Source organism: Magnolia sinica, chromosome 4 (genome assembly GCF_029962835.1).
Source record: "Magnolia sinica isolate HGM2019 chromosome 4, MsV1, whole genome shotgun sequence".
Taxonomy (NCBI): Eukaryota; Viridiplantae; Streptophyta; class Magnoliopsida; order Magnoliales; family Magnoliaceae; genus Magnolia; species Magnolia sinica.
In genome coordinates this window covers 39,040,154-39,112,242 of record NC_080576.1, presented here as the reverse complement: position 1 = coordinate 39,112,242, position 72,089 = coordinate 39,040,154, and the positions used below count along the sequence as shown (strand labels likewise).

Here is a 72,089-nt window from a genome sequence, read left to right as displayed (position 1 = left end):
GCCGAATTCCAACGATATCGATCCAATGGCACTTGGATTTCTCAGGATAAGATCTTTCAAAAATTCAGTTGGCCGAACCCTCAGTTCACTGGTCGAATATAGGGTTCGGTTGGCCGACTCTCACTGAGATCCGAAGATTTAAGGTTGCTGAAAACTTGACTGAACATACTCGGGTTGGCTGAACAGACATGTTCAGCTGGCCAAACCCAAGGTAGGGTTGGATGAACTTGCCGTGAAAAATCTTTGTTAAGCTGTAAACTTTCTCAAATTATGTTGGGTTAGCTGAAGGTAGTTAGGCTGGCTGAACCAGAAGTTGAGCTGGCCTAACTTGAGTGCATTTTACTTAGAATTATGTTCATTATAATGCTATGTGAAATACACCTAACCTAGGGTTAATCTAAGGTTATACCACCTGATGATTAACTCATACAAAGTGTTCCGATCATCAAACCATGTACTTTTATGGCTTGAGATGTTGAGTCTTCCTTGAGATGCTTGATCAAGTCTTTAACAGTTCTTCATGAGTTATCGAAGAGTATTTTCATGAGTGCTTGTGTTCCTTTCAAGACTACAAAATTTGACAATCCTAATTGTGTTTAAGTATAAGCACTTACAAGGTGTCATTATGAACTTGGCCGAGTTGGATGCATCAGCCGAAGGGGATGGTTTTAAAATAAAATATTTACTAAAGGAAGTGGAGGAACATCAACCGCAAGTCCAAGGCCCATTGGACAAAGTGAATCTAGGGACTAATCAGGATCAGAGACCCGCTTTCAAAAGCAAATTGTTACGGCTATCCGAGCATAACAAAATAATAAGATTATTGAAAGAATTCGTGGACTGCTTCGCATGGGACTACCACAACATGCTAAGACTGGACAAATCTTTGGTTAAGAATAGATTACCGACCAAAGAGGGATATTAGTGATATAAACAACCTCTAAGAAGGATGACGGCCGAGGTCACTCTTAAAGTCAAAGAAGAGATCGAATGGCTTTTGAAAGGTGGGTTTATTTGACCGATCAAATATGTGGAGTGGATGTCAAACGTAGTCCCAGTAATGAAAAAGACTGGGGGCCGAATTTCTATAGGAAGCAAAACATAAGATGGCTTTCGACCGAATCAAGGAATATTTGATGAAGCCACCTGTGTTAATGCCTCCTATCAAAGGTTGGCCGCTTAAGTTATATATATCCACCTCTTTAAGATCGATCAAGCCCTCTTAGCACATGAAGCCATGATTGAAGAGAATGGGCAGAGCAATGGAAATAAGAAGAAGAAAGAAGGGAAATAAGGAATTGCAAGAGATGAATACAAGACCGCATATATATAGGTAATCGAGAGGCGGCAATAATTAGGAAATCATGCCTCTTTACCGTAGAGTGACTCTTTTTTTAAACACATGTCCTTTCGAATTTTCATCCCCCATTTCAAATAAGTACAAGCGATGCTAGCAATAGCAGTCAAAGATATCCCGTAGCTGGGCGACCCGTGTGAGTATTTAATGCAGTATTTGAAAAAAAAAAAAAAAAACTCAAACATCGCAATCTCTTTCTCTAAAAGGACAACGACGATGGGGGCAATGTTTGTACCCTATCTGACCGGATCCTATTTTTGGTCATTTGGAAACAGATGCGTATAAATTACGTGTACACATTCTTAACGGTTGCATGATTATTTTAAATATATACGACCATATTTCGAGAGAAGGCCATAAGGTATTGAGCGCATGGTAATTAATCAACAATGGTGTGACTGAGTTTGATAAGCAAACAATTAGTCAATGGTCAAAGTTCGTATGGATGCTGATAGATGTCGAAAGGCCAGAGAATATAAGGTCGTGAGAAGAATCTGGAAGTAGAGAGAGGGAGGAAGCAATTACAATAATCATCAAACCATGAGAAGCATCTAGAGTAGCAAGGCAGAAGTATAAATAAAATGTTAAGCAAGTTTAGAAGTCATCTCACACCAACCCAAACAAATCAACAAATCAATTATCTTCAATTATATTTCAATTATCTTGTCAAAATTACATTCCGTAGTGTAATCGCTGCTTCATTCAAGAAAATTCTTTCCCTTAGCATAACTATTTACTTTCTGCATTTATTACTTTCATTCTCGAGCTTAATTCATAGAGTAAATATGATAGTTGATAATCGTAGTTGTAATCAGAGCACTCTCTAGCATTCCGATAACGGTAGATCTTAATCTTTTTTGTTTGTTCCACTTCTCCTGCATTAAGAAAGTCCTTTCATTTGGAAGGCCGGAAGAAACCCATCATAGAGGAAGAACACCACCCTTTGACTATCATCTAATCCATTTACACTTTGAGCGAGTGGCTGAATAGGCGACCTATCTCCTCAGATTTCGGTCATACCCAGTGTCTGCCTACTTCGGCGCTCAGGGTCATTATTGTTCAGTTTGAATTGGAACCGTAATCCCAATTCTGGCATGCCGGGTTAAGTAAAATAACCCTCAGATTTGGATATTTCAACTCTTTCATTAGTTAACCTTTTCCTTTGAACTTGAACTGTCTACTTTGACATCTCAATCACAATAGTTCCTATTTTCTCTTTTAGTTAATAGCTATTGTGGCTTGTTGAGTCAGAGGATTCAGGAAAGATAAATGAACCACAATAGCTTGATGGCACACTTTTTCTATAGTTCATTAAACTACATGTACCATGATGGATTTCAATTAGGAATGTTTGTTCTCCTCCTCCTCTTCCTTTTCCTTCATTTCTTTTTTTCCTTTTTTCTTAAACCAATTCTTTTCAACACCCTTTTGGCTCCATTCCTATATATGTTGACTGGTTTGATTTTTGGATGACCTTCATTTTTGCTAATGCTGATTTTAATGATGTTTTGATTGGTTTCAATTGTAAGGAATTGTCGTAGTGATTGCCTTCTTTGTTTCTGCTGTATTCCATGAGGTGTGTTGCTGCCTTTTTTATCTCTTGTCAAGCATCCATTAATTCAGAAATGCAATTTGAATGCATGGACATATATTTTTTTTTAATGGTAATAACACCGAACCGTGGTTTCCACTTGTGCTAAATCAGAACATGTGCTCACTCTACATGTCATCAGATAGACGATCATATAACTCCTCTTATTGGAGATCTCTCTGTTTGCTAATTTTAGGTTTCATTTTGGTTGGAGCTCACCACACCAGCATGTCCAATTAAAGACATGGTAAATGAAATACCACGATATGCTCTATGTATTGATTTATGATTTTTAAATCTGTGTTTTTTCTTGGAAAACTTAGCACTATATCTTTTAGTGAGGTTGGGGAGGAAATTTTGAGTTCCTGAAGATAGAATCTAATGTAGAACTATGTCAATATCATGCAACAATTTGTAGAACTATGTTTCATCGTTGTTTCTTCTAGCACTTGAATTGTCATGTCAAGTGAATCTCTATTGTTAGTTTTAGTTTGTAAAATGTTTATTGCTCTAAAAAATTACAGAATTTGGCGGAAATGACCAAATAATTTCCTTTGTTCAATAATGAAGAATTTGGCTCCAGATTGCAAATTCTTCACTTCCATGTTAGATTGAAACTGCAATTTGGGGGCTCTTCCTCACCATGATTACTTGGAAACATTATTACAAATCATTATAAATTTGTTGTTTCCTCTTGTTTAAACCGACTATTTGCAATCCAGTTCATCATTAATCCACAAAAGAAGCTTACTTGAAGATGACAGCCAATTGGCCTTCAAGAGGTGAAAACCAGGTAAGCCTCAATAACAAGAGAAGAAATGACACTTGAGACCACTTCATACAATGGCCATGTGTTTTATGATGACTGTTATACATGGGACGTTATAGAAATAGAAAGTTAATAGGATCAGGATGGTGGTAGGAGCTACGTTTTGGAAATTTAGTTTACTGTTGAATTTGATTTTTCTGGAAAATTCAAGGAGAACCTCGATAATACCGGAAATTAGAAGTGGATGTTAACTTACAATTTGTTGGCTAAAATATTGTTTCTGCCCGACCACAAGATGATGGAAAAGATGTATTCATCTCTCATGTTGATAAAAGCCATTTCACAATTCATGTTTCTAGAGAGAACATTTAATCAGTCCTTTGAGGGAGTCCATGTATATATTGCATTCCCATGCACTGTAGGAAAATTAGCAAAAGGACAAGTTTCTTAAGAATTCATTTTAAATCTATACATACTAAATTCCAAGTAGTAGAACTATCTCTTTGTAGTTTGTTTTTCTAACCCCTCTTATGGGAACCAAACTACTCAAACCTCTAGCCCCTCTTGTGAGAGTTTCCTCATCCTTTTTGGATCAAACCAGGTAATGCTTAGTTCAACTGATTTGTGAGAGACCAAAAGCATCGTGCCATCAACAATAGATCTGTCTCTGTAGAGTCAATTTTTGTAAGGGCTAAGGGCTATGTAATTTCCTTGGCCAAGGGCCTCTATTTCTGTATGAGGGAAGATCTTGTGGGTGACTGGGCATTGGTGTTGTAATTTGCTCATAGTTGCATGGTTTTTTGGTTTAAAACTGTTCCAAAATAAGAAAAAATATTGTTCCCAAAAATTAAAAATTAGGCTTGAAATTGAAATTTTATTTGCAACACCTTAAACCGCTCCAAAAGTGAAAATTTTGGAACGGTTTTCAACCGTTCCTAATTTTTTACGATGCCCTATTTACCCACGGTTGAAAACCGTTGCTAATTGGATTAAAGAAGGATTTTGGTGGTGTTATTATCCACACTGGATACGATGGTGATCCCGAACTTTTTGGGTACCAACTTAGTTGAATTCACCCATTGGCTATTGGATATAGGGTATATGATACCCACATCTAACAACTTTAAAACCTCTGTTTTAACCAGTTCTTTCATATTTAGATTTAACTGATGATGTGGTTATCTAAATGTTTTCGCATCGTCCTCGAGGTGAATGCAATGAGTACAAATTAAAGGATTGATTCCCTTGAGGTCTGCGATCGTCCACCTAAGGGCTCATTTGTCTTCATTGATAGTAGAAATAAGCATACTCTCTTGATCTTCATCCAGTGGGAAGAAATCACCACCAGATATATTCCATCTTGATCCAAATAAGCATATTTAAGTTCAACGGATAATTATTTTAGGTCAAGCTTCGGTGCCTTGACACTAGATGATAGAGGCTTTGTGTTAGTTTGGGGAAATATTTCAAATTATGGCTTCCGCCAATTAGTTTCAAGTACAGGTTAACATCTAGCAAAGCATCCATCTCGCTAATCATCTTATCATCTAAATTAGGGGAGTGGGCCAAGCATGTCTCTAAGGTGTCAGAGTATAGAGTCAAAAGTGTTTTATCTTCCACGAATGAATCAATCACATTTACTTCGTGGACATCATCAACATCATCGGGTTGTTTATACATGTTAAAGATATTCAGTTCTAATATCATGTTCTTGAAAGTTAATTTCATGATCTCAATCCTACAATAGATGATGTTGTTTGATGTAGTTAGGAATGGTCGGCCAAGGATGATGGAAATTAGAGTGCTTGTGTCAATGATGGACTTTGTGTCCAAGACAATAAAATCTACTAGATAGTAAAATTTATCAACTTGGATGAGCACGTCTTCTATCATCCCTCTCGGTATACGAACCGAACAATCATCTAATTGAAGTATGGTCCTAGTGGGTTTTAATTCACTGAGACCAAGCTACACGTAAACCGAGTATGAAATCAAATTTACGCTCGCCCCCAAGTCAAGTAGTGCGTGCTCAATCCAGTGATTCCCAATCACACAAGAGATGGTTGGGATACTAGGATCTTTATATTTATGGGGCACATCTTGTTAGAGGATGGCACTCAGTTTCTCCATCAAAAAGATTTTCTTTTAAATGTGTTGTCGTCTCTTCGCTGTATAGAGATCTTTGAATAACTTGGCATATGACGGGATTTGTTTTATCGCATCCAATAGAAGAATATTGATTTTCACCTATTTAAGCACCTCCAAGATATCCTGAGTATTAGTAAGAGGTTTAGGTGAAATTAACCTTTGAGGGAATGGAGCAACCAGCTTATACTGTTTTTCCTGTTCTTTCTCATGTGTGGCATGGCTTGGACCTCATGTGTGGCATGGCTAAGTCCATCATTCCTCTCAGATTCTTCTGAGTACTTAGGCTTCTTAAACCTCGTTGGGATGTTTTTATCAATTATCTTACCACTTGTAAGAGTGGTGATAGACTTAGCTTGCTCCACATGGTGGTTCGAAGAGCTCGGATCACTTATCTCATATTGTTGTTTTGGGTTAGGTTGGGTAAAGGTTGGGCTAGAAGAGTCCATTTTCTCCCTAACAGTTAGTTGTGACTCAATTCTTTGGATAGATGATGCAAACACTCCCAATGATGTTTTAATATCCTAAAACGCTTATAATGTGTTTTGATTAAATTGCACTTGATTTTGAATGAATTTCTGAACCGTATCCTCTTGGGCTCTTTTCTAATTTAGTGGTTTGAAATTTGATGGAAAAGCTCCTTGAGGATTCCTTTCAGTGTTTGTCGTTTGCCCATTCCTCCAACTAAAGTTTGGATGGTTCCTCCAACTAGGATTATACGTGTTTGAGATGGAGGCACTAAATGTCATTATTCACGGAATTAAATTGCTTGTACAATAACTCTTGAAACGCAGGAATTATAGAACATTCCTGTGTCAAGTGTATGTTACTAGGACAAATCCCACAAACAATTTTAGCGGTCTCATCGAGTTTGACCATTTCTACTCTTTTCAGTTCCATAGCCTCAACTTTTCTTATGAGATTGGCCACCCTTGCATTCACATCGTCTTCATTCCTTAAGACGTACATTCCTCCCTTTTTTCTAGACTGAGTTGGTTTGGAAGTAGCGGGCTTAGATGAAGTATCCCATGATTGCGCGTTTTCAGCAAGTGAATCAAAATAATCCCACACATCCTCAGGATCCTTGTTCATGAATTCTCTATTGCACATCATCTCTACAAATTGGTGCATGGGTGAAGTTAGTCCATCGTAGAAAAATCTTATTACCCGCCAAGTTTCATATCTATGATGTGAAAAGGAATTCAAAAGATCTTTGAATCTCTTCCAACATTGAAAGAAAGTCTCTTCCTCTTTTTGAGAGAAGTTCATGATCGTCCTCCTTAGGGTATTAGTCTTATGAACTAGGAATAATTTTTTAATGAACTCTCGGGTCATCTCATCCCATGCCCCTATATATCTCAGTCTTAAAGAGCAAAGCCAATACTCGGCTTTCTCCTTCAAAGAAAAATGAAACTATTTCAGTTATAAAGTGCCCTTAGATACATTGTGAGAGTGAAAGGTTGTTACAATCTCATCAAATTCCTTGAGATGTAGATATAGACTTTTAGAATCTAATCCATGAAACTTCCAGAGTAGTTGGATCACTCTCGACTTGAAGTCCACATTTCCTACATTATGTGAAAACACCATGCGGGAAGGTGTACTCGTCTTATTGGTTGTAGATAATCACACAATATTTTAAGCGGAGGAGCATTATGTACTTCGTTCTCATCTTGTTGCTCTTCGGCCAGATGTTGAAGTTGATTGTTAGCCATATTTTATGTTAACCAGAGGATCTCGATGTGTGTCTAATCCAACGATGGATAGGTAAACCTTCGACTAATCCTTCTTCACTTAAGAGACGTAGAGTGTTATCATGAACCTACTTGGGCATGAAACACTCTACTTCCCAAGTCTAAAGTACAACCTACTACAGAAAAAGAAATCTACAAAAAAATAAGAAATTTGAAAATGAACAGTTGGAACAATATTACCGAATTAGAGATTTTATGTTAGTTCTACAAAACAGAAGAGCTAGTATCTAAAAGCAAAATTTAGAAAAAATCTAATATGATGATACAGAAAAAGTTAGACCTAATCCTAACCAATTCCAATATAATTTAGAAAACTGCAACTGAAGTCCTCGACAACGATGCCGAAAACTTGTTCACAAACCCCAAGTGCAGGGCTGCGATATAGTAATAACTCAGTGAGACCGAAGTCGTACCCACAAGGACTTACTATTTATACACTTTCTGAAATACATTAGAACTAGATCTAGAATCTAAACTAACTACTAAAATCTAGAGTAAAGTGATCAATTGTAGAATAAACTATCAAGGATAAAATACTAGAGTGTCACGGATCCACTTTTAGCTTCCTTAATGCTACTTTACTTGATTTTATTGAATAACACAACTGGAATTGAAGTCTTATCCTATCCAGTAAGATAATGTAGCAGTTAAAATGTTATTCATTCATCAAAACATATCTGAACATTTATTGAATTAGTTCCCTCATAAAACATCATTGATTTGATAGTAGTATGTTCAAAGCACCTATCATGGAGTCAATGGTAGATCAATGAATTTTACAGATCAAACCCTCATAAAATAGGTAAGAAAGCATTCATAGTCTTCATAACATCCAATGTGCCCGGAGCCGACAATGGATCAAAATAAATTAGAAGTACTTCTTCATTCAAACCAAAAATCAATGAATTGTTCAACATATAAATCAAATAACTTCAATCAAAGTAAAATAAACATTAAGAAGAACTACAATCTCCACCTCTTAACTTTAGCTAAGAGATTAGCCAATCATAAACATGATTGAAATAAAACTCAAATAGAAAGATATAAAAACTTACTAAAACCGAATGATTGAAGAGAATGGAGGACTCCTTAAAGCTCCACAACTCCTTGCTCTACTCCTTTTACCTTAATTTGTGCTTAGAAACTCATAAAACATCCTTTTATATAGGTTTGATTCGCACCGACTTAGATTTATGCAGTTATTGCAAATTTGATGACACATTTGATGACTTCAAGCTCCCATCGAAGAGTCTGAGTGAAATTAGGAAACTGTCCAGCAACGAACTTTTGAATTTGTGTATTTTTATGATATCATCAAACCTCCTTCGATGGGATCGAACTTGACTTCGATGGCATCAAACACTCTTTCGATGGGATCAAAGGGTGCTCAAATCTATCTAGCAAGAAAATCGATTTTTCTCTGATTTTTGCGATGGGATTGAGTGGCCTTCGATGTCATCGAACACTACCTTCGATGGCGTCAAACTGTCAATTACACTTCTGATTTTCTGCACTTTACAACTTTAATTTTCTTCCTTCTTCACTTGGCTTCCTTGGATCTTAGACTCTTGAATTCTTCAATTTTGACCTCCATAGATCCAATTCTTCACTTAATAATTCTTTGAGTATTAAATTCATGTTTTAATCATCGTTTTCTCCTTCACTCTCAAAATCACCTCGCAAGAGAAAACATGTGTAATTAGATCAATTAAGCATATTCATGTTTATAAAACCAATACATATCATGGGGGAAATATACAATATTTCACACTCAACACCCCACACGATGAATGATGGATATCAAAAGTGGGATCCACAAGATGGACAATCCACTTTGAAAGTAGGGCCCACACTATGGACACATCAAATGTGGACCCCATATAATGGGTGATGGTAGTGGACATTAGGGACCCCACATAAAAGACAATTAGCATTGATGGTGGGCCCCACATGATAGATGACCTACATCAAGGTGGGCCCCTAATGATGAATGGTCCACATCCAAGACGGGCCTTGTATGATGTAGACCCACTTTGAAGGTTTGGCTCACACAATGGGCGGTCCACACCAAAGGTGGACTCCAGATGATGATTGATTCACATATAATGTAAGACATAATGGATACCCCAAATGTCTTAAAATATGAAGATTGTAGTCATCCATTCTTTTGTCATTTGGGGCACGGTTCATTTAGGGTGAGATCCACTAAAATAACTATTGGATTGCTATTATAATAGAGTTATTGTAATATTTAAAAATAACGGCAATTATTCCTTTAAAAAATAAAAAATAAATATAAATAAATAAATAATGCTTATTTAAAGGTTTTATCAAATGAGCTTATTTGAGATTTTTTTGGATTTGAAAAAATAATTGTTATCAAATGAGTTTATTTAAAACAAGAGTTTAAAATTAAAAATAAAATAAAAACTCTTATTGGAAAAACTTTTATTGAATTAGAGTAGAGATCTCAAACAAGATTTAAATCAAACTATTTTATTATTGTTGAGAGGGAGGGAGAGTGAGAGTAACCAAGTGCCCTATCAATTGCTTAAAACCCCTTTCCATGTGCTTTCATATTGTGTGGTTCGATTGTTATGGATAGCTAATTATTTGTCCATTCTTTGCCGGCAGCCGATGGGAAGCGGATTGGCTGGTGTACCACGTACCACTGACCTGGCTAGTGTGTTTATGTCACCAAGTTTTATGTACCTGGACCCTATGAACATATTGGATGGAAAATAAACGCTAGGATGACCCTACGAATGTTTTAACAGTTAGAATCATTGTCACCACCGCTACCTGTGGTGTAGTCCTGTTGAGCTTTGGATATGATTATTTTTGGGCTCATCTTATAAAATGATCTTGCCAAATGGATGAACAGTGTGGATATAATAAATACATCATTGTGAGGCCCATGTACCTTTGATATCTTTTCAACCGTTTGTAATACTCGGAGCTCCAGGACCATCAGCGCTCATTGCACGACACGTATTCACACAATCCCCACTACTTTTTGCAGTGTGGTCCAATTGATCTTTAGATCTATCTTATTTTTTTGGCTCAAGCCTTACGACAAGCTCGCCAAATGGATGGACCGGTTGGATATAACCCATGCCTCATGATGTGACCCACAGAACTTGTTGACGTCAATACATCAGCTATATAGCTGGCGTGTGGTACGCCAGCCAATCCGCTTCCCCTTTGTGCACTGTTTCTGCTCTGGAGAAAGCTTTCACATATTTTTTATTTTTCCTTTTTTCCACACACGCACCCGCCGCACACCCATGCACGCCGTAAGGACTGGAACCTCTTTCACAGACTTCCTTTTAGAGCTGGGAAGAAAGTAAGATGAAATGCCACTGGACAAGCTGGAAGATGGCAGCTCAGAGGGGTCTTGAAATGTTGCAGGATGAAGATGGCACCGAATGTAAGATTCGGTAAGAGTAAAATCTGATGGGCCGCCTTCATGCGTTCGAAATATGATAGGAACTTTTCCTTTCTTGAAACAGGCTCGCACAAGTCCTCCCTTCTCTGGAACGGAATCAGGAAGCTTTTCTCAGCACTTGACCCTCATTCCCGCTGGCTGGCTGGTCGCAGGAATTGCGATTTCTGGGCAGAGGATTGGACAGGGCTGGGGCCCCTGTACGCTTCTAGGCTCATGCAGCCCCCAGACTGCTTACAAGACATTCGTGTGAAGGGTATTTTGAGCCCAGAGGATCTCCTCCCTCATAACCAGCTTCAGTCTGTGCTTCCTCAGGTAGTTCCCGAGCATATTAGCGAGGAGGGTCTTTGTACTTCGATGGGAGAGAAGTGGGGGATCGCAAGGAGTGGGCTAAATGGGTATGGCACTCTAAGTTACCGCCTAAAATCTTATTGTTTGGATGGAAAGTTCTGCAGAGGGCTATCCCAGTTGACAAAAGAATTCAAGCTAGAGGCATTCACATGGCCTCAAAATGTGTTTGCTGCGGTCTCAAGCTGAATAATTCTTCAAAGGCTGAATCGATTGACCACCTTTTTGCGACAGGAGCTTTGACATCTAAGGTATGTAAACACTTGCTTTTTGGGCTTTCCTTTAGTGCCGACCATGCAGCAGCTAGGAGGGCCAACCAGTGGTGGATGGCAAGCTCGTATATTTCTCCATTTTGCAGGGGGTCATACCCTGTTTGATCTTTTGGAAAGTGTGGATAGAGAGGAATGGAAGTCAGTCTAAAGGGCTTCCAATCAAAGTGTCTAGGATGCTTACTCGGGTTCAAAGATGGGTGCAGATGATCAGCCCGTCCCTTCCTCCCCCAAGAAACTTAAAGATGTCCACGGAGACTGTGTTCCAGGCCATGGGTATTGCCACAGGTGCTGGCTAAGGAATCAATTTGTCGGTGGTTAAGTGGTGAGCCCACAAGAGGGCTGGGTTAAGATTAATGTTGATGGGTCTGCTCGACGTAACCTGGGGCCCTCAAGTGGTTACGGGTTAGGCTCGACACGGATTTCCCGGGAATGCCTTTCACAGGAAGCTCTGCACTGGGAACTCAGCTGGGGCTGACAGTGATGTTTGTATGGAATCCACCATGTCCATCCGTTTTGTGAGCTCATATTAGGCTATGAGACCAAAATTGAGCAGCATCCACGACTCAAGTGGGCCGTTTTAAAGGAAAAGGTGGTTAGGGAAATTCATATCGTTGAAACCTCCCTGGGTTCTACAGTGATGTTTACATGCCATCCATACCGTTAATAACGTCATTCCTACTGGGACGAACTGAAAAAACAAATATTAGAATGATTCAAAACTTCTATGGCCCACGAATATTTCAACTGTCAAAATTCAATTCTTATATTTTTAGCCCACTTGAGAATTAGGTACGGTTCTTTTTTGGCCTCATGTCCTAAAATGAACTCACGAAACGGATGGATTTCTCAAAATCATCACAGTGGGGCCCACCTGGGTTCCCAGCGCAGGAACTGCCTGCGAAAGGCTTTAGCAGGAAATCCGCGTCCGGTTAGGCTCAACTTACGGACTAAAGCCAGGGCTTTGATCGAGGGCCTTTACCATTGCGTGGACCGGGGCTTCTCTAAGGTGGAAGTGGAGAGCAATTCCATGATCGCGGTGGATATGTTTAACAAGAAGCTCCCTTTGATGTGGAATACGTGGTATTCATGGGTAATATTAGAAAGGGCTAAAGTTTTCTGTTTTGGGGGATATGATAGGCGGGCCCCTGGGTTTTAGTGTTGTGGGCCTGCCCGAATGTACGACTGATGTACAGCTTCTTGTTCTTTGTTAATAAAATCTGTTCTTTATAAAAATAATAATTAAAAAAATTGTTTGTGTTTTCCTGCCCCAGCAATACTTGCCATGCAAATGCTAGGTATGCAGTTTTCCACTTCTCTTCTGTTTTTTTTTTTTTTTTTCTTTTTACCAGAACATAAGTAAATTATTTTTATCATAGGTTAATCAAGATAACATTTTTACTATATATTGTTATGATATTCAATTTTTTTGGAGTAAAATACAAAGCAAAGGGATGAAAATACTATTTTTTCTCACTTTTAGTATATGTGACAATTTACATAGCAATGTATGCTCTGGTCTCACAACATTAATAACAATTTCACGTCTTCCAATTCCTACATATATAAATAAATTTCACACCTTTACAATCATATCTAAGTATTATGACCGCGCCCAAAATCGATAAAGGAGAAACCCCACAATGCATAAGCCACCAGATACAAGGCCTGGTAGACCACCGAAGTGATCTGTATGATTTTCCTGCATGTATCAATTGTCACATGAATAAACCATACAAAGAGATGAGCATGTGTGGGACAACTAAACCGTGATTTAAGGTGGATTCCACAATGTAAATGAAACAGCCCAATCTCCAGGTCCACTCATGATGAGGGCCACATCTGTAGCTTGAATGCTAACTGTTTATTGTTCTAAATATCCTATGGTGCTGAGTAAACTCAACTGAGTTGACTCAACAGCAGTGGAGAACGAAATGAGGCATTGAGGAGTCAGGCTCTAAAATCAGGCCAGATCAGAAGGATTCTAACTGAGTTGGAATGAGCCAGAGTGAGTGATACCTTCCTTTTATCTCAATGCACACGTGGAAGAGATCCTAACTGTGCATCCTGCAGACCGTAGCTTGGATGGGGATGGCCCAAAAATCACCTCAGATGGTTATTTCTAACCATTTTATGGGCGAGTTTTGAGGAAAGAAAATAGATATGTTTATGAAATTGATCAATGGCCCATTAACTAACCATTTTCCCCTCAAAAGTCGTCAGGACAGATGCTGAAGACTGCTTAATGAATGTGTTCTTTGGGATTTTGTTCCATCCATGCCCCCATGGTAGGACCTACCAAATTAAAACTGATCCTATTCATGGCGTGTGTGGCCACTCATTGGACCACATGATTAGATGGCCATATGATTTGAATCGTACATATTCTTGTTGCTACCACAAGCTACTGTCCCATAATCATGCTTCAACGATGATCGTAACCTTCTATTTTTAAAGTTGAATGTGAGAAATTGAAATTTTTCTTTTTATTGTTATTTACAGATAGTGATGGTCACAATCACAAGTTCAGCAAAAATTTCCTAGAATGGATCTTATACTATAGAATTCACGACATGGGTGGTTCTGAACATTGACCACTCCGCATGTGGGCCCCAACATTGTTCGAAATATCAGTATCGTGTTACGTATTGCATCCTTAGGATATAAATATGTATTGGTTATCGCACATGATTTATCGTTTGTCTCGGGTAATTTGGGAAACATGGAAAAACATTGGGAAAATACTTAAATTTTTCAATGAAACTTTAGGGATTTAGTTTTTTTTTTTTTTTTTTTCAAAAAAAACATTAATAAACACTTTTAAATCATAACATCTCAAAAAAAAAAAAAAAAAGTGCATATAATAGATTTCCTTTGCATAGGGTCCTAAGTTATACGTTGTCTGACTGAACTAATGCAACTATATTCAAATTAAATGCATAACATTTAGAGTGTATGTGATTATCATTTCATCAAACACTCCTAAATACTTTGAAATTAGTCTCAATTAACAGCTGGTTGAAGGGAAATTTTGAAAAATAAATAAATTATATTATAATATTTTTATTAATTTTTAATTAAAAATAAATTTTATTTTTCGAAAATTGACAAGACTTAACAAATCAGTAGATCAGCCCTCATACATGCTTGATTTCATGTTTTGAGTGCAACATTGCAAGCAATTCGGGAGAAATTGGAGAAATTCCGAATTTTTCCCAACTCAGATCACCTATACTCAAATTTCAAAATTAGAATACATGTGATGTTCATTTAATCAAATACTCCTAAATACTTCGAAATTAGTCTCAATTGATAGTTGGTTGAAGAAAATTTTCAAAACAAAACATGGAGAATATGAAAAACTAATGGATATCGAAATCAAAGCTCTGACTCCATGATTTTTAATGCAAAACATGAAAACCCAATGGATTTATAACCATTTGACATTGATTTGACATAATTTCAAAAAAAAAAAAAAAAGGAATCGGAAATTGAAATGCTCACCGAATTGAACATGCGGGATATATTGGCACTACTTGTGCGTTTCGTATCGCGCAGGTGGGATACAAGTATATCGAGGGATATATTGGCCGATATCATTGATATTTAAAACATTGGGTTCCATGGGGAGGAGACACATACTAGATCCCAAGTCACGACAGAATCAAAGCTAACGTAAAAAAAAAAGGGTGAGCAGAGATAGTTTTGGTAATTACTTCTGAAAATTGGATAAGTAATAAATACCTTATTCAAATTTTAATATAAACTAGGGGTTTTAAGATTAAATGGAGTAGGGTTTTGTAATTTTCACAATAGAGAAAACCTTCGACTATGTTACTATCTGAAAACAATGCATAAATGAACATGCTAGCATAATCAATATGACCCAACTAACCCTTGCAAAAATACTTACTTCTTCAGAGTTGTCAACTGCAACTTCTTCAGAGTTGTCAACTGCAATTCCTGCACCCAAACAGCACAAAACATACATCTCAGAATCAACAAGGCATGCAAAACATAACATCTCCATGCACAAACATGTATGACATTCAATAGGCTGGATTAGGGCCTGACCGAGCCGAACAAGCACGACCTAACGGACTAAGCCAGTTCAATATCTGGGCCAAACCAATGCAAGTCATGTTATTTAAAGAAAAACTTGCATTGAGATACATGTTATTTGGTGCCCAAAATAAGAAGAGGAAAACAAGAGGAAAGCACAAGCACAAATGACTCTTAAGACAGATGCAAGAATGGATACATAAGTTGGTATCTAGTAATGGGATTCAAGTCACCAGAAAGAAAATAATTAATTAATGATGGTGAAGATGACGGTAGTGATGTTGTTGGTGGTGATGATGTCAACAGCAACAACGATTACATTGATGATGATGACGACCGCCTCTGGGCAAGATTGCAACAGATCAAAGCTTGCGAGGTTCTCCAACCCCCAAAGCCCTTTGGACAATCTCATATAGTGATGCTTGGAGTAAAGACGAGTGAATAAAATTGTTGAAGAGAAAGAATGCCCTCCATATAGTCAAGGATCTTGGTGGTTATGGGTGTTTGACATAATACTCTGCAGTTGGGGAGAGTGACAGAATGCACATCAACATATATTAACTGGGAAATTAGAAATTAGACCAACCTAACTTAGACCAGATACAAACCAAACCATAGATATCTGAGTTTGGTCTGGATGCTCCACTGCAAACCTGAGAAAGACCTTACTTATTTGGTTTTTATTCGACCTACATATCTATGTATGAGATCCGGGGGTTGATATCTAGACCTGATCGAACTCCTCCCAACCTGACCTGACCTGATAGGCTCCAATCATCTTGTTTCAATGTGGACATGAAGGAAACAATTGACAATTTGCGAGCTACTTCCCCATGAATACTCTGATATATTTTCTAGTATTTGGCCATTTCGTATTGATTAAACTGAATATTTCACAATTGAACAAGCACAAATGAATTACACTATTAAACACCAGAAAATTACCTCCATTGGGCTTGTCTGCGTGACTACTTTCCCCGACAGCTTTTCCTTTACTCTTCTTTTGGGAGTCGATACTAGTGCTAGTATCCATAGGTTGAGAATTACCAGTTGCTTTCAATGAACTAGCTTTCGACTCTGAACTTTCCTTAGATCTCTGTTGTCGCAATGTATAAACGTATTGTTAAAGCCACGATAGAAACAAAGAGCCCCCAACAGAATTGAAATCATTGAATCAGCAAACACATGCGAAATGCAGCATTTGAAAGCACATACATTTGAAATTCATTTTATTAAAGCTTGCTTGCATGCCCTGAGTGTCTCTGTCATCCGTACTAAGGAATGACAAGCATACGATAATATGAAAAATAAAATATATGTTACTGATTGCCTCGGTTGTCTTAGTACCTTATTCAAAATTTAAGGTAAAGTAGGGGCTTTAAGATTAAATGGAGTAGGCTTTCGTAATTTTCAGAACAGAGAAAACCTTTAGCTATGTTACTATCAGAAAACAATGCATAACTGAGCATATGAGCATAATCAATATGAGCCAACTAACCCTTGCAAAAGAACTAACTTCTTCAGAGTTGTGAACTCCAATTCCTGCACCTAAACAGCCAAAACAAACATCTCAGAAACAGCAAGGCATGCAAAACATAAAATCACCATGCACAAAAATATATATGGCAGTCAATGGGCTGGATTAGGACCCGGCCAAGCCAATTCAATATCTGGGCGAACCAATGCAAGCTATGTATGTTAAAGAAAAAATTGCATTGAGATTCATGTTATTTAGTGCCAAAAATAAGAAAAGATGCAACAAGAGGCAAGTACAAGCACAAATGACTTTAGGACACAGATGCAATAATGGATACATAAGTTGGCATCAGTGTTTTAAATAGTGGTAATCTCTTGCATAGCATTCAGCTCTTTATAGCGTGTAGCATAAATAGCGTAGCGTGAGATACACTATACTTCTATTTATTAATTTAAAATTATGAAAAAAAATAATAAATAATAAGAAGGAAAAAAAAAAAGCAAAAAATATAAAAATACCTAAAAGATGATTCATTGTTCAAGTATAAGCATGTTCAAAAAAGTTATAAATTATTACTTATCAAAAGCCAATCCAAATATATAAAGTTATAAACCAATCAAATAATCATCATGTCAACAACATTCTAAGCAAACCACTTTAATTAATAGTCTAATTGAAACTACAAGTCACTTTCACAAGTATGAAAAAGAAATAAAAACTTGACAGATTAAAAACATTAAGTACAATACAAATCTCATCAATACAACGAGGGATTTTTTAAAGTTTTTTTTTTTTTTAAATTTAATTTTTTATTTATTTTAATGTGTGAGTTTCACACTTTAACAAAGGATCACCACCATTTTAAGTGAAAGTAAACAAAGAAAATGTTTGATTTTAACTTCACATTTTAAGTTTTTTATGATGTGAGTTTTACACCATTTTTTTAGAGATGAGTATTGGAGTAAACTGTCTCCTTATCACATCACAACGATGTAAACCTGAGCTACAACAAACTTGGATCAAACCTTAAGTATTAAAAATTTGGATTTAACACCACTGCTAATCCATGTGCTTTGCAGAAGCACGATAAACAAAGATAGAACAATATAAAAAAGTAGATAAACAAACCAAAAACAATCAACCACAGAACACACGATATTTTACATGGAAAAACCTTGCTAGAAAAAACCACGCCACAAAGCGAAAAAGATCTCAACTATAATAAAAACCTTAAAGTACACCACTCACCTTCTTCGATTATAGGATCGTCCAATCTCCCATTGCTATGCACTACCTTTGGAAAACCCTTCCCAAGCTGTTACAAACGTTGGAAACCCTCTTACATTGCAAACCATTGCCCTTAGAGAGAACGTTCGTCAAGTACAAGCTCTAATTCGAAATTAGGCTTAAATACCTTTACTTACGTAAAAATGCGCAAACCGTCGGTCACACCTTCGGTCGACTGAGCTTTCAACTGAGACTCTCAATTGACTAAAATAGTCCTCGGTTGACTGAGAACATCACAGCGAGGTTCGGTCGACCCAACGATTTTTCGGTCAACAATCTCCATCTTGACTTGTATTTTGCCAACTCTCCTCAAAGATCTCCCGTGCAACCTCTATCTTGAGTGTAGACCACTCCCTTCATTCTCCACTGGGAATGTAGATCCATCTGCACCCCTGTGCAAGGGTGCCTAATCTCATCAATGGCTAGTGAGATTGATCAAGCCCAAGTAATGCTTAAACTTCTCTGTAGTCACCAGCTTTGTCAACATGTCCGCGACATTCTCGTACGTATGAATCTTCTGATATAGAATCTTTCGTAAAGTAATGATCTAACCTATCTTGTGGAACCTTACATCAATGTGCTTGGTTTGCGCTTGATACACCTGATTTATCGCCAGATGGATAACATTATGACTATCACGATGCAATTGAATCACCTCCTGCTTCAACTCGAGTTCTCCTTTCAGACCTTTCAACCATAAGGATTCCTTTGATGCCTCTGTCGCAAATCGATCCAGAAGGATGACAACCCCAAGTGCAGGGTTGCGATGTAGTTTTAACTCGATGAGATTGAGATCAAATTCTCAGGGACTTATATTAGTACATTCTCAAAACATTTTAGAACTAGAACTAAAACTAGAATTAACTATGGAGTTTGAATTAGAATAAGCAATTATGAAAATCTAAGTAATGTTGAGAGAAAATCAATAAAATAAAACATTGAAGCGCCAAGGATCCACTTCTAGCCATTCTTAAGGCTTAATTTACTTGATTCAATTAGATAACACACTAGAATAAAAGTCTTATCCTATCCAGTCGGATAATAGAGTAGTTGATTCAAAATTCACAAACCAAAATAGTTTTAAACTTCAATTGATTCAATTCCCACATGAAACACCAACTTATTGATCGTAAGGAATCCAAAGTATCTATCGTGCTCATATTCTAACAATAAATCCATGAATTTTATAGATCAATCCCTTGCAAAATAGATAAGCAGACAATCTTAGCATTCCTAAGCATCCAAACTACCAAGAGTCGATAATGGATTAAAGTAAACTAGAACTTTATTTAAACTAAAACCAATGAATTGTTTATTATTCAAACTATAAAACTTGAATCAAAGTAAACTAGAACATTAAAAATAACTACAAGCTTCACCTCTTAGCCCTAGCTAAGAGATGTAGCCAACAATTATCATAGTTGAATTAAACTCAAACAAATACATGAAAAATAAATTAAAACCAAAAGATTGAAGAAGAAGAATAGCTCCGTAGACGCTTTGCCACCTCTTGCTCTCTCTCTCTCAAACCCTAATTCGTGTTTTGAATAGCTTAGATCACCCCTTTAAATGGGAAAATTCAGCACCAACTTTGCACCAATTTCAATTTTTGGCACTTTTGTTACGCTTCGGTCACACTGATGATTATCTTTGGTGAGACCAAACATCACTTTGGTCGCACCGAATGGTTGAGCCAAATATACTCTGAAAATCACTATTTGTTATTGGATTGTTGTTGGCACTTTCGATCGGACCGAACAGTCTGTTATTTCTGTTATTTAACTAGATGAATTTCTAGACTTCACTTCATCTTTAACACTTAGTTTTCTTGGATCTTTGGCACATGAATTCTTCAATATTGTCTTCCAAGTATCCAATCCTTTACTTGATCATTCTTTGAGCTTTAAATCATTACTTTAATTGCCATTTTTGTCTTAGCACTCCAAATCACATCGCATAGTAAAATGCACATAATTAAATCAACTTAGCACATTTATGTATATAAAACCAATGCATAATTATGGGTAAATATGTAATATTTCACATTCATTAGTCGCAACCATGTATTCCGCCTTAATTGTAGACAATGCTATTGTAGACTGTAGCGTAGATCCCTAACATACTGGTTCGCTTGCCAATGTGAAAAGATATCCTGTAGTGGACCTCCTATTTTCCAAATCACCTGCACAATCCGAATCCACGAAGCCAACAACTCCACCTGAAACTTTGTGTCCCCCGAATATGATTCTAGTGTCGACTGTGCCCCTGAGATACCAGAAAATCCACTTAACAACATTCCAATGCTCATTTCTTAGATTCGTTATATACTTGTTAACCACATTAACTGCTTGTGAGATATCCGGCCTCATACAAACTATTGTATACATCAAATTCACCACTAAACTAGCGTATGACATTTCTGAAATCTCTTTCTGTACTTGGACATGATCTATCTGACAACTTAAAGTAATTTTCTAGAGACGTGCTAACTAGCTTAGTACTTTCCGTATAAAACCTCTCTAGTACCTTCTGCACATAAATCTTCTAAGAAAGCCACAAATTTTCATACTCTATCTCTACTTATCTCCATGCTTAGGATCTTCCTCGCAGCGCCCAGATCCTTCATGTCAAACTCTTTTCTTAACAAAGACTTAAGCAAGAGTATCTTATTCTTGTCCTTTGTAGCAATCAAAATATCATCTAAGTAAAGCATCAGTAGAATATAGGACCCATCCTCAAGTGCCCTGTAGCAGATGCAACAATCATACTCGCACTTGTTATACCCAATCTCCACCATGCAGCAATCGAACAGCTTGTACCACTGCCTCGGAAATTGCTTAAGCTCATACAACAACTTCTTCAACCTACACACATGGTCTTCCTTACTAAGCTCCTTGAAACCTTCAAGCTACCTCATGTAAATGTCTTCCTCTAAGTTCCTATGAAGGAATGTCGTCTTTACATCGAGCTACTCCAATTCCAAATTGGATTCTGCTACCATCGCCAGTAGCACCCTAATTGAGATATGTTTCATGACGGGAGAGCAAAATTCATTGTAATCCACTTATTCCCTCTGCGAGTACCCCTTCGCTACAAGCCTTGCCTTATACTTTTCATCCTCATTTTCTATTAATGCTTCTTTCTTCTTGTAAACCCATTTGCACCCTATAGCTCATTAACCTCTAGGAAGTTCCACCAACTCCCATGTCTGATTCTTGTGCAAAGATTCCATCTCCTCCGCCATGGCCGACATCCACCTGCCACCACCCTTTCTAGATTTTGCTTCTCGAAAGGTAGAGGGATCTTCACTCCCTATGAACAATGTAAAAGAAACCATCTCCTTGAAAATCATACCGAACAGGGGCTCTAATGGTTCTTTTCTCCTTGTTCCTGGCTATACTTTCCTGAGTATCATGCTGATTATTTTGCTCAGTGTCTTGCTCCTGCTAATTTTCACCTTCAGTTAGGGTTGTATACGAGCAGAGTTAGCTCGGTTAGCTCGCTTGACTTGACTCCAAAAAACTCAATTCGACTCTGTTCGAAACTAAGTTCAAGCTGAGTCAAGCTGATTTTTTTATCTCGAAAAAATTTCGAACCGAGTTCTAGCTTGCCCGAGCTCGACTTGACTTGGATCGAACCCAACTCAAATCGAACTCAGATCAAACCAGTTCGGTGACTCGGTTACTTTGATATTGTTGTTGCTCACCAAGTGTTTGATGAAATGACTCAACGAAGTGTGGCTAGTGGTAAGGAAGGTACGTGTATGAAACAAATACCCTTTTTTTCTTGATTTTTATGTTGCTTACATAGTGTTTGATGAAATACCTGTGCTGTGGTTTTACATACAATGAGATTTTGAATGTGCAATCCATGTGTTTGTGAAAATGTTGCATAGGTGAACTTGGCTGGATCTCAGTGAACTGGCCCAAGTTGCTGACCAGTCCGGCTCAAGGACTGAGCCGAGCCAAGTTCGAGCTGGGGTCAGCAAGTGGCCGAGCTGAATCGAGCTGTGCCAAGCTCGATTCGGTTCGACTTATGTACCCCTCTACCTTCAATCACCTATTTAACTGGCTCCACCTACACTGACAAACTCTCAGTCACACCAGTGTATCTGATTGCCCTCCTATAGTGTCCTTGTTGGTCTTAAGCATTGACGCCTCATCGAAGATGACCTCTCTGCTAATAACCACATTTTATGAAATTGAATCCCAAAGCTTGTAGCTATTGACACCTTTTTCATACCTGACAAAGATGCACTTTGTAGACTTTGGATCCAACTTCGACCTCTGTCCACTCTGCACGTGAACATACGCTGGACACCCGAAGATTCTTAATCCTGAGTATTCAACGTCCTTGCCTGTCCAAACTTCCTCTGCAACCTTGGAGCCTAGCACTGTAGATGATGACCGATTTACTATGTAGCATGCCATATTCACCGCTTCAGCCCAGAAGCTTTTAGGCAGTCCCGCATGCAACCACATACTTCTCGCCCTCTCTAACAAAGTTCTGTTCATCTTCTCTACCACTCCATTTGTTGGAGTTGAGAAGTGCCTTGTGATGCCTTGATCTTTGTAAAATTTCACAAATTTTGCCTCTTTGTACTCCGTACCATTGTTTGACTTGAGACACTTAACCTGGTTTGCTGCTCTATTTCTTCCTTCCATTACTTGAACTTAGCGAATGCCTTGGACTTTTGCTTCATGCGGTAGACACAAACCTTCCTCAAATAGTCATCTATGAAGGTCATGAAGTGTCATGCCCCTCCCTTAGATGGTATTGTCACTGGCCCCTAGACATCAAAATGAATACAACCAAGCACATCGCTGCTAGTGTGTGTAGTAATCTTGAACTTTACTCTGCATTATTTTCCTATGATGCAATGCTCATAGAAATTGACCTTGCATGCCTTAACTCCCTTTAACAGTTTCTATTTGTGAAGTTCCATCATGCCCCTCTTAATCATATGCCCTAACCGCATATGCCACTGATTTGTAAATGCCACTGATTTGTATCATTTGTGTTGGATTTTGCATGTGAGGTGGTAGCGACCTCACCTATAATTGTGTTCCCAACTAACTTGTACAGATTTTCAACCTCGTGTCCCTTCATCAATACCATTGCACCTCGAATAACCTTTAATACACCGGTGGATGTGGTGAACGTGCAACCGTTCGTATCTAAAACTCCCAAGCATATTAAGTTTTTATTCAAGTTTGGGACATGCCTAATATCACCTAGAGTCCGTGTGACTCCATCAAACATCCTTATTTTGATGGTCCCTATTGCGATGACCTTTCGTGCTACATCATTCCCCATCAAAACACTTCCACTATCATAGGACTTGTAGGAATTGAACTAAGTCCTATTCGGACACATGTGATACGAACATCTTGAATCTAGAATCCATGTGTTTGAGAGATGGTCCGCATCTGAGGAGACCGAGAGGTTTCCTTTCAGGCTCTCTTCCGCTACACTGGTTGATTCACCTGTGTTCCCATTTCCTTTGCTTTCCAGGTCATCCTTCCATTCTTAATAGTATCTCTTGAAGTGCCCTTTTATACCATAATAGAAGCATCCATCCTTTGTCTTTGATTTTGATCTAGACATTTTCTTCCTATAAGATTGAGATCGCTCCACGAATCGCCCACGTCCCTGACCCCCTTTCACAACTAAACCTTCCACCTAAGAGTCCTCATCAATCCTCATCTCGTTACAAATGATAGTCGCAATGATCTCTTCTAGCTTCACTGTATTCTTCCCATACAGTAAAGTAGTGACGAGATAGTTGTATGATACGGGAAGTGATGCTAGAAGTAACACCGCTTTGTCTTCTTCCTTTACCATCTCTCTGAGCCTTACTAACTCGTTATATACGGTTGTAAACGTGTTCATGTTGAGGTGTGGAGCCAGCACACCAATGTGCCCAATGTAAAAAGGAGGTCGTTCACTGAGTTGCTCGACCGGTTGAGGCGATTGCTCGACTGGTCGAGTGGGCCGCTTGACCAATTGAGGGTCGCTCGACTCAAAGTCCAGCAAGTTTAGGTTTTTGGTGTCCTGGCTACTCGACCAGTCGAGGGTTACGTATCCCTAGGAGCTATTCTAGAGTATGGGATTGTATTAAGATTGGGGTTTTTTATACATCCAAGGGAGAAAAGGGCTATCTCTGTGCATGGGAGCATCGGAGAAGGTTATTATATTGATTGTAATCTCGTTTTTTTTATAGTGAAAGTTTGCACCCGTGGTTTTTTACCCTTGTTGGGGTTTTCCACGTATATTTTGTCTTGTGGTTTGTTGGTTTGCTCTAATTCTACTTCTAGTTTATATTTCTTCCTGTTTATCATTTTGTGGGTGAGACTTGAGATTGGATCTCGGTTCACCGGCGTTGTTGGCGTGCTGCGCAACAACTGGTATCAGAGCTTTTGGTTTAGTTCTATTGGGAGCGATAACCGAAGAATGGAAGACTAGAATCGAGAAGTTTGATGGTTTAAACTTTGCCTTTTGGAAGATGCAGATGGAGGATTATATATATATATCAGAAGGACCTCTATATTCCTCTAGAAGAAAAAGAAAAGAAATCAGAGAAGATGACAGATGATGAATGGGCTTTATTGGATTGGAAGGCTTTAGGAACGATCCGACTGTCTTTGTCTAAGAGCGTCGCCTTCAATATATCTAAAGTGAAGTCCACAAACGAATTAATGAAGGCTCTAGTTACGATGTATGAGAAACCCTCAGCGTCCAACAAGGTTCATCTTATGAAACGGCTATTCAACATGAAGATGTCAGATGGTGGGAGCATGGCTGAACATCTAAACGAGTTCAATACAGTCACAAGCCAATTGGAATTTGTTGGCATCACTTTTGAGGACGAGGTCAGGGCGTTACTGATCTTGTCTAGTTTGTCAGACAGTTGAGATGGTTTAGTGATTGCTGTGAGCAATTCTTCAAAGTCGATAAAGTTAAAATTCGATGATGTAGCCTGTCTAATTCTCAGCGAAGAATCTAGAAGAAATGCATCGGGAGTTTCAGGGGTTTTGAGGAATGCTCTAAACGTTGAAGGAAGAGGAAGATCGCTAAACAAAGGAGGCAATAAACACAGATGTTCTAAGTCAAGGAAGAATTTCAAGGGACCAAAAGACAAAGACGGGTGTTGGCATTCCAGGAAGAAGGGGCACATGAAACGTGATTGCAGGGCGCTTAAGAAACAAGAAGGAAGCTCTCAATGTGGGAAGGATTCAGTGAATCTATCTGAGGAGAGTGACATAGAGGCATTGATCTTGTCTCTTGATGCAAGGAATGAGTCTTGGGTTATAGACTCGGGTGCTTCGTTTTATGCCACTTTGTGTAAGGAAGTTTTGCGTGATTATGTGTCAGGTGACTTCAGGAGAGCTTACCTGAGTGATGATGAGCCATGCAGTATTGTTGGAAAGGGAAACGTTCATATAAGTCAGAAAAATGGAACGATTTTGAAATTGAAGGATGTCAGACATGTACCGATTTTGAGACGAAATTTGATCTCAGTAGGGCAGTTGGCCGATACTGGATATATGACGACATTCACTAGTGATTCCTGGAAGATCACAAAAGGTGCCTTGGTGATATTTCAAGGCAAAAAGGAAGGTACTTTGTACGTGACTTCAGGATCGTATAGTTCACTCGCAGTCGCATCAACTGGAGTGAATGGGCAGTTATGGCATCAAAGGTTCGGACATATGAGTGAGAAAGGGATGAAAGTGCTATTTTCAAAAGGGAAGCTACTAGGGCTAAAGTCTATCGACTTGGAATTCTGCGAGGATTGCGTATATGGCAAGCAGAAGAGGGTAAGTTTCAAGAAAATAGGACGCGCTCCAAAGACGTATCTGTTGGAGCTTGTACACACTGATGTGTGGGGACCGACACGGGTATCATCTCTTGGTGGTTCACGTTATTTTGTTTCCTTTATTGATGATGCTAACAAAAAACTGTGGATCTATTTCTTAAAGCATAAATCTGATGTATTTGATGTATTTAAGAAGTGGAAAGTAATAGTAGAAAATGAGACAGGTAAAACAGTAAAATGTCTCAGATCAGATAATGGGGGAGAGTACTGTGATAAGAGGTTCGTGGAGAATTATATAGCAAATGGAATCAAATATCAAAAAATAATTCCAAGGACACCACAGCAGAATGGTGTGGCTGAGCGCATTAACAGGACTATCCTTGAGCGTGCCAGGAGCATGAGGTTACATGCAGGGTTGCCAAAGACATTTTGGGCAGATGCTATAAATACTGTCGCATATCTCATCAATAGAAGTCCCTCAGCACCATTGGATAGTGGGCTACCAGAAGAAACGTGGACTGAGAAAGAAGTGAACCTTGCACATCTCAAAGTGTTCGGTTGCACTTCATATATTCACATTGATGCAGAGCACAGAAACAAGCTAAATGCGAATTCCAAGAAGTTCACGTTCATAGACTACGGGCAGCATGATTTTGGCTACCGGTTTTGAGATACAAAGAACCGAAAAATCATTAGAAGCAAGGACGTAATCTTTAATAAAAAAGTGATGCATAAGGGTAGTGTGTAGCATAAGGCCGTTGAGAGAGAATTAGTAGAGTAGGAAGAGTTACTGGACACGGGTGTTACAGTGCCACAGGATGAGCATACACAGGAGCATGATGAGGCAGAGCCGAAGACATCGGTTGTGAGGAGATTTACTCGGGAGAGGAGATACACGGTCCGATACTCACCCTCCTTACATTATCTACTGTTGACAGATAATGGTGAACCAGAATATTTTGAAGAGGCATTACAGTTAGATACATGAGTTAAGAGGGAACAGGCCATGGATGATGAGATGGACTCTCTTGAGTCAAATTGTACGTGACAGCTAGTCACTCTACCTAAGGGTAAGAAAGCTATTCATAATAAGTGGGTTTACAGATTGAAGGAGGAGCACGATGGTTCGAAACGGTACAAGGTCAAATTGGTTATGAAAGGGTTCCAACAAAAGGCAGGTATCAACTTCACTGAAATATTTTCACCGGTGGTGAAAATGTCTACGATTCACATGGTCTTGAGTATAGTGGCTACAGAGGACTTACATCTAGAGCAGTTAGATTTTAAAACTGTCTTTCTTCATGGGGATCTTAAAGAAGAGATATACATGCATCAGCCGATAGGATACACTGCACCAGGATAGGAGAACAAGGTGTTTAGACTGAAGAAAAGTCTATATGGCCTGAAGCAGGCCCCAAGGCAATGGTACAAGAAGTTCGACAGTTTCATGTTAGGAAACGGTTTTAGAAGATGTCATGCAGACCACTGTTGTTATTTGAAGAAGTTTGATACGTCGTACATTATCTTTCTTCTGTACGTTAATGATATGCTTGTGGCCGGATCAAGCATGAAAGACATCTCAGATCTCAAAAGACAACTGTGTAGAGAATTTGCCATAAAGGATTTAGGAGGTGCAAAACAAATCTTAGGCATGAGGATAAAGTGTGATAGGAAAAACAAGAAACTAGTTTTGTTACAGGCAGAGTACATAGCCAAGGTACTTAATCGATTCAATATAAGAGGTGTTAAACTGGTTAGTACTCCATTAGCAAACACTTCAAGCTTTCTAAGGAGCAAGGTGCGAAGATGCAGGAAGAACAAGACTACATGGCTAAAGTCCCATACGCATCAGCTATTGGGAGCCTCATGTATGTTATGGTGAGTACGAGGCCAGATATTGCTCAAGCAGTGGGAGTTGTTAGCAGGTTCATGAACAACCCCGGGAAGGAACATTGGGAGGCTGTGAAAGTGGATCCTCAGATATCTAGTAGGTATTATGGATGTAGGGCTGTGTTATGAAGGATCGAAAATCAAGCTACAAGGTTACGTAGATTCAGATTTGGTAGGAGATATCGACAACAGAAAAAACATTACAGGGTATGTCTTTACTCTGAGTAGTGCTACAGTTAGTTAGGTCTCTCAGTTATAGAAGATAGTATCTATCAATACAACAGAAGCAGAATATGTTGCAGCTACAGAAGCGTACAAGGAGATGGTATGGATGCAAGGTTTCATGAAAGAGTTGAGAAAAAAGTAAGTAGATTGCAAGCTGTACAGTGACAGTCAGAGTGCAATACACTTGGCTAAGAATTCAGCCTTTCATTCAAGGACTGAGCATATTGACATCAGATATCACTTCATACGTTCGTTACTGGAAGATGGATCGATTGCTCTGGAGAAGATTCATACAAGTGAGAATCCTGTGGATATGCTGACCAAGGTAGTCACACGGGAGATACTGAAGCTCTGTTCAGCTTTGATTAGTCTTCAGGCTTGAAAACAGGGAAGTGGTGCACTCCGGATGTAGAAGATGAAAATTATGGTGATGTGTCTCCAAGTGGAAAATTATTAGGGTGTGGAACCAGCACACCAATGTGCCCGATGTAAAAAGGAGGTCATTCACCAAGCTGCTCGACCGGTCGAGGCGACTGCTCGACTGGTCGAGTGGGCTGCTCGACCAGTCAAGGGTTGCTCAACTCAAAGTCCAGCGAGTTCAAGTTTTGGGTGTTCGGGCTGCTCGACCAGTCAGGGGGTCCCTCGACCAGTCGAGTCCCTGGCCTAGACGAGGGTTACGCAAATCCTGTGCGGATTTGGTGCGGACTGCGTAAATTTGAGGCAATTTTCGCAGAGGTGTAAAAGGAAGTTGCCTAAACTATAAATAGGCATCCCTAGGGGCTATTCTAGAGTATGGGATTGTATTGGGATTAGGGTTTTTTATACATCCAAGGGAGAAAAGGGCTATCTTTGTGCATGGGAGCATCGGAGAAGGTTAATATATTGATTGTAATCTCATTTTCTTCATAGTGAAAGTTTGCACCCATGGTTTTTTACCCTTGTTGGGGTTTTGCCACGTATATTCTATCTTGTGGTTTGTTGGTTTGCTTTGATTCTACTTCTAGTTTATATTTCTTCCTGTTTATCGTTTTGTGGGTGAGACTTGAGATTGGATCTCGATTCACCGGCGTTGTTGGCATGCTGCGCAATAGTTCATATGCTCTAGGAGATCCGATCATTCCTTCAATTTGAGCCCAAAAAGTTGTTTATTCATAAATAACTTGTTTGTTAAGGACTTCGACATGTATGGGTCTTCTAACTTTTTCCACATCTATAGGGGAGATTCTTTATCCAAGATGTACATAACCTCATCCGATAGACACAAACGGATGGTGCTCATAGCTTTCTCCCCAAAATTGCTTCAGTCATCATCCAACATCTTCTCGAGTTTTATTTCCAACAACGCCCTGCTCAACCCTTATGAAACTAGAATATCCTCGACCTTCCGCTGCCATAAACTAAAATTGTTCTTCCCATCAAATTTTTACACATCGAATTTTGATCCTGACATCTTGGCTAAATCCCAAAGGTCCAACTCGATGCTCTGATACCACCTTGTTGGAGTAAACCGACTCCTTATCAAACCACAACGATGTAAACTTAAGCCACAACAAACCCAGATCAGACCCTAGGTATTAGAAATTCGAATCTAATACAACTACTAATCTGTGCGCTTTGTGGAAGCACGATAAACGAAGATAGAACAATATAATAAAGAAGATAACTAAACCAAGAAAAATAAACCACATAACATATGATAGTTTATGTGGAAAACCCTTGTGGGAAGAAACCAGGCACAAAGCGACAGAGATCTCAACTATAATCAAAACTTTATAGTACACTACTCACCTTCTTCGATTACAGGATCGTCTGATGTTCCCTTGCTATCCACAACCCTTAGAAAACCCTTCCCAAGCCCTTACAAATATTGGAAACCCTCTCACTTTGCCAACCCTTGCCCTTAGAGAGAAAATGTTCGTCTAGTACAAGTCCTAATTCGAAACTAGGTTTAAATGCCCTTTACTTACGCAAAAAACACGAAAACCATCGCTCACACCTTCAGTTGACTGAGCTTTCAACAGAGACTCTTGGTCAACCGAAACAGTCCTTAGTCGACTGGGAACATCACAACAAGGTTCGGTTGACCCAAGGATTCCTCGGTCAACTGAACTGCCCCTGCAGTCGAAAGGCAGAATGCAAGGCATCCTGCACAATAATGAGTTTTACACCATTTTTTACGAAGAAAAAAAAAAAAAAACATTGTAGTGTCCACTACAAATGCTACACGCTACCTAGCTATAGCGTACGGTACAGGTTTGCCGCTATTTAGCTACACTACGAGCGTTATTTGAAATACTGGTTGGTATCTAGTAATGGGATTCAAGTCACCAGAATGAAAATAATTAATTAAAAATGGTGACGACAACAGTAGTGATGGTGGTGGTGGTGATGACGTCAACAACAACGGTGATAAAATTGATGATGATGACAACTACCTCTGGGCAATATTGCAACAGATCAAAGCTCGCGAGGGGTTATTCAACCCCCAAATCCCTTTGGAAAATCTTGTATAGTGATACTCAGAGTAAAGGCAAGTGAATAGAGTTGCTGGAGTGAAAGAATGCCCTCCATATAGTCAAGGATCCCTTGGTGGTTAACCTTGTACGGGTGTTTGACATGATACTCCATAGTTGGGGAGTGTGACAGAATGCACATCAACATATATTAACTAGGAAATTAAAAATTAGACCAACGTAACTTATACCAAATACAAATCAGACCATAGATAATTTGAGTTTGGTTTGATGCCCTTATCGCAAACCTGAGAAAAACCCAACTTGTTTGATTTTTTATTTGACATACATATCTATGTATCAGATCCGGGGGTTGATATTTAGACCTAATCAAACTCCTCTCAACCTGACCTGACCTGACCTGACCTGATATTATTGACAATATAGGCTCCAATCATCTTGTTTCAAGGTGGACATGAAGGAAACAATTACGTAATTTGAGGGCTACTTCCTAATGAATACTTATGATAAACTTGCTAGTATTTGGCCATTTCTTGTTGATTAAACTCAATATTTCGCAATCAAATAAGCACACATGAACTACACTATTAAGCACTAGAAAATTACCTCCATCAGGCTTGTCTGCGTGACTACTTCCCCAAACAGCTTTTCCTTTACTCTTCGTTTGGGAGTCGATACTAGTGCTAGTATCCATAGGTCGAGAATTACCAGTTGCTTTCAATGAACTAGCTTTCAACTCCGAACTTTCCTTAGATCTCTGTTGTCGCAATGTATAAAAGGTATTGTTAAAGCCACGATAGAAACAAAGAGCCTCCAACAGAACTGAAATCATTGTATCAGCAAACACATGCAAAATGAAGCATTTGAAAGCACATATATTTGAAATTCATTTTATTAAAGCTTGCTTGCATGCCCTAAGTCTCTCTCTCATCCGTGCTAATGAAAGGCATGCATGAGATAATGCAAAAAATAAAACATGTATTACTGCCTGCCTTGGTTGTCTTACTACACAGATGAAAAAAAAAAAAAAAAACTGAGGCATCATGGCCATTTTTTTTCTTTCTTTCTTTATTATTACTATTATTTTTATTTTTATTTTTTTTGAAATTTTTCTTTCATGCATTGCAATTCGTGCACTCATGCATTAGCTCATGGGGGTCCAGTTGAAGCCATAGCCAGATGATACAAATGCCATGTGCGCAAACCACCAAATGGATAATCGGTAGGATCTTGAAGCTTCATCAGCCATAAAAAGTGTGCCCACCAGATGAATGATCTGGATCACTCGAATGTGGGTTCAAGATTTCAAGATGAAAATATATCATTTATTGGAAATATGAAACAAGAAACCCAATGCAATACGAGTGTGTATGCGTGTTCAAGAACACAACAAGAAAAGAAGAAGAAGAAGATCAAAATTACAGAGATCCGCAGCTGGTCTTTGAATTCAAGACCTTTGTGCCTCCGGTAGTGAGCACAACCACATATAAATATAAACGAGGTCATCATGTCTGGTGCTGGCCAACAGCCCCACAACTGGCTTGCTCATATCCAACCTACAGACAATCCCCTCATCCCCTCATGATGCTCATAAGATGTGATAAATGGGTCCTCTTATCCCCAGGCCATAATCCCACAGAACCACCTTCCAATCATTCGAGACTGATGTAGGTAGTGCTTTGCAAGTTCTAGTCACAGGACATGATAGGTGCATCATTGGCTTGGATGATGACCCTAGTCATGCTACTTGCCATGTCCCGGATTTGGAGGGTACCGTTGGAAGATGTGGTAGCTAAGCTAAGTGCATAGGATTGCAAGGGTTCTAGGAAACAGAGGATACATCTACAACTCAGTACTCGACAATGTAGTCCCAGGAAGGTTTGGACTGCTTAATGAATGTGATCTTTGGGACTTTGTTCTCTCCATGCCTCCATGGTAGGTCCCAATGAATTATTCACAGATCCTATTCGTGGAACGTGTAAGGAGTAAAATGGTTGATGACCTAAACATAGACTTGGGTTTTTGTAAAAAGAAAGAAAAAAAAAAAAAAAGGAGCTTTGCATCTGTTATGACTCAAGATCTAGCGTGTGACGTCACCCATTGGGGCCACGTGATTAGATTGTCATATGATATGAACTGTCCATATTGTCATTGCAACCACAAGCTATCGTCGTATATCATGTTTCATTGATGATCCTAACCTCCGATTTTTAGAGTTCAATGTGAGAAATTGATTTTTATTTTTATTTTTTTTCCTTCTTTTTGTTCTAAATTCATCTACAAATACCAATGGTCACAATCATAAGTTCAGCAAAAAAATTCTTACAATGGATCTTATACCATGGAATTCACAACATGGGTGGTTCCGAACATTGGACCACTCTGCATGTGGACACCAATGGGAGGTGACACATGCTGGATCCCAAGTCAAGACAATGTCAAAGCAAACTTTAAAAAAAAAAAAAAGGCGAGTACATGTAGGTTTTGGTAATTCCTTTTGAAAATTGGTTAGGTTTCAGTAATAAATACCTTATTCAAATTTAAAGGTAAATTAGGGACTTTAAGATCAAATGGAGTAGGCTTTTGTAATTTTCACAATGGAGAAAACCTTCAATATGTTACTATAGGAAAACAATGCATAAATGAGCATGTTAGCATAATCGATAAGACCCAACTAATCTTTGACAAAAACTTACTTGTTTAGGATTGTCAACTCCAATTCCTGCACCGAAACAGGCCAAAACATAAATATTAGAATCAGCAAGGCATGCAAAATATAACATCTCCATGCACAAACATGTACGCTGGTCAATGAGCTGGATTAGGCCCTGGTGAAGCCAAACAATCATGATCTGACAGGCCAAGCTAGTTCAAAATCTTGGCAGAACCAATGCAAGCTATGTATATTAAAGAAAATTTTGTATTGTGTTACATGTTATTTGATGGCCAAAATGCAGAACCGCAAACGTAAATGACAGTAAGACACAGATGCAACAACCGAAACATAAGTTGCCATATGGTAATGGGAATCCAGTGACCAGAATGATAAATAATTAATTAATGCTGGTGAAGATGACAATAATGGTGGTAGTGGTGGTGATGACCACTACCACCACCTCCACCTCCATAACAACAACAACAATGGCAATAATGTTGATGATGATGACGACTACCTCCGGGCAAGATTGCAACATATAGAAGCTCACAAGGCTCTCCAACTACCGAAGACCTTCCGACAATCTTTTATGGTAATACTTGAAGCAAAGACGAGTGAATAGAGTTGTTGTAGTGAATGAATGATCTCCTTATAGTCAAGGATCACTTGGTAGTTAACCTTCTATAGGTGTGAGACATGGGAGTGACAGATTGCACATCAACATATATTAACTGGGGAATTAGAAATTAGACCCACTTAAACTTAGATCAGATACAAAACCAAACCACAGACATATGCATTTGGTATGGATGCTCTTATTGCAAACCCGAAAATGAACCAACTTATTTTATTTTTGACCTAACTTAGATCCAACCTACATATTAATGTATTGGATCCAGGGGTTGATATCCAGACCTGATTGAACTCCTCTCAACCTGACCTGACCTGAACATATTGATGTTACAGGCACCAAAATGAAATTATGTTGCTTTCAAGATGGACTTGAAGGAACCAATTTATGAAATTTCAGGGCTACTTCCCAATTAATACTATGATTCATTTGCATGTTTTGCCATTTCTTGTTGATTTTTTTTGAAAGGTGAATACACACACACACTCTCAAACCCACACACACCACATGGGTCCTTGAACCCATAACCACACACACTCTCAAACCCACATACAACACATGGGTTCTCGAACCCATGACCTCAGAGTTGAAACATTCAATGTCTACCACTAAACCATGAGGAAGAGACCCGCCATTTCTTGTTGATTAAACTGAATATTTTGCAATAAACACAAACACACATGAATTGCTTTATTGAGCACATGCAAATTACCTCCATCGGGCATGTCTGCATGACTACTTTCCCCAGCAGCTTCTCCTTTACTCCTGTTTTGGAAATTGACACTAGTGCTAGTATTCACAAGTCGAGAATGATCACCAGTCTCTTTCGGTGAACTTGATTTTGACTCTTGAGTTTTCTTAGAATCTCTGTTCTCGCAATGCATGAATGAAGTTGTGTTAAAGGCACAGCAAAAACAAAGAGCATCCAGAAGAATTGAAATCATTAAATCAGCAAATACATGCAAAATGCAGCATTTGATATTCATTGTATTAAAGATAGCATGGATGCTCTGAGTCTTTCTCTCGCATCCATGCTAATGAAAAACATGTACAAGATAATCCAAAAAATCATGTTTTACTGACTGCTTTGGTTGTCTTGATACACAGAGAAGAATATAATAGAACTGAGGCATCTTGGTCATTTTTTTCTAGAGTATATTCTTTCATGCATTGCAATGCCTGGTACTCATGCAATAGTATCTGGGGGTCCACATGAAGCTGCAGTCAGATGATACCAAGGCCATGCTAAAAATATCACACTCAAATGATGATTCTGACCATCAATCTTTTACAGTGTGGACAATTGACAGTTATTGTTTTCGTTCATTCATTTTAAAGCCACCAGTCAATCATCGACATCATCTTTCCAGCATGATTTCCTTTGACCATACTCGATAGTTCCCAGCAACATGGTTTTTCCCAGAAATCGGCAATTCCATTTGTCTGAAAATGGATGCATATGGATCCAGTGACAGGCAGAAGGAGCAAGCAATGCAGAGATTGCAAAAATGAATTCTGTTCTCTGAAAAGAGTGGTATATAATTGTTCCCAAAAAACAACATCATCTCATTAATTCATGTCCAACCATCAAAATTAGTCAAAACAAACAAACGGAAACCATAAAAACTGTTATCAACTATAAACAATAAATGCAAAAAATGCAATACATGGACAAAAAATGTTACCAGCTATAGCTTACATCACATATACGAAAGCGGGTTTAGTGCAAAGTATAGAATTATCAATACTTTGCACTGAACCTGCTTTCAATCCCGAGCTCTTGTTGGAATCACTAGCATTATACATTAGTGGGATTGCAATGAGTAGCTATGATAGGCCCAAACAACTTTCAATACAAGACGGGAATTTAAAATGATGGTTCACCTTGAAACTGTGGCTGAATCACCATGTTCCTCCCCTAGAATGCGCGAAGCTAAGTTACTTGATAATCCCTCCATGGGGTCAGTTCTTTTGGGACTCTTAAGATGTGAAATCTTACCCCTGCAATAAAATAGACGAGTTTAGGCACTTATTGGTTGACTACCAGTACTTCGCACAGAACCTGCTTTCACCCTGAAGCTATTCTTGGAATCTCTGTTCTCGAAGTTTTTGTTGATAGGATTGCGTTAAGAAGTAGTTGCCATGAATACATATGACTTCCAATATAAGATGAAATTTGGAGAAGAATTGCAGGGTTCTGATAGTTGGCAAATACAGAATTTTCTGATGTGCCGTATCCCGTTCATGGGTGGCCATGGTTTGGTTATCTAGAAGTTATCTAGAATGTTCATCTGATGGGCACACCCATGGATGCTGATGCCCCAGAAGTCTCACCAATTACAAGATCCTAATAGTTTAATTATTTCCCAACAAATGGCCACATTCAAGTGGAACAAAGTCCAAAGATTAAATAGCTAGGATCTTCCAATCTGCAAGATATCTGGGACATCCATGGTAGGGAGAGATCGACGGTCCGGATCACAAATTATGGATTGCACATGTTTGCACTTCTTTCTTTTCTTCTTTACTTTTTTCTTTTTTCTTTCTTTCTTTCGTTCTTTTTTTTTTTTTTTTTAATGCACAAGACCATATAAACAACTCTCACATGTAAAACAACAACCTACCATGTTGGCACGGATGGTGAAATCCGTAGGTGGTGAAATCCACAGGTGTGAGTGTGTAGTGGTGTGTGCGCGTGTGTGAAAAAAAAAAAAAAAAAAAAAAACAACAACCTACCTTAACTCTCGAGCTGAATCACCAGGTTCATTGCCTAGGTTAAGAGAAGCAAAATGTCTTGATAAGTCATCCTCAAGTTTGTTGGCATGGATGATTTCTTCGGCCAAACTCTCATCCTCCTTAGCGTTAAGCACTACCGATCTGGATCCTTACATTATAGATGACCTTTGACACAACAAATGGGAAAACCTTCTTAGATCATCTATATAAGCCATTGTAACCTTACAAGTTCCACCATTATAGAGTTGGCTTAGAGAAAGTTCAAGTTGTTGAATGAATCATAGGACAAGTAATTAAAACAAGAAAATATGTCCTAGTTCGGTGGGAGGAGGTACCACCAAATGGCACCTTCAGTACCACCGAAAGTGCCCAAAATGTTCCAGCAACTTTCAAAGAAAATTCAGTACCACCGACTGGAATTTCGATACCACCGACTTCTATCGATGTATAAATTTCAATGCCACCGAAAGTAGTAAAATTCATCCAGCAACTTCAAGATTTAATTTGATACCACCGAGTGATATTTCAGTGCTACTGAGTGAATTTCGGTACTACCGAAGGTTCACTCGGTAGAAAAAAAAACTAGTTGTTTTATATCCATTGGGACCTTTTTTTTATATATAAATATAGGACTCAGAACTTTGTGGAAGGTGTGGATTTAGGCATTTCAGAGTCCCTAGGTTGTCTCAAGGTCTTATCACTCATCCTAGACTTTATCCACATGAGATTCATGTTCTTTTCATTATGATTCATCATCTCAACGAGCATTCAAAGCTCACTTTAATGAAGAACATGATCTCAAGCCCACACTAGAGTATTGAGACCAAACCTATAGGTATATACTTAGTCTCAACCATACTCTAATGCAGCCATTAGTTGAATCTCTTAGGAAATCCATTCATATTATGCCCCAGACTCAATAACCAGACTCACAAGGAACTCGATAGCCAGTTCTGGCCACAACAACCTCTGTAGTACCCCATTCTCGGCTCTTGAGATAGGTTCCGATCCTAAGATCCTACAAGGAGGATTTTCATAACCATATATCTATTTCAATATGACCATACCCAAGATCATAGTAAGTATATCTCAGAAATAACAAAGGCACACATCGCAAAATCCACTATAAATGTGAGCTTTTCAAGTACATAGTTGAAAGGAAATACATTTAATGACAAGAGAAGATGGAAGGAAGATCAGCAATACTAGGTCCTCGGTTCAGCTCCTATCCAAGCTCAGCTGCTACGACGCCGACCTAGGATCTCCTGCACGCATCAATCGTGCAAAGCTTATAAAAGCTTAGAGGGTGGTGAAAGTGTGTGACAATGGTGCGCAGAAGAATAATAGGAGATACAGAAGGGAAATATGATCAATACTAATGCCACAAGCCTAACTAAGGCTGTCATGAATGCAAGAAGCCATACCGAGGCTATGCAATATAAGGCTTATGCAGCCAATGCGAATGCAATGCGAAGTGATGCCAGTCCTCATATCCAATCCACATATCAGTACAGTTCCCTCATAAGGAATCTACTAGGGTCTAGTACACTGCAAGATGACTGCCACTCTACAAATCCGCACAGTCAAATGAGCGTAGGAGACCTCATTACCTGCCTATGGATGGCCAATCACCAGCAAGGCTCGATGGTAGTGGACCCATTCATAAGCTAGTTAAACTCAGCCTAGCAATGCCCTCCCTCACAGGTAGGTAAGGCCACACCCCATCCCAACCGACTACACGACAGTGGGAGCTACGGCCTAAAGGTGTAAGGCACTCGTGCGTTCATGGTTTTCACTCAGTCATGGCGTTGAGGCATCTTCTAGGTACCTTGAAGGTTTAGGGGCTTTCACCCAGGGATATCCTATGCACCCCAATGCTCAAATAATATATTTTCGGTGTCCACATACAGCCATCCACGAATATACGAGCGGAGGCAAGGTCCTGATGAAGTAAGGGCGATGATGTCCATGAGATGCGATGCCAGATGCATGAGTCACGTAAACCAATTATGCATTAGCTCCAAGCACTCAATATGCACAAGAGGGGAACTCCATCCCTCTATCATATCAGCTTAATGACCACACATAATCCAATCACTTAATGATGCATATGGGTCATGAGGGTGTGTCATACAGCGATGATGACTTAGAACATACTCCTCCTTCCCAAGGAGGGAATCAAGTCTAGGTACTTAGACAATTAAATATGAGGAACAAACCTCTAGTGAGAGCCCAATACTTTGGGGTAGCCCACAAAGCTAAGAAGGGTCATATATAAGCCTAAAGGAATAAGCGGTCCTAATGAGGGCATATGGTGGGCCTTAAACCACCTATAGTGACCCGTGAGCCTACTTTAGGGCCACCAAGGAGGACATCCAACCTCAACCGGGTCTCAAAAGATAGCCCGCCACTACTCGAATATGAAACAAGGCCCAAGGCCTAAGCAATCCATGGCCTAGTGGGCTATACACCAGGCCCAACACATAAGCAATATGATGGGCCCTCAAGAAAAGTTTGGGCCCAACCATAAAGGTCATAAACCCATATATTGTGGGCAGCCCGGTAATCCAACCATGTGGGCAATTTCTACGCCTTATCCAAGTGAGTTGGGCCTCACAACTTGGCCCAAGTATAAGGTTATTTTGGTAGGCAACCAAGGGCCCAACTACTTACACATTATGATGTATAAACCCATCACAATAAGTAGTGAAATACAGGCCCAAAGGTCAAGGGACCCAACTAGAACATCCAAGATGAATGGGCCTACCAAGGCCAACCAAAACTGTGAGCATAGATCCAAAATAAAATTCAACGGAGGTGGGCCTCCAAGTAAATATAATGAAGCCCAAAGACACCTCAGAAAATGGCAATCTTATGTGCATAATCCACCCTCAATCTTGTGGGCCATGCCACCCCATAATAGGCTATTAGGGGTAGCCATTTTGGGCCCATTGCTGAATTTTCAGCCCGCCTATATTTTGGGCCTGCTGGAGCCCAACAATAATTAATATAAATTAGGTATATGTTCCCTGGTGGCCCACACATATCTTTATGGGTCCCACCAGATGGGAGGACTAGATTACACACATAAAACAGGTTGAACATGCTGCTGGACTGGAAGTCCAGCAACAGTCCAATGAGCCTGGATGTCCCAAGGTGAAGGGTCCTATGGGCCTGGGCAATTGGCCCAAAACATACATTAAATTAGGTCCTAAAAATGAAAAATTCTCAGGGAGGTGGGCCACGTCCCACGTGGACCACAGATGGATGGATGACGGGGTAACAAATACGTCAAGATGGGTAGATGGCCCAGCCATGGCTGGATGTCCCATCCTGGGCGTCCCTGCCTATTGGGCCAGTTCATCCCTGACCACTAAATGCACAGGGGTATGTTGGCCTTAAAACTTGGTAGTGGGTCCTACCATGGGTAAGCCACCTCTTTGTAGAATTTCAGAATTTTTAGAATAACAAAAGTATTTTAATTAATTTAAAGAAAACAGACTGTACAGAAAATCTGTTTAACTTGGGCGTCCCAGCCTGGTGGGCCGGTCCAGCCCTTGCCACAGTGTGCATAGGGATCCGTTGGCCCCAAAAATTTACAGGTAGGTCCTACCATAGGTGGGATACTTCTCTATAAAATTTCATGATTTTGTAATTAACAAAAGTATTTTAATTAATTTAATGAATTCAAACTATCCAGAAAATCTGCTAAATGCAGAATTTTGATAGACCCTGATCTAAGCCTCTAATGGGGTGGATCAATGGCCTCAAAAAAATTGAAAAAAATAGATTTTTAGTCCCCTCATATATGTACTACAAGGTAGGGTCCACAAATGTGGCCCATCAGTGAAAAATTATTTTATATTTATGGAATTCCACATTGATATATTGTTGGAAACAGTCTAGAAAATTTAGATTGTCCACCTCACTTGGGCCACACATTTGGGGCCTCAATCGGGTTCGGATAGGGCTAAAATTTGGGAGACATCTAGGTGGGGTCCCCACCTTCAATAGACAAGTGGGACCAAACACCCCACCAATCATCCCAAAAACTGAGCTCAAGACAGCCCAAAAATCTGTCAAGATAGTTTCCGGACTGCAACATAATACTGAAATAAAATAATTATAATCACTATAAAAAGAGGAAATCAGTCCATGGAAATTATGGTATGGACCACCCCAGTGGCCCCTACAAACATCCAGACCATTCCCATCAATAAATACCATTTGCATGTACCCTTTTTGATTACATTTAGGGCCCCAACATCCAAAGGTGGACTGTCAAGGACGTCCTCCCTCTTTGGACCGTTTGGATGGTTCCAGGCTGCAAGGTGGGCCACACACATCTTAATTTTAGAGATATAAACAAGAAAAATAAAAGAATCTGGCCACAAGGGAAAGAGCTCTGCCACATTAAGGCCCTTCCCTTCATCACACAATCACAATCATCCACTATACCATGATTTACATGGTTCCACATGAGCATAACTCATCCTACTCAAGATCTATGGTGGAGATGTCATCTCCACCAAGGATCAAGGGTCTAGATGACCTAAGGATCCTTGATCAAAGAAAGAAAACCATGTAGGGGTCCATGGAGAATGGCCCCTTGCATGGATCATGCATGCACAAAGGATGGACTATAAGCCACATCCATGAAGACATGGGGGCCACCACCATCATTTGATGGGCCCCACAAGCTTCAAAATGAAAGAAAAGGAAAGAACATCTATGGAATCAAAGAAATAAAAAAAATTTCATCTAAGGAACACCCACCTTAAGATCTATCTTCAATCCTACACCACAAGGATCCTCTAACTCTAAGGAAAAGCTTTCTATGGTGGAGATGAGTTGGGAATGGTTAGATTGGAGGAGATTAGAGAGAAGGAGGGTTGGAGAAAGGGAGAGAGTGGGTACGGTTTGGGCTTTAGCAAGGAGAAGAGAAGGAGAAAATGGGAGGGAAATAGGATTACTAGGGAGATGTAACCAAGAGAAATGATTATTTTCTCTAAAAGAGGCTAGCAATGATGGCCTAGAGAAGATAAAAGCAATCATAGTCATGGGAGAAGCAACGCATGCCTAGTCTACGAAGGCTATAGGGTAGGCTATAGAGTAGCCCTTTTAGAAAGTTATGCATAGGATGATGTAATCAATCATGGAAAAATGTGAAATGATAGGATGGGTCCCACCAAATCTCACATCAATGGCCTAGAATGAGCACGACTCATAGCTCATGATCTACAACTTGGATTGCCGCACGAGACGCTGCGATGAAACGGCGGCGATGATGCGGTCGCTATGACACTAAATTTGGATCGATCCGGGTCGGGTCTATGTGACCAGACTTGAGGATGACTCAAACACTAATTGAAAGTCGCGGGTCATAGGAATTCGACCAGTAGGACTGTGGGAACAAGAGAAACAAAATGCATACCTATACATACACATGCGCACACATGAACTCGGGTTGGGTCTTACAATTCACAACCCTTTTTAGAGATTCAACCAACTCCCATTACCTTAGTTACCTCAATAGGAACATCATATGCAAGGTTCTTGATTGTGAAACTGACACAAGTAAACTACAGCATAGCGATTAGGGGAGCATTGGTGAGCTGATTCAAGCATGCAAGAGCGAAGATCAAGCGACTCAAGACAAGCTACAAAAGAGGACTCATCCGACAAGTAAGTGTCACTATTAAAAGTCCACAAGTTAGTCTCTATCCTCGAGTAGGATTGAGGCTAAGAGTTCGCTATCAACAAACTCGTGTAGGTTCCTAGTGTGAGACCTTGGCCCGTGTGCCTAAATCATAGGTGACTATTGTGGGACCTTGGCCAGTGTGCCTAAACGTATGTGCATTGTGTGGGACCTTGGTCGTGGGGCCTAAACGTAGGTGCCTATTGTGGGACCTTGGCCTTGGGGCTGAAACATGTTTTCTTAGTGGAGGACATTTTCTTAGGTTCTTAGTGGAGAGCATGAATTGTGAGTCCGTTGTGTAGGGCTGTAAAGGTTTCTGGTGAACCTAATTTAAAACTAGTGATAATGAAATCCGACAGACTCTACGAGAGAGTGAGGTTGTTGGGAGTGGAGTAGGCATCTAGCCGAACCACTATAAATGCTTGTGTTTGGAATTCATATTTGCACATCTATTTAATTATGCTAATATGTTTAAGTGCTAAATTGAATATGCATGATTAAATGAATGCCCAGGATTGATAGGTAGCACATTTCACATACAAGTTCACAATGCAATAGGCTAGCTTCTTTATTTGTATATCTTAAGTAACCTATGTGATTAGAACCTCTATTGGCTTGGAAGCCTTTAGAGTTATATTACCTTAATTACTTTAAATCGAAAGATTGTTTAAGATAGGCAATTAGGATTTCTAAAAGAGAGAAAATATTTGAAAAAGTCCTATTCACCCCCTCTAGGACTCTTGGTCTATTCCATACTTCTACTATAGCGGTCTAAACCGCAATTTCAGGATGTTGAAATGATTGTTCGAAGTATCCCTAATATAATCGAGATATCCCCAATATTATCCATATCTCCAGCTCGGGAATACCGATAACACTAGTAGCAATAATGAAAATATTGGTAGTATCAAAAAATTTAGGTATCGGCAATGTATAATTGAGTATCATCAATGTGTCGATATCTCTAAGAGTTCTGATTGTGTAATTCTAGGTGTCACTTATATTACCAATGTATTGATATCACCAATGTATCATAATATTTTCGACTATGTAAATTCTAGGTTTCACTTGTATTGCCAGTGTATCAGCAATGTTTCAATGGTATCACCAGTGTATAGATATCATGAAAAATCCGTTTATTAAAAAAAATTCCATTTTAAATTTTTTGTGCGTGCATGGTTGTATATATTGTTCAATTTATCGATAATAATATCACGATATCATTACTATTGCAACATGGGTGATATCAAGACCACAATTTTATTTTCTTTCCAAATGTTGATGATTTCTCAATAAAATATCGTGTGTTGTCAATATTCTAAAATGTTAATGGATGTTTGGATGGATACATGGATGGTTGGATAGATAAATGAGATGGTTGGGATAGTTGGACTAATTTCTTATGACAATACATGCTTTTAGGCCCCCGGTAAATGGAAACTTATTATATATGCATTTTTTTTTGTAAAATTTTTATTCCTAAATATGTAAATTACTTTAGCATCTCCTAAAGTTTCACAAAAAATTACCACAATTTTTCACATGTTTACATGCGTTTTCAGTTATCAACAATATTGATATTGTTTTCATATCCCCGACTAGCAAAACTTGTAATGATATCAATACTTCAAATACATATTGGTTGGAATTGAATCCTGTTAGTGGAAGACTACTATGACTGACGCTTGTTAGGGGGAGGTTGTGGCTGAAATTGAATCCTAATTATGAGGGGTTAAATTGACCGGAAGTGACTCCAGTTAGAAGTAGTTTACTATAAAGGGTTCTTTGTTGTAGGATGTTGAATTCACTGGATATAGGTTTCCATTAGGGGGAGTTGGCTGGAAATGGGTCTTGTTAGGGGGAGCTTGTTAGAATGGGCTCCCGATTATAGGAATTTGAATGCTTTGATGAGAAGTAGCAGAGAAGGTGAAGAAAGGGTTAGAAGTAAGAGGAAGAGTGGAATTTGAAGGGGATTATGAGGATTGATTAATTAGAGCCCTGAGTGGTTATGCAAAAACATTTTGGGCTAAGGGTGCAGTCCCACCCTAGAGAAACATGGACAAAAGTCTTTCAACCTTTTGAGACTTTAGGTCACTTTAACATGAGAAAAATTATGGGGACACCATCGATTACTAGCTCTAATGGTTCTGGGACTGGTAGGGAATGAGTATGTCCTCTTGGGTAGTCGTTGTTGTTCATGACCTAGTGTAAACTGAACTATGAGGAGTTGTTATTGGAAATTTTCTAGGATGTCAGACAAGTAGGTCACTTTTGAAAGCAATGGTGGGAGTCAATAACTTTCACCTCTTGCCCCCCTTTTCTCTCTTTTTTAAGTTCCTTTTTTAATAGTTATATATATATATATATTTATATATATTGTAAATTTTATTTATCTCTTTTCGTGTTATCGGGAACATGTTGGTGAATGCATGCAACTAGGGTTTCCTGACTTCCCAAGGTTCCTCAAGCAAAATATCTCCTTACCCATTTAGAGAAATCTTTGACACATGCTTGGTGGTGCCTTTTAGGGAGTCTGTTCAACAACAAAATCAGAGAGAAATCCTCTACAACCCCGATAAGTTCATACGCAGTAGGATGATGCTTGCATTATGATATTCAAGTACTGCAATAATCCCATTTTTTTTTGTAGGAAAATAAAGTGAGCAAAAGTAAATTGTGGGAAAATAAAGTGTCAAAAAGTGAATAGGTGAAAAGTAGAGATATGGAAATGTAAATGGACTGGAACAAAAAAAATCGTAAAAAAATTCTAAAATCCCACATTTCAGGTCGATGCCTCACTAGTGGCTACTCAATACCCAATAGAGTCTCCAAATTCATAAACGCTCTATAAGACGTGCTCACTCCTATTTTGGCGGTAGAGGGTGTGGTATTGACTCAAATGATATGTTGGACTTAGAGTCACCACTAGTTGATGAAGCTTGAAATATACAGTTAGTTAGACACCATAGAATCGCTATTAGTTGGGGAATTGGAGAGTCCCTATCCAAAATGACTCGTATAGTTGGTCTATAACCGAAAATTTCGAGTAAGGACCTCAGTGATGAAGAATAAAGGGGTTAGGAATTCTTCTCTATTGGCACTCGAATGTGGTCTCTACTTTGCATGAATTTGGGATTTAGGGGGACTTTTGGAGTTTTGGACAGTCTTATTGTCTAATTGGTTGTGTACAATATCTGAAGTCGAATAGGAATCAACCACTCAATTCTATCCACCACCTAAGAGATCACAATGAATCAATTCCGGCAGTGAGTTAAGGAGGCAATGGTTGTTTAAAAAGGACATGAAGTAATAGTAAAGTTTAACTATAGTATGATCATAAAGATAGCTCGCTCGTATCAACCATAACCAAGGAGATGATTATTAAAATAAAAGACATAAATATTGGATGAACCCGAGTTTCTGATATGTTAGGATTTAAAAAATCGACAAGATACAAAGTATACACCTAGAGAATCACCTAAAGAGAAGTAGGGAAGTGTGTGAGAGAAAGTTGTGCAATAAGTAAAGAGCGAAGTAAATGAACGACGGGAGAACTGCTCGTGAGCATGGGAGATTTAAGAGGAGAAATGAGAGTTGTGGCACTCTTTAAAAGAGATGATTGTGTATATCAAATATCAACCCTACTCTAGTCGGCTTGAATGTTGCAATGGCTTGAATGAACTGATAGTTGTAGATAGATATTATACTAAATTCCATTACATGTATTGATATAGGTGATTCTTTATTGTTTTCCATATATGGATTTTGTAACCCTATATATACCCTACTTGGGGCAATGCAATATACATAAAACGACTAGAGAATTCTCCAAATCTTCTCATATTCATTACTTTGATGGAGGACACTTTTCTTCCACGGAGTTTCTAGGCATATGCAATATTCCATTATGTATATCTCATAAATTATATGCCAATTAAAATTCTTAAAAATACTTGTTCTTATATTGTATTTTTTTGTTCTCTTCCTCCCTACTCATTATTTTGTATTTTTTTTCATATGTTTGTTATGTTCATCTTTCTCCACATGAACGTAATAAGCTATATCCAAAATTTGTTCATTGCATGTATCTCGGTTCTGGAGACACTAAAAAATGATATCGTTGATATGACCCAAATGCTTGTTATGTTCATGCTTCAAGGAATGCTATCTTCTTATAACATGTTCCATTTCTTGCTCCACTCTCTCCTACTCTGAGCAATAATTTTGATGCTTCTACGAGCCTAACTTGGTTTCCTGATATACCTTCTGCTTCACATTTAACTCCAGCTTCTTTGTAGGTTTCTCAACGATGAGAAAGTGAATCATTTCTCTCCTAATTCCTCTCCCATTGCTCACCCTGCAGCCGATCCTCCAATTCTTGAGGTACGTCATTCTACTCATCAATCAAATCCTCTGAATAGGCTCATTTGTTCTATGTTTTCTGGTCTTGAGTCCATCTCTATTCTTACCTTATATTTTTAGGCTTCCAAACACCAATGTTGGATAGATGCCATGGCCAAAGAATTACAAACATTAGTAGATAATAACACATGGTATCTTATTCTTTGCCCAACTGATCAGCAAGTGATTGGTAGCAAATGGGTATATTCTGTCAAGCTTAGGTCTGATGGCTCTCTTGAAAGATACAAGGCACGTCTCATTGTCCAAGGTTATAAGCAAGAATAGGGAATTGACTATGAGGAGACCTTTGCATCGGTTGCCAAAATGAAGAATATTTGCACACTCGTTGCAGTGGTTGTTACTCGTTCTTGGCCCATTCGCCAAATAGATGTAAGAAATGCATTTCTTCAAATAGATTTATGAGAAACCATATACATCACCCAACCCCTAGGTCTGAACCAAATTAGAAAATTTTAGTGTGCCACCTTTGAAAAGCATTATATGGGTTCAAGCATATACCTCGTGCTTGGTTTCAATGATTCCATGAAGTTGTGATTAGAGCTGAATTTAGGTAGAGTGCTTATGATATATCTTTATTCATAAGATCATCATCCCATCGTATTATGATATTACTAATGTTGATGATTTACTTCTAGCGGGTAGTGATTCTCTTGGCATTTAAGAGCTTCAGAATATCCTTCAGTCATCCTTCCACATGAAGGATTTAGGGTTGCTTACATAGTTTTTGGGCTTGGAATTCTCTCGTGCAAATTGTGGTATACTTGTAGGCCAACGAAATATACTTAGGATCTTATCAACTTGGCGAATCTCTCTGATCAGCAAACCATCGATACACCAATGGAATTAAATGTTCATTATGGAAAATAAGACGATGATCTTTTGGAACAACCTACACTTTTTCGTCGCTTTGTTAGTAGTCTTGTTTACCTAACAATGACCAGACTTGACATTACCTACATTGTACAGATAGTTAGTCAGTTCATCGCTTAGCCTCGTACTTAGCACATGACCGTCGTCTCGAGGATTATATGCTATTTGAATAGAACTATCGATTGATCCTTATTTTTCTCATCCACATCTTCTCTTGATCTAGTTGCCTATGCTGATGCTGACTAGGCAAGATGTGCTCTCAATCGTCGATCTACTATGGGATATTGTATGTTTCTTAGCACTTTGCTTGTCTCTTAAAAGTGTAAGCAACAACCGATAGTCTTCAAGTCTAGCATAGAAGCTGATTATAGAGCGATGTCTTCTACCTATAGTGAGATAATTTGGCTTCAAGGACACTTTTCAGACTTTGAAATTCATCTCAATTCCCCCACACCTCTTCATGTTGATAACACAAGTGTTGTTCAGATTTCATGAAAGGACTAAACACATTGAAGTTGATTGTATTTTCATTCGTGAGAAGTTCCAGTTTGGGATTATCTCCCTTCTTTATGTGGCATCACAAGATCAGATTATGGATATTCTTATGAAGACAACGACGTCCCTAGACACTCTTTTCTAGTGGGAAAACTGCTGCCGGTTGATCCCCCATATCAATTTGAGGGGGGTTAATAGTTGTAGTAGTGCCAATTGTAAATAAATATTGTAGTGAATTTCATTCCATGTATTGATATATGTGATTCTTTATTGTTTTTCATATATAAATTTTATAACCCTACATATATGATATACCCTACTTGAGGTAATGCAATATACAAAAAACTACTTGAGAAGATGAGTTGGTGGCATTCTTGCAAATAATGAAAAGTGGTAAAAATGTCACGTGGTAAGATTTGATTGGTTGCTAGACATATGATACTAATTGGTTGGCCAGGGAGATGGTAAAACTTGTAATTTCACCAAGACTTGAGGGCAAAAAGCAATCCAAACATCCAACAAAAATTTGTTTTTTTTATTGGTGCTCAGAGTAGCCCTAATCTTGATGCATCCAACCCAGGTATTGGTGTGTAGTCTTTTAGAAGAATAGTTGACTTTTGCTAGAGTAGTGAAAATTGGATTTCTGATACCTACTCATATTTCTGTACTCGTGGGCACTTCTATTAGGATCTTGAGTGTCCATGGCACCTAATCTACCCAGAAGTTCCAGCGGAAATCAAATTTTCGCTAGCAATGTGTTGTTAATCCAACCTGATTTATCGGTTCAAATAGTCTTGCAGGGCCTTGTGTCACTTTGGATTGGGTTATGGGGTGGCCTTATGGACCTTTAGGGTGAAAGGTGCATAAACATGATTTTTGGGTTACGAGTTTAGGTGTTCATTGGTTTACGGTTCAATTCCATGTACACAGTTCATCAGGGTGTGGAGTCTATAAGTCTAAAAGTTCCACTTATTCGATTGGGTGTAGCATAAACAATCAAAGTTGAAAGGACAATCAAGGAATCCCTCTATGGCAATAGTTAGGTGACACCTAGAATAACGAAACTCAATTGCTTCATAACATTTTACAGAAGTGTCGCCATAGCTTGTGTGTTGCAGCAACACCCACATGCCACAAACGATAGATATATGGCATCTACCAAATAATAAGACTTTTACACAAGATGATGAAGAGGTATATCGGTAACCCATGTTGTTATTTTTTCCTCGTCGAAATCATGTTAATTGATCCTCGAATACCATTGTTGGGCGCATGTGGATAGTATGACACATTATATTTTCTTATTATTATTATTATTATGGATTGATCAACATAATTACATAACTGGGTTGAGGAGACAAAATATGGAACCTAGTGGTTTGCCCAAATCAACACATACAGTAAGAAAATCCAATTCCCCTTGCATATGAGAGAGATTAGTGAGAGAGAAAGTGAAAGAATGAGTAGAAAGAGTTTAAATGGGGGGTTGCCACCCCCAACCATGTCCTATAAAGGAAATGGCAAATGGCCCTTTTATGAGGAAATATGAGGGAAAGGAAATTAATTTCCTCAATCCTCTTGTCTTTCACAAACTTAGGGAAATCTCACATATGAGGAAATCAATTTTCTTTTCTCAGTTACTTTTTTTTAAAAAAAAATTTAATTTCCACTAATCCTAAGAGGCTTGGATTATCATTTCAAAAATGTCTTTTTCAAAAATAGATTGTTTAGTAATGGTTTAGTAATGGTTTAGTTTTGCATCTACAAAATTTAGAAATGAAAGATTTACTTCTTAATTATTTAGCTTAGACAAATTTACTTTTTTTAAAAACTTATTTTACTAAAGTGGGTAGACATTTTTGGGCTAATTCTACAACAAGTTTGTCCCTAAACTTTTTAAGTAATTCCCATCTTACCCTCTTCTCTTCTCTTTATAATCTCTCTCTCTCTCTCTCTCTCTCTCTCTCTCTCTCTCTCTCTCAGGCGGGCCCACATGAGGAACGATCCATATTGAAGGCGGGGCTCCATGTGATGAATGGTCCACATCAAGGTCGACCCACATAACATACGAATCATAAAAATGGTGGGCTCTACATGATGGATGGTGGACATTGAACGTGGGCCCATGTGATAAACGACCCATATTGAAGGTGAGGCCTCACGTGATGAATAGTCCATATCAAGGTGGGCCCATATAATGCACAGTTCACATCAAAGATGAGCCCTACATGATGGATGAGACACATCAAAGTGTGATCCCACATGAACTATCCACATCGAGTGGGCCCACTTGATGGACGATCCACATTAAAGGTGGGACTCACATGATGGTGGTGGAATTAAAGGTTGGCCCACATGATGGACACTTTAAAAGTGAGCTCACATGATGAATGGTCCACATCAAGTTGGGCCTACATAATGGAAAAATCAAATTTCTTGTACCATTGCCTAGGTGACTATTTCAGGCCGTATAACGACCTCATCAACATTCAAACCTTATTCTTTACCCTTTGTATTTTGAAACTTTCTGGTTGCTTCATGTAAATCTTCTCTTCCAATTTTCCACGTACGAAAGCAGTCTTCACATCCATCTATTCTGGCTAGAGATTGTATTAGGCAACCAGTGCCAATACGAATCTAATAGATACTTGCTTCACCATAAGTGCAAAGATCTCACTGAAGTCGACGCCTTCTCTTTAAGCATATCGCTTCACTACGAGCCTTGCCTTGTATTTATCCTTTTTCTTCTTAAGGATCCACTTACACCCGATCGCTTTACGGTTGATGAAAAGCTCAACTAGCTCTCACGTCTCATTCTTATACAGGGAGTCAATCTCGTCATGCATTGTTACTTTTTACTTTTCGATATCTATCGTCAAGAGCCTCCGAAAAGTAGATGGATTCCCTTCATCTGTGATGAAGGCAAATACAATATTTGAGTCATCCATGTATCTCACTGGTAACTTACGATCCTTTAGTGGATTCCCTCTCACAAGTGACTACTCATGTACCTCTATATGTGTTTCAATATCATGTTGTGTCTCATCTATGTCTATCTGGACATCCACAACTGACTTTCCGCTTCCTTGTGCTCATCCTTATGGAACAAGGATCATATGTCGAATTTGATGTCACAACTAAGGATGATTTTCTACATGACTCAGTCATATAGCTTGTACCCCTCTACACTATTCTCAAAGCCGTTAAAGATACATTTTTAACCATTTCGTTCATCTTATCTATCTCAACTGATGGTGCGTGAGAGTAAACATCACAATTAAATATTCACAGTCTCGAGTATAACTGCTAACCACTCCACACTTCCTCTGAAATTTTACAATCAATAATTATGGAAGGGGACTGATTCACCAATTAACAAGCCGTGTTAACGGCCCCAGTGAACATTTCCTTGCCCAACCTAGCATTCATCATCCATCAGGTCCTCTACAATAGAGTCTGATTCATTCGTTCAGTTACATTATTCTGTTCTGGTATGTGGCGTACTTTATTATGCCTCACAATCCCTTCATCCTTACAAAATTGATTAAATTCTCTATAAGTGAATTTCTTATCGTTATCCATCATTAACACTCTCACCTTTCACCCTAATTGCTTTTCCACCATCGCCTTTCATTATTTGAAGTTGGTGAAAACCTTTGAATTTACTTTTTAGAAAGTAAATTCACACCTTTCTAGAATAGTTGTCAATGAACGTAACAACCCATGACGAACCTCTACCAGAAACTACAAGCGATGGCCCCCATATATTAGAATGCACATAATCTTGAACCCACTTACAAATATGTTTCATAGACTTAAAAGATAACCTTGACTGTTTAACATATATACAATGCTCGTATATACTAAAATCAATGTTTTTAAAAGATGAAATCAAACAATGGTCAAAAAGTACCTTCATGCTTCGCTTGCTCATTTACCCTATAAGCGCATGCCACATACGTCTAGACATGGAATTCGTTATGGATGTTCAGCTTCACCTGATGAAGTGCTCCCGATCAACTTATAAATATTACCATTCCTCTGTGGTTTCATGACTACGAGTGGCCCCTTTGAAACCTTAAGAACATTATCGAATCCGGTGAATTTACACCTAAGTGCCTTGAGTGCTCCTAGAGATACCAAACTCTTCCGTAACTCAGGAACATGTCTTACATTAGTCAAGATATGCTCCATGTCATCAAGCATCTTAATGTGCACCGATCTAACACCAACTACGTTATAAGTATTGTCATTGCCCATAAATACCTGGCCACCATCGCACTCACTATAACTGGTGAACCAACTCCTATGAGGGGTCATGTGATATGAAGGCCCCGTATTCAATATTCATTCATCGTTGAAATACCTAGATTTTGATGTGGTCAACACGTCACTACCACTCATCTCCTCACTAGATTCTGCAGTGTTGGCCTCTCTGGAAGAATTCTCTGATTTATCATTCATAAACTTGGATTCTGACAATCCTTTTTCATATGCCCTGACATGCCACAATTCTAGCACTTCAGCTTGCCTTTTCCCTTACCCTTGGATTTGGATCTAGATCATGAAGATCTATTATTTCTCTCAAAATTTCTTTCCCTCATAACTAGTACATATGTAGAAGCACCCACGTCACTATTTTTCTTTCTCATCGCCTTCGATTGAATTGCTGAGATAACAGTCTCAACGCTAATGACTATCCTACTAGTGCACAACGAGTTATTGAACGACTAATACAATTCTAAAAGAGAATTCAATAGAATACATGCTTGATCTTCACCTTTCATCATCTCATCTACGTTTAACAATTTCCAAATGATCCTATTGAAGTTATTGATGTGGGCCTCAGCCTCATCCCCCTTAGTCATCTTCAGATTGAACAACTGTAACTTTAGATACAAGCGATTCTCAAGAGACTTTTTCACATGGATATTATCTAACTTCACTTATGTATCAGTCATAGTCTTCTCTCTCACAACATTGTAGAAAACCTCATTTGTTAAGCACAATTGGATTAAGATATTGACATTTTGATCTAACTTACTCTACTCTTATTCTTATATAGTTTCATATCACTTTCCAATGAGTGATCTTCTAATCCTTGCTGAACTAGAATGTCATTCATCTTCACCTTCCATAGTTCAAAGTTATTTTTTCAAGAATACTTCTCTACATCGAATTTCATATTAGATGTCATAGATATCTTGCTTTCAGATTCAATCTGCTTCCCAACGTTAGATCTGATACCACTTGTTGAGACTCGCAAAAGCATACAAAGAGGAATCAAACAAGATAATCACAACAGCACAAACACATCCAACTAGAGAATAATCCAAATTTACGTGGAAAAACTCTTGCGGGAAAAAAAAAAAAAAAAACACGGCACAAAGCGATAATGCACTATGAAAAATGAAGTTACCAATAGAATCTTACCGAATAAAGCCCCAAGAAGGAAAGGTTTAGCACCTTCTCTTCAAAACTCTCTCAAACCCTTGAGCATGTTTAGAGAACCCTAATCCTTGCCCTAATCCCGATTACATCTGATATATATACTACCACAACCAGAATTGGAAACAAAACGTGCACGCCTTCGATGGGAACTATAAAATAAATAAATAAATAAATAACTCTTATCTGTATGTTTTACCAAGCATATCTATTTCAAATAAGAGCTTATTGGACTATTTAAAAATAAATTTACCAGCTTATCGTAAAACAAGTGCTCGAACAAAAATTCTCTGGCTCTAAATGTTTGGCACCCGATAAATATAAAATAGCATTCATTCGAGCACTTTAATTTAAATTACTTGCATGCCGCGTGTGCAATTCCCACGTAATTTCTACGAGCGTAGGAAAAAAAATGCCGACTCGATGAGTGCGTTTGTCGACAGTTCTATCTAGTCGCACGTACACGTGCCAAACCATACATCTGTCAGAAATCCCAAGCATGAATCCCATAAATCGGGCGGACAATACATCAGGTGGTAAACACGTATAAAAATAAAACAGAGAGTCCAAAGAAATTCAACAGCGGTTCGAAATTTAGCCCACCGAATGAGCGGATCCCCCAAAATTCTGTAGCCCAGTATGATAATCGGGTTGGATTCTACACGTGTGCCGAGTTGGCACGTGCGAGCGGCGAGTAGTAGAGAAAACGGAAGCACATGTAAACTCCAATACAGCAACAAGAATCGAAGATCTAACCTCTCCTTTGAAGAGATCGTCGTTGAATACATCTTGGATGGACCAAGAGAAGATGAAATCCACCAATCCTTTCTTTGTTGACATTGCCTCTACTGAATTCTACACGCACTCACCTGAAATGGGGAAGATGTAGGAAGGGTAGGAATACAATGAGTAGGAATTACAGCCTAGGAATTAAGCAAGGCATCTAACGTCGGCATCTGTTCAAGTCTCCCCCTCTTTTCACTTTCTTTCTTTCTTCCCACGCGTTAGGAGCCCTTTCCATACACACGCAAACACTTATGTCAATTAAGTCACACGTGCGTGTAGATATGAGCTGTCCATCCAATGGACCACACTCTTTAGATATTGTGGTCTAAAAGTTAAGCCGTTTCTTTTCATTTCTCAAAGTGGGATACTTTGTAGAAAACAGAGGACCGTTCATTTTTCCTTTCTAGCTATCCATCTCTTTTCGTACGCTGTGGCCCACCTAAGTAGTGAAAAAGCCTGATTTTTGGAGAAAAGCATCTAAGCTCTTTGTAGTACATTAGTTGAAATCTCGGATCTCTCAGGTGTTTTTTTGTATTAGCATGTGTAACTGAGTTGTATGGGTTGGCATTTGCACGCGTGTGACAAAGCAACTTCTCGTTCTTTCCCTAAAGTTTCCTCGGATTTAGTGGGACTCTAAATATTACGTCTTTTAAATGCGCCACCTCTTACACACACCAAAGCACTCTTTACTGTTTTTTGCCACGATTTTGCCTTGCATCGAGGCCGGCACGTGCGCAGTCATTATGTGGGAGCCAAAGGTGATGAATGACATGCACCGTGGAAACTTTAGTAGAGGTAATTTTTGAAGCCATCCAACTCGTTCAAAAGGTCACACACATCTACACCGAGGGAAAACACAAATATCAGCTTGATCCGAACCATCCAACTCATTCTAAGCCTCAATTTTGAGCTCATACCCTAAAATAATCCGAATTGCATGGATAAGATACATGCATCACTAGTGGGACCCGCAGAGCCATCACTACCAGTTTAGCAAGGCCCCACACAGCTTGTATGAAGGAAAAGCCACACTCTCAGACTTTGACAAGGAAAACTCTAATCTTCGTCTTCGGTTATGCTCTCAGTGGGTCCAGCGTGCATTCCCACACTACGACAATTCTGCTTAGCAATATCTTATTCAAAAAAACACATCTCCGAAAAAAAAAACTAGTAGATAGAGAGTCTTTCTTTTACAATGAAAATAAACCGCCACCAAGATTAGAAAATCTGGCATCAACTGTAACCGAGCGCGATCATCCGTGTGTTTTAAAGTGTAACTTTCAGGTTGCTACGAAAGGACCGCTATCGTGGTCTGTACTTGTCGTTGAACGCGATCTGTGGGCATCCTTGATCACGGTTCGCATGTGTTTCCTGTCATCGTCATTCCCATAGTAGCCGATTAGAATAGATTACATGTGATTTATACAAAATCTATATGGTGTATTTTAAGATTTATAAATTTTTCTTAATTAGCAAACAATATCTGGAACGTATCATACAGTGCCACGTCAATGTCTAAGCGACCAATGAAGAAGCAATCGTGAAAAAACGGTTACAGAACAGATGACAAAGGAGAAACAAAGGAAGTCAAGTAGTGTTGAATGGTTATGACAACCGTAAGAACATGAGAAAAATCTAAATAGGTAGATGTTGAAGGTCAAATATTACATATTATCTCTCATTTATATCTTGGTTTTATGAATATGATAATGTTTAATGTTATATTTTACTCATTTTTGTGTTGCAAGGTGAATTTAAGAGCTTGGATTGAAAAGGGTTCTAAAAGCATAAATTTGATGCTCAAGAATGACCAAGGCAAGGAATAAATCTTAGGAAACTAAAATTGAAAAATTCATATGTCAAAGATCCAAGAAAGCCAAGTGATGAATGAAGAGAATCAAAGATTTGAACCGAAGAAAATGAATCCTGAAATCATCTTGAAAAAACATATTCTGAAACTCTGGGTCATTTTATGAAATTGTGCAAAGTAAAGTATATTTTGGAAAACTGCGCAAAGTAAAGTCTATTTTAGCAAACTGCGAAATTTAAGGTGTCCAATGAGGTGTGAAAGTTAGAGTTCCACAACTATAAATAGGACTCCCTAAGATGTTCCTAGGCATCTTCTAGGGTTTAAGGAGTGGAGCAAAAGGGTGGAGAAGCTGTCACCAAGAGTTTTTATTTTTTTTCCTTAATTGTTTTCATGTTTTTTTGAAAACACTTAAGTCTAATCATGTCTATAGTTGACTAAACCTCTTAGGTAGGACTAAGAGGTGAAGCTTGTAGCATGATGAGATGTTTTTATTACTTTGATTCATGTTTATGTTGAACTCTATGGATTCTAATTTAATCTTTAAGGAATACTTTCAGTTTTTAATGGTATATTGTGACTCAAATTACGGTAGATCTGCAATAGTTTTAAGTATTTTCTTTTCCTGATTTGAGATTGTGAAATTAGTAAGTCCTGTTGTTCATCATTATCCCTTACGCATGGTAGGGTGATGGAATCCTTTCTAATCTTTATAATTCTCCTGCTTTGAGATTATGGGATTGGTAAATCCTATAGTTTGTCATTGTCTCCTGGGCATGGTTTAGTGATGGAATCTCTGTCAATTATTATAGTTCTCTTTCATTGAGAATTAGGTCAAAGAAAGTTCAGATTTGGTTTTATTGATATATTTTCCAATTGGATAGGATAGAACTCCAATTCTAATTGTGTTACTTGAATCAAGCAAGAGGGTTCCCTAATCACTATAAGTGGATCCTTGACACCCTAATTCCCACCTTTAAATTCTTAGCTTTAATTACTCTATTCACAATTACTCTCTCAAATACTTCAGAATTAGTTTCACATCTTCTTCTAGTTCTATTTCTAGTTAATTTTAGAAACGTACAAGTTTCAGTCCCTGTGGATTTGACTTCGGTCTTATCGAGATTAATTATTACTACATCGCGACCCTACACTTGGGGTTGTGAACAGTAGATCAAAGCTATAAATAGAGGTGGGCATTGGTCCGAGTCGAATCGGATTAGGCCCAACCCGATCCAATTTGGAATCTCACTAACCTAACCCGAACTCGATTCGATCCGGTACCGAGTTCGGGGCACCTGACTCAGACCGATCTGAAATTTGCATTGCCTGACCTGTTCTGAGTCCGACTCGATCAGGAAAACCGAGTCGGATCGGATTTGGCACGGTTTGGATCGGTTCAGATTTACTTTCCACAAATTGCCTTGAAATGTGTGCCATCTTTATAGGAAAATTCCCTTGTAACAGGGAAAGTCCTTTGATTGTTCCCGTCATCCTTTGGGGGGGTCTTTAGTAACCCAGTAAGTGAAGGCACTCATGAGCCATGTTAGCTTTGATTTTAGTCCCCAATACACCTCGAATGTTTTCTCTTAGTTGCATGTTCTATTTTTAATTGACCAAAATAACCCTTTCAAATGACCATAGTAGACCATGAATATGTTTATATAATTCCATTTTCTAATGGAATTGCATGGCCAATTCAGATAATTGCATTTCCTATTGAGATTGCACTGACACGGGAAACGAGGGTGACTCGGGCGAATTTCACAAGCAAAAAGAGGAAATGTGAAATCAATCTAAGAAAAGTACCTTCCATGAAAGAGCAAAATCTAGTCAAAATATAATCTCAACATTTGTCAACTTGTGCCAAATAAAGATGGACCCAAGAATTCACAAAATTTGGCAGCGTCGTAGACTCTGAGGGACTTGTGGGGATTTCAGTTTTTTGGGACGTTTCGTAGCAAGGATTTTGATTCCTCCAAAATCCCTCCAAAGATCTGCTTTTGCATTCCCACCTCAAAGCTAATTTGCAAAATCCTCTTGATTACACAGGTTTCAAGATCCACTGGAATCCAATGGGTTTTTAAATCCATGCTGCCAAACGACCCTAACTAGAAATTCAACAACAAAGGATTCTTGTGATACAGGTGAGAATTTCTTCATCATGATTTCTTGCCTGGCACATGACTGAATAGAATTGAAATATAAGCACAGGGAGAGTGAACAACGTGTACATGTAAAAAAAGTGCGCCTAGTTGATTGGGACTCTTCCCTGAGCATTTGCTTTGCAGAATGCTATGTAACAAAGATATTCCATTTTCTAAAAGAACAACAAAATTACCACATCTGACAAGCATTAGGAGATCCACGAAAGCGAATTCAACTATTAGGGAAAAAAATGTAGTTCATGAAGAAGCCATGGTATAAGATGACAACATTTAAACTAGCCGAATCTCCAAAATATTAAGAATAAATAATTAAGACTGCTGCATTTGTCTTACCTTGTATACTATTGACTCAGCTGATTTCAAAGCAGATAGTGAACTTTTTGAACATTGCTGTGAACATACAACTACATAAAGTGATCTATGATCTTTCTCTAAAACTGGAAAGACCTATTTCTGGGTCCCTCGTTAACATGTCAATATGGGGAAAAACTCAATTTCCCTTTCCTCATGTTCCAGTGTTCTTGTTTATATTTGAAATTTCCAGGAATTTTATCCAAGTTAGTTATTGAGCAGTCTATCTCCATACATGCAGCACACATGTGCAAGATCCGGATCTTGTTCATCTGCTAGGCTCCACCATTCATTCGTTATACCCCAAAAATCAATATGTTCATGTGATCTTAGAAAAAAATTGCAGGACTTCAAACAATGAGTAAATGGACAGTTGCAATCCAACCAAAAGGTTGGCTCCACCATGAGGATTTCCTATGTAAATGCCGAAAATCTCACATGTGTATGTATGCAGGGCAGTATATGTATGAGATCTCAAGTCCAACCGAAAGGTTGGCTCCACCATGAGGATTTTCTAGTGCAAATTTCAGCCCTCTATACTCATGAAGTGGTCCACACCATAAAAAAACAATGTCCAGCCATTGGTAAAAGCAAAACACGAGTTTGGTCCACTTAATAAGTGGCAGTTGCTAAATTTTTCAAAAGGTGACTTATGATTCGGCCAACCTATTGGATTTGTTGGATGTCATATATACATGAAAGGTTGGAAGTTGTCCACAGGTTGGAACTTAATAGTTGTATATGTGAATGGATAGGGAGAAATGCTTTCCACCATAGATGGAAATGGGTATTACAACGGTGCTAAGAGGCAAGAGCTATCTCATTACTTATTTGCACAAAACCAGCACACCTGAGATTGTAGCAGCCTGTACTTAGGTAGTTATCTGCCTGAATCCATGTTCTCATCACACATGCAAAAATTAGTAAAATAATCAACAAACCAGTCCCATGTTCTACTTAGGGCATTATCAGGTTTAATGCTTCTTTGAAATTCCTTAAATCAGTTATATAATCTTGATCGATGGTAGTGTAAGTTGAGATTATTGTCCAGTAAATGAATAATCATGTGCGATAGACTCACCGAATGTGACCGGATTGACCTGTAGAGTCGCCAAAGTTAAAATGAGCAAATGATGACATCTTAATTTAAAATGAAATCCTAACTATCCAATTGATGGATTTAATCCACATTTGTTGTGGTCAGGCTAACATGGAATGAGCATTTGCACGACTAGGTTAAGAAGTCTAACATGGATTTAAACTTATCATCTAATCCACATTTGGTGTGGTCAGGCTAACATGAAAATAGAAAACCCCATAAATCAAGTTGATCCAAATTGTCAGGTGGCCTGCTTCAAATGTTTTCAATTGGTTATGTGTGGCTCACCCAATGACTGGATTAGTGTGATTTTAATTTGATATATCCAATATCTATGGTGGAAGATACCATTTATACATAGTGGCTAGGCCCACACATGAGAAAAATGAACTCCTAAGACAAGGAATTTTTTGACACTAAGTGCAGATTTATCTAACATTTGCAACCATAGGAGAGGAATGGTTGGGCCCACACATGAGAAAAATGAACTCTTAAGACAAACAAAATTTTATCACTTAGTGCAAATTCATCTAACCTCTGCAAACAAAGGATTGGTATTTGTAATAATCCAAATAAGGGGGCAGGTGTTTACACTTGTCAGAAATAGACAAGAAGTTTACAATTATCGCTTCATATACTATTCAATGAAAAACTACATGTAGTATAATCCAAATATGGAGGATACGTATGCTACAACACCTCATGCAAATCTAAAAGAGGAATCCAACCCTTTAAATGTAAAAGAAAATAAACCATTTCCAAAATCAAAATTACAAATTAACCTAACAATTAACATGTACATACTAATTACTGAGTCATAGATTAGGTAAAACTTTCATACATTCAATACCCTCTATGTGATAAATGCCCTTGTGGCATGTAACTAGATGAACCTTGTCCATAATAGTAACCCCCTCCTCCACCTTCACCTTTGTCACCAGATTCATCTTTCGGTTCTCTTTTTACTGTTTTAACTGTAGGAGAACTCTTAATCGACTCCAAGCTGGATGTGTCCAAAAAATGGTCGTTCACCTTTGCTGAATCGGATGGTGGAGATCACTTCCCATCGTCCTAATTCACAGATGCAAGAAGTTTTTTCAGATGTTTTTTATGATCTGATTTGTATGGGATTTCCAACCCCCTATAAAATGCTGCAAGACTTTTAAGAAACTTTGATGGTTTACTTGTGCTTGCTTCAGCATCATATTATCTCGGAGGTGGATGTTGTTGTCTGGTACTTCTTGATATGTATGTCATTTGCAAGCTTTCTTTGATGGCCTCTTTATAATCCCGTTGTTCTTGATCCCTTAAAATTTTCTCTTATTCTTCTTCTCTACTAATTGTGGTTGTGGAAGACTTGGAACCAGAGCTAGAGGCAGTTGCAGTTCCTGTGCTTAACCCTTCTTCATTTATAATAGGCCTACTTCTATATATTCTTTGGTTAGTTGTATTGGTTGTAGTTGCAGGGTGAGGGGTGTAGGAAGTCTTCGTATTAGAATCGAGAATGGCTCCAAATAAATCTCGGACTTCCTGAGGAGCTTTGCTACATGGTACGACGTCTCCTTCTCGACAAGCCAAATGTAATTTGAGTCGATTTGTTTTGTTGATAAACTATTTTCTACACAACTTACATTTCAACTTTATCTTTCCATCCTGGGAATAGACTTGGACTCCATAATCCTAAATATCTGCCAATGCATCATCTTCCGTTGACATATATGGTGTATATCTGGTTAGCTTAGGATTAAAAAAAGAAGAAGTTAAAGTTATGAATGAATGCAATTATCTAACAATATAATAAGAGATTTAAACAACATTATCTAATTGAATAGTACTAATGAAAAAAAGTAAAATATTCATCCACCCATAAGACATAACCATAAAACTTCAATGTAACTATTTTAACAAAATTATAAATAACATGATATAATAGAAATAGAAGGCATCAAAATCATATTGTAGCTACAGGTACTGTCTCATCAATCTTGTCACTCTCTTTTCATCGAACTCATCATCAATAGAGTTCTCTTTCCCCCACATCGGACACAGCCAATCCTGAGTACAAATGAGCGCTTCAACTGATTCAAGTGTAAGTGAGCTTCTATACTCACTTACAACCCTACTCCCCGTACTAAAAGTATATTCTGAAGCCACAGTTGAAATTGGAATTGATAATATGTCGCGTACCATTAATGAGAGCACAGGGTACTGTAACTTACTAGATCTCGTCCTCCACCACTTCAAAATATCAAAATCATCACCTTTGGTTAAAACTAGAAGATCCTCCTTGAGATAGTCTTCAAGTTCTGATCTAAGTGTCTGTATTTGAGTCCCTTTCAGCTGTGCATAGTAAGACATGAAATCATCTGCCGTGTCTTCTTGTGATTCATCAATAGCAGAACTAAAACCCACATGAGGAGATTGTTCTTTTGTGGTACACACATATAAATTGTACAATTCACTAACTGCACCAGAAATCTTTTCGGCCTCAACAACTCTCTTCGCACCATACAACTTATTACATATAAAGCCAACCATAATCATTTTGTATCGAGAATCAAGAACGACCACAACACTCATTACCAAACTACACTCAGACCAATACTTATCAAAATTTATCTGCATACCCATGGTCATGAAGTGTAAAAAGTCTTATCCACTACTACTTTTGCGCAAGGTATCTTTTACCTTCTAAAGTTCAGGTAGAAATATATTTGCTGTTGGATACTTGTAGCCCGAAAATTTCTTCGTGTTGTTGTAAAAAACAAAAAGGAACTTACGAATTGATTCGTCTCTTGACCAATCATCTTCAGAAGGCAGCCAAGCATACGCATTATCACGCTCCACATAGTGAGAGAATGGAGGTCTCAAATCTATCCCTAAATCCAACATTTCAAAAGTTGAATTCCAGCGTATCGTAACGTCCAACTTCATCGTTCTTTGAGTTGATAAATTTAACCGCTTCATGATCTCATTCCATGCATGTAATCGTAAAGGTGACCCCCGTATGTACTTCACACTCTCTCTTATGTTTTCAATCGTGGGATCGATTGTTTTAAGGCCTTCTTGTACAATCAAGTTTAGGATGTGGGCACAACACCTAACATGAAATATCTTTCCACCAAAATACAGGTCATCAGTGGCTGCACAAATTCATTATCACGCTATCATTTGTAGAGGTGTTGTCTAGTGTAATTGTCGAGATCTTCTTCTCAATTCCCCACTCCATAAGACATTTGTGTATGCAGTCTGAAATCATCAAACAACTATGAGGAGGCGCGAGATAATGAAAGTTTATTATTTTCTTGCAAAGCCTCCATTCAGCATAAATGTAGTGAGCAATTAGGGACATATACCCCTTTTATTGATTTGATGTCGTCCACAAATCTGATGTCAGGCTAATTCAAGAAATCGTTTCCAACTCTCCTTTCAACTTGACCTTCTCGCCTTCATACATCTTCATACACACCCTCCTGATTGTTGTACGAGAGACCTTCTCATATATGGGGTTAAAGCATTTGGCTAGTCCAACAAAAGCAGGACTCTCTACCATCTGAAATGGTCTTTCATCTGAAATAATTAACTTGGCCGTCCACTCATTCACCCACTCTTTGTCATACTTGTAGATGGACACTGACAGACCCCCTGCAGATTGCGAAAATGAAAGTGTTTGTTGCCTTGCCGCACTTCTCACTTTTTTAAAATACTTTGAAATATGTTTCTTCAACGTTGTGGTCGAACCATCTGCTTGCTTAGTGTACTGACTCTTGCAGTACTTGCATTGTATCTTCACTTAGCCATACATCAGGGTTACTTCTTCAAAATCTTCCCACATTGGCGACCTCTTTTTCATATTTCCCGCAACATGTGACAATGTGGTACTGGTATCAACGACGTCGACGGGTACCTCTTTATGTTCAAGACCTAATCCTTCATCTTCAAGGATCATCGGTGATGTAATTGACCGACCACCAGGGGTCGGGGACAGGGTATTAGAAAGACCCTCACTTTCCATCTGATAGTTAAAATATATTAAATCATATTAGCATTAACAATCTAATGCTAGCAGAGTTATACTAAATTCTAAATTAGTTACCCATCCAAGGTTGAATATATTGTAATACTTTCATATTCCCATTTAAATGTCCACGTAGAAAATCTAGTAGCATCTCCCCATGTCTCTCTAGATAAGTTAATCTTACATACATTCTGATGCCAAATATCTAAAGAATGTAAAAATATTTGACATTAGATACGAAACGAAAGAAACATATCTAGCGAGAAATGAGGAGATGGACCGCGGATCAGGCATGAACATTTAAATAGGTTATATGAAAGCATACTATCCATCTAATATTGAACTATCTAAAAAGGGACAATTTGAGTGATTTCTATGCCATCAAAAACACACCATATCTATGTATAGCCACATAGAAATCCTCAAACGGGTAACTAATTATCTAACTTACAAGTAACAATTAAATCCTAAATTAGTTACCCATCCAAGGTTGGATAGATTGTAATACTTTCATATTCTCATTAAAATGTTCATGCCGAAAATCTAGCAGCATCTCCCCATGCCTCTCTAGATAAGTTAATCTTACGTTATATTCTGATGTCAAATATCTAAAGCAATGTAAAGATATTTGACATTGGATATGAAATAGAAGAAACATATCCAGAGAGAAACAAGGAGATGGACCGTGGATCAGGCATGAACATTTAAATAGGTTATATGAAAGCATACTATCCATCTAACCTTGAACTGTCCAAAATAAGACAATTTGAGTGATTTCTATGCCACAAAAAACACACCATATCTATATATGGGCACATAAAAATCCTTAAACGGGTAACTAATTATCTAACTCACAAATTACAATCACAACTTACAAGTTACAAGTCACAATAATAATCTAAGCAAAGAAGCATAGAGTCATTACTATATAGTTATTAACAATCCATAGTGGGTCTTAAATGAATCAAATTGTTGATTGGGCATGTTTTATGCAAAGGATCTTGACTGTCTATATTAAAGGTTATTGATAAAATGATTAATATTTGTTATGCATACTCAAATTGAGTTTTTAGAACACTTTAATGGCCCATATGATGTTAGAGGGGTAAATAGCAATACCCCTGTTTGGGATTAGATGAGAGGGGGAAGACTGTATTGATGAACTCAAAACTTACAATAGGAAAAATAAACTGAAGAGATGTTATTGCAAGATATGTTATGGAAGAGTAGCAGAAATTTTTAGTCAACAAATGTAAATTGCAATATCCATCCAAATTGCTACAGGAAGCAGCCTAAAGGTTAGTCTTATGCAAGTGTGAGTAAATGTAAGCATGTAACTAAGTTACTTACAAGTTGGACCTAAGAAAATGCGATTACATTTGAGGCTACTTCCTAATTATGAATGCTAGGATACATCATTTGTTGAATTGAATGTTTTTGCAATTCTTTTCTCTTGTGCATCAAAACGCAAGCTCTAACATTGCCATTTTATGTCTAGGCAGTTTACAAGTATTACCACAGGGACGATACATTAACCTTGCAGATATTCATTATCTTTTTTAGGGCCTTTGAGCTTCTCCTATCCCAACTCCCAAATATCAAGGGAGCTCACTTATATTATGATCACTGACCTCACACATGTATCAGGTAGGTGTATATGTTCATATAATTGGAACCATGGTTTAAATACTCTATTCAACTTGACCAAGCCAACTGGTCTTGATCATGTTTCACCAACGCTCACCAAAATTCCTTTTGACCATGGCTCAGTCAAAACTCAAGAAAAACTCGACTTGATTTGAAAATAATGGGTAAAAATTAACATAAATGAGAAAATAAAATCAACAAAACTCAATTTGAGTATGCATAACTGGACATTATATATACTTTTGAATTTTAAATAAAACTAGAAAACTCATTTGCACACTTACAGCACACTTCATGCCCTTAAGTGGAATTCCATGTTTTTCATATTGGACCTGTAACAATTTTAACTGCAATTTGGAGGCTAGTCCTTCACCATGAATAAAGAGATGGACCCATTATGATCATTTACAATTTATTGATTTAAAATATTACAAGAGAACTCAATCGAGCATCCAAACTCAAGCTTAAAGTACCAGGGAAACAGTTCATATAACTGGTAAGGGAAATCACCTGCAATTGCTTTTGTTTGTGCAACAACTACTTCCACGGTGGAACCTAATTCTTGCTGCTCAAGAGTCTCACAGATACAGGCAATCACCTTCAAACCTTGAGAAAGCGCATATGCAACTTTATCTCCAACAAACTGCCATTAAATGTATGGATAGTCATCAATTAGGTACAAAACAAAAATTGACAACATTTAAAAAGCAACTAGGCTAATACAAAAGTGAATGGTCATGAGCAGAAATTTCCCCACGAGATATAGAAGAAATGGGTCAAAATGGACCTCCCACAGGCTTACAAAGCAGCATAAGTTACACCAACATCCCACAATAGTACATGACATTCACAGTTTTGAGCCTAGAATGTAATCAAGAGTTTTTCTCGTTCCACACACACCTCCACACGATTAAAGCCATTTATCAAGTGGCACCCCATCATCTAGATGCACTAGCCCAAAAAAAAATGGCCCATTCCACTCATTAGACGGATTGCCTGCTAAAGCCTAAAGTATTTCACTGGCCAGAAGCTAGGTGGGGCCAACCGAGATGCTTTTATGAGACAGGTAGGGGATGTAGTCATGGCTGGCCGACGATCCAGGGTGGCTGGACCACCAGCGGGCAGCGGCCATGGCTGGCCGACGAGCGATCATCCAAAAATAATTAAAAAAATTAATTAATTAATTTGAGTGGCTGAGTGGGTTACCCGATAAATGACTTTGAATGTCCAGATCACGATCGGGTGTGGCCACCGTTCGGGTAGTGATGACAGGAGGGTTTTGGGGATTTAGGGATTTTGGGTAAGGCGGTGCGAGCAAAGAGGGATGGGTAGGGTAGGGTAAAAAAATAGAAAGGGTAAAAGTGTGTGTGTGTGTGTGTGTGTGTGTGTGTGTATGTGTGTGTCTATACACACACACACACACTGAGGGGGTAAATTAGTAAATTACTATGGTCCGGTCCGAATTGGATCCGTTTGGATCCAAACGGACCGGATTTCGGATCGGTGCAGTCCGATTTGGCGTTAACCCGAACCTGATCCGATTAACCGTCGGATCTGCATGATAGTGCTCGAACCTGACCCATTCAGGTCATCAGTTCGGTGTGATTCAGGTCGGATCGGGTCTGATCGGGTCAGATTCACCGAATCGAGCCCAAAATGCCCAGCTCTAGCTATAAATAGTAAAGAAATTCAAGAAGAAAAATTGTCTCATATCAACCCAATCAAACCAAACATTATCTTTCAATTATCAATCAATTTACATTATATAGTATAATCATTTACTTTTCTTATCAAGCAAATTTGTAACGCCCTAAAAATTAGGGGTCGAGTAAAAGTCCAACTCCCGGGTTCCAACGCATCACTTATGCAACATATTTAATGATGATTAAATGTTTTCTATATTAGTGCATAAACATGAATAAGATTAAACCAAAACTGCAAAACATAATCCAAGGACAGTTGTAATACGTAAGCGGAAGACTGAAACAACTATGTATAACTTTATAAACCAATTTAAGTCCCCAAGTATGGATGCATTGCTAGGTCAATAATTACATATATTGTTTGAAATTACAAAATGTCAAAATATAACAGTCCACTACAAGTATAACCCTGAAGCTCCGACGATTGAGAACGGTCTATGAGAACCCGACTGAATACTGCATATATGAGAATGCCCCCTCATCATCCTCAAAGTCCAGCTCTGCCTCGCAGGCTGTACCATCATCTGAACCTACAACAGGATCTGGTTGGTGTTCAAGACACCATCCCGTAATGTGGGAGTGAGTGATCAACTCAGTGGAACAATAAAACAAAGGTTAACATGTTATCAATTCAGTCAAGCAGTAATGATAAAGCAATACAATCGAACATCCCTAGATATTCTGAATGGTATGAATAAATGATGTATACCTTCGCCTGCACTCCCTCAACGATCTTCATCTAACGGTCGCACATGTCAGTCACTTCCTCGTGCTCTTTACACATCATCAAACGGCACATGCAATGTGGTGCATGAATATGATTACCAAGTTCTTATTAGTCCTTTTCATACAATAGGATTGGAAAGTTAAGGTACCTCCCTTATATCAATTCCCAAATAATGATCCATTCTAGGGTCGTTAGTCCTAGTAATTCTCATACGATGTTGCAGTTCTAGGTCACTGCAAAGGGCTTGTCACCTTATCAGTGTAGGCCTAATTTATACTCTAATTGCTATGGAAAGACTCGTCGCTTCTGCGTAGTCTTAGAGTATACTCGAGGTCACTACAAAGGGCTCGTCACCTTATCAGTGTAGGCCGACAGCTCGAATACAGTGTCTCATACCACCGTATTCGGCTCACGAGTTTGGGTTACTCATTGGTCACTACGAGGAGACTCGTCACCCCAGCGTAGGCCGACAGCTCGACCACGGTGTCCCACACCACCATGCCCGGCTCATGAGTCTTAGTGGATCGAGGTACCAAGGTTAATGGGGTTTTCACTGGTGAGTTTGGTACCTTAGATTCAAGCAGTAGCGTCCATATATGGTGAACATACATCGGGTCAATTGGGTTGCTTGACGAGCTCGACTGGTATGAGCGCACCTCGAATCGATCGACATGAAGTGCACAAGCACTCCATGTGGCCGAAGTATGGCTCGGACTAATCAAACACATCCTGTAGGGCGAAAACAACCTCAACCACCAATTCAGGGCCTGTTACCGATTGCCTAGACTATATCATAGTCCCAAGTGCATTCCATTTCAACAGATAATTATATGAGAAAATCAAGGCAGCAATAAATCAATAATTCAATTCCTACAATCATTTGAACATATTAGGAAATACAACTTAAACATGAAATTCACACATATACATTCCATGCCTAAACAGACACTATAGCATAAATACATGGAAGAAATCATACACATAATTAAGGTAGTTGAGAATTATATCTCAATAATTATATAAAGTACAATTTACTAACTACTAGCTCATTCGGACAATTTTACAACCACTTAGACTACACTTTTTAACATACACGACGTATGTAGGCCATAACATGTATTGGGACAAATCCTTTCACCAAGGAGTTGTTACACATGCAAATAGTATAAACACACAACAATTAATCATGACAAACATATTTTCAAATTCCATATGTATAGGACCCTTTCTACAAATACATGGAATACACTAAACTCAATATAGTTCATATATATCAGAAACAGGAAATACACATCACATTTAGCATGTGAAATAACACCCACATCAGTAATAAACCATTAACCGGTATTGAAAGCCTTGAAAACCATAACCTATACGTTTATAGTCCGCACCTTTTGCTGGTAGACTCTTAACGAACTCAGTTTTAAAGTTAAGTCTTTATCTACAGCAGATTGGCAACCTATAGCAAAAATTAGGTTAGCTATTTCATAACTTACACTATCTGAAACCCTAAAACAGATTAGGGTTAGGTTTTCTTACCCAAGTACGTTGTCGAAAATGCCAGATTTGTGATACAGAGGGGGTGGCTAAGTACGTGGAGTAACGGGATCAAATCCCAGGAAGAACTTCCAACACTCACTCTTACTTTCTCTCTTTTCCTCTCTCTTTTCTCCTCTCTCTCTCCTAAGGTTTTCTCAAATTCGTATGGGGTGAGAGAGAGAGGGTTTAAGGTCCTTATATAGGCCCAGGTTTGATGGAAATGGCCCCAGGGCCGAAATATACTTAGGTTATATCCAAATACGGATTGTTCCGGTCCAACGGAGCACTTTTGGTGGACCCTTTTCCACGTACGGTCGGACTTAAGCTCCCTGACCATGGATCCAGGTCAGGCTGAGTTTTTATTCCGATCGGGCTTGTAGATCAGCCGTAGCGGATCAGTTTCAGTTTAACGGTCACGGTCACTCGATCAGAGTCACAAGTACACCGACATGTGTGGGATATTTTTCCTGATCCGAGGGTGTATTTGGGTCAGATTTTGACGGTCTGAATCCTTATATTTGGCTCGCAAGTGACACGACTCAGATTACTTAAATTCGGATTCTTATTTCTAAATATTTTCATGTTTCTCACACTCTTTGCTCCAAGCTCAAGTTGTGCATTTCTAGACACAGTTAAGACTTGATTTCCGAGGAGGTTGTCAAGTCTAATAATGCAGTCACATCCGTATAGTTTCAGGGTAATCGGACTTTCGACGTACGGTCCAGGTCCGATACGGGGTTTCGGTGTGCTCCCAAGAGCAACCGGGTTTAAGGTTGGATTCTAGATTTCAGGGTAATGTAGCGTCAATGATTCTGCACATTTTGGGTCTTGCAGATCATATTTAAAGTTATTAGTGCTAATTTCACAAGAACTCTAGTTCAGTACTTGCTAACTTTAACCTAATTTCTAAAGGTTTTTAGTCCTGGGTGATTTTTGCCTGAGGTGATACTCGGGTCTTTATACAAATTTTTCCTAGACGTTACAATTTACCCCCCTTAAAGAAAAATTTCATCCTCAAAATTAGTACCTTTTCGTACTCCTCGAGAATCTGAGGGTATTTCTTTCGAACCTCGGCTTCTGTCTCCCAAGTAGCCTCTTCTTCAGTGTGATGCGTCCACAGAACTTTCACAAGTGGAATAACTTTGCTACGCAACACTTGTTCATTCCTGTCCAGGATACGCGTCGGCCGTAGTATATATGTCACATCCTCGCTCAACTGCACCTGCTCCCATTTTATAACGTGGGAAGAATCAGGAACGTATTTCTTCAACATAGAAACATGAAATACGTTATGCACACCCGCAAGTGGTGTGGACAAAGCAAGGCGGTACGCTACCGCCCTCACTCGATCAAGTATCTGGAATGGGCCAATGAATCGAGGCGTAAGCTTCCCCTTCTTGCCAAACCGAAGGACTCCCTTCATAGGGAAAACTCTGAGGAACACATGGTTTTTGACCTCGAACTCTAGTGGTCGCTGCCTCATATCGGCGTAGCTCTTCTGTCTACTCTACGCTGTCAGAAGTCGGCGCCTGATAATGTTGACTTTCTCTGAAGTTGCCTGAACTAACTCTGGGCCAATCAAGCTCTTCTCACCAACCTCTGCCCAGCAATGCGGTGCCCTACACAGACGCCCATACAGTGCCTCGTAAAGAGCCATGCCAATACTCGCCTAGAGGCTGTTGTTATAGGTAAACTCTGCATAAGGAAGACAGTCATCCCAACTGTCCTTGAAATCCAGCACACAGGCCCGCAACATATCTTCCAGAACCTGATTCACCCGTCCCGTCTACCCGTCAGTCTGTGGGTGAAATGCAGTACTGAACTTCAACTTCACACCCATCGCTTCCTGGATACGAGTCCAGAAGATAGATGTGAATCGCGTGTCTCAGTCTGACACGATCTCTAAGCAAACTTCATGCAGACGTATAATCTCCTTGATGTACAACCTAGCTAACTCGTCTGCAGAGTTCAAAACTCTGAAAGGGAGGAAGTGAGCCGATTTCGTCAACCAATCCACGATCACCCAAATGGAATCATAACCCTTCCTCGTCTTCGGTAGCCCCGAGATGAAATTCATAGAGTTGAAGTCCCACTTCCATTCAGCTATGGGCATGGGCTAAAGCAAACCAGTAGGTCGGCGATGCTCTGCCTTAACCTGCTGGCACGTGAGACAACAGGACACGTAATCTGCTATATGAGTCTTCATATTGTCCCACTAGTACAATCTCTTCATGTCACGATACATCTTTGTGCTATCTAGATGCATAGCCATCCGAGAATCATGAGCGGCCTCAAGAACTTCCTTCCGCAAGTCAGGAAGGTTCGGAACGCATAGGCGGTAACGGTAACGTAAGCCCCCATCCCTACCAACGCTCC

General features: G+C 38.8%; 1 protein-coding gene across 1 annotated transcript; it reads right to left on the bottom strand.

Annotated features, from left to right (window-relative positions):
* Window positions 1–13,149: 13,149 nt before the first annotated feature.
* LOC131243041 (uncharacterized) lies at window positions 13,150–37,059 on the bottom strand. The gene is made up of 9 exons (XM_058242104.1): window positions 36,936–37,059; window positions 36,084–36,200; window positions 34,912–35,066; window positions 33,609–33,634; window positions 31,519–31,669; window positions 17,239–17,288; window positions 16,686–16,836; window positions 15,592–15,641; window positions 13,150–13,380 (listed from the first exon to the last, which is right to left on the bottom strand). The coding sequence occupies exons 2-9, from the start codon at window positions 36,155–36,157 to the stop codon at window positions 13,282–13,284; spliced, it is 756 nt and encodes a 251-aa protein (XP_058098087.1). The 5' UTR covers window positions 36,158–36,200; window positions 36,936–37,059; the 3' UTR covers window positions 13,150–13,281.
* Window positions 37,060–72,089: the final 35,030 nt, after the last annotated feature.

What these genes read in the sequence shown, in the direction of transcription:
- LOC131243041 (XM_058242104.1), bottom strand. Translation starts at nt 36,157, where the DNA reads ATGGAGGGATTATCAAGTAACTTAGCTTCGCGCATTCTAGGGGAGGAA. An exon ending in GAGTTGACAATCCTAAACAA is followed by an intron (nt 31,670 to 33,608) that starts GTAAGTTTTTGT and finishes TTGCGACAACAG; the next exon opens with AGATCTAAGGAAAGTTCGGA. An exon ending in CGCAGACAAGCCTGATGGAG is followed by an intron (nt 17,289 to 31,518) that starts GTAATTTTCTAG and finishes TTGGCTGTTTAG; the next exon opens with GTGCAGGAATTGGAGTTCAC.